At 46.4% G+C, this 71,441-nt stretch overlaps 1 protein-coding gene across 4 annotated transcripts; it reads left to right on the top strand.

The window, feature by feature from the left end:
• Positions 1 to 37,855: 37,855 nt before the first annotated feature.
• EDA2R (ectodysplasin A2 receptor) lies at positions 37,856 to 62,896 on the top strand. Of its 4 annotated transcripts, none has more exons than XM_090060569.1 (10): positions 37,856 to 37,960; positions 44,444 to 44,514; positions 45,999 to 46,109; positions 46,867 to 47,039; positions 48,446 to 48,531; positions 49,606 to 49,827; positions 51,156 to 51,302; positions 51,929 to 52,443; positions 53,309 to 53,357; positions 53,831 to 62,896. In XM_090060569.1, the coding sequence occupies exons 2-10, from the start codon at positions 44,467 to 44,469 to the stop codon at positions 54,103 to 54,105; spliced, it is 1,626 nt and encodes a 541-aa protein (XP_089916695.1). In that variant the 5' UTR covers positions 37,856 to 37,960; positions 44,444 to 44,466; the 3' UTR covers positions 54,106 to 62,896. The 4 variants fall into 4 exon arrangements, with proteins under 4 accessions (XP_089916695.1, XP_089916697.1, XP_089916694.1 ...); XM_090060571.1 differs by lacking the exon at positions 37,856 to 37,960 and adding an exon at positions 38,071 to 38,218 and having other exon boundaries at positions 51,929 to 52,017; XM_090060568.1 differs by lacking the exon at positions 37,856 to 37,960 and adding an exon at positions 38,072 to 38,218.
• The last annotated feature ends 8,545 nt before the right edge of the window (positions 62,897 to 71,441 follow it).

The following is a 71,441-nucleotide window of genomic DNA, read 5'->3' as shown; positions in this document are numbered from 1 at the left end:
TCTTGGAGTTATTATCAATTCCAAAATGAACATGGGCCGCCAATGTGAGGACGCGTTTGCTAAGGCAAACCGTACCTTGTCATGCATCCATAGATGCACCACAAGCAGGTCCAAGGAGGTGATCCTCCCTCTTTATGTGACACTGGTCAGGCCACAGTTGGAGTACTGCATCCAGTTCTGGGCGCCGCACTTCAAAAGGGATGTGGACAACAGGGAGAGGGTCCAGAGGAGGGCCACTCACATGATTTCATAGATTTTATAGATTTCATAGACATTAGGGCTGGAAGGGACCTTGGAAGATTATTGAGTCCAGCCCCCACCCAAAGGGCAGGAAGTCAGCTGGGGTCATAGGATCCCAGCAAGATAAGCATCCAATTTGCTCTTGAAGGTGTTCAATGTAGGTGCTTGAACCACCTCCGACAGCAGGCTGTTCCAGACATTGGAGACTCGGACAGTAAAGAAATTCTTCCTTATGCCCAGCCTGAAATGGTCTTGCAGTAGTTTATGACTGTTCGACCTCGTCATCCCTTGGGGTGCTCTGGTGAACAAAACATTCCCCCAGATACTGGTGGTCACCCCTGATAAACTTATAGGTCTGATCACCCCTGAGCCTGCACTGTTCCAGGCTAAAGAGCCCCATGGCTCTCAGCCTCTCATTGTAAGGTCTGTTTTCCTGACCTCTGATCATGCATGTGGCTCTTCTCTGGACTCTCTCAAGCTTCTCCACATCCTTTTTGAATTGTGGGGCCCAAAATTGGGCACAGTACTCCAGCTGTGGCCTCACCAAGGCCGAATACAAGAGGAGAATGACATCCCAGGATTTGCTTGAGAAGCATCTATGGATGCAAGCCAGTGTTTTGGTTGTTTTACTTGCCATAGCATTGCATTGCAGGCTCATGTTCAACTTGTGGTCAGTGATGACCCCCAAGTCTCTTTCTTCTGTAGTGCTAGCCAGTGTAGCACTGCTGAGCCTATAAGAATGCTGCAGGTTTTTCCTCCCAAGGTGGAGAACCTTGCATTTTTCAGTGTTAAACACCATCAGGTTCTCATGCGCCCATTTGCTGAGCCTGTCCAGGTCAGCCTGGATCACCTGCCTGTCTTCTGGTGTGGATGCTTAGCCCCAAAGTTTGGTGTCATCAGAGAACTTGGCCAGTCCGCTTCTGATTCCAATGTCCACATCATTAATGAAGATGTTGAACAATATGGGTCTGTAGCAGGACACTAAGGTGCCTGCTACTCTCAGAGCAGAGGCACAGGTGTGGGTTGCTAGGGTAACCGCTGGGGAGTCAGCTGACTGGAAGTGGCAGGGCCTGGCAAATATAAACCTCAGGGCTGAGGCCAGGAGGGCAGTTCTCCGCTAGCAGGCAAGGGATAAGGAGCTCTGCTGGAGCAAGCAGAGTGGAGAAGCCTGATGGCATGAGTAACTCCTGTTTGCTGTTACAGGGTGGAGAATTCCCTGGTAGGGATTGAATGATGTTTAGCCAGACAGCTTAGATTTTATGTTGTAGCCCAGGGGCTTGAGTTTTCTGTTTACTGTTTATGACCGGTGGTTTGGATGAGCCTATTAGGGGTTGGAGGAGGCCTCATAGGGGATCCCTGGTGGCATGGGGACTGTGGCGCAAGAGACAGCACAGCATTTTGGGGTGCACTGACCCCAGCCCCAAAGCGAGGGGTCAGCAAGAAGCCCCAGAGTGAGGAGGGCAGCAAGAAGCCCCAGAGCGAGGAGGGCAGCAAGAAGCCCCAGAGCGAGGAGGGCAGCAAGAAGCCCCAGAGTGAGGGGGAGCCAATGAGAAGCCCCAGAGAGAGGGGCCAGTGAGAATCCCCAGAGAGAGGGGGCAGCGGAGCACCAGGAAGGCACGGAATGAGACAGAGTGAGACAGGGTGGTGGAAAGCCCAGGGAAGACAAGGGGAGGGCCAAATTACAACAAGGTCCAGATCAAACCATGTCAGTATCATCTGCGAGGCTTGGGCTGCTGTGTAGGGGAGGAAAAGGAGCCACAGATAGCGCCCCCTGGCCCCAGGGTAAATAAATGTGCAGCTTCCTGCTAATTAACATCCATTAATTAATCAAGATCAAGGTGTGGCAGGTGAGAAGGCAGGTGGTTGGCCCATAACAGGAGGGCAGAGTCACCGATAGATGGACTACAGTAGAGGTACTCCTGTCACAGGGTCCAAGGACAGAGCCTTGGGGGACCCCATTGGTCAGAGGGCACCATGATGATTGTCTTCCATCAATTACTACCCTCTGGGTCTGACCACGGAGCCAATTTCCCAGCCAGCAGATCATGGTGGACCCAAGGCCACAATTGGCCAGTTTTGCCAAAAGGTGATCATGGGATACCAGATGGAAGGCTTTTTTGAAGTCAAGATATATGACATCAATCTCTTTTCCCTTGTCCAGGTGATAGGTCACCTGGTCATAGAAGGAAATGAGATTGGTCAAGCAAGACCTACCCGCAACAAACCCGTGCTGGCTATCCCTTAGGATGTTGGCGTCGGCCAGTCCATTAAGGATGGCCTTTTTAATAGACTTTTCTAAGATCTTCCCCGGAATAGAAGCCAGGCTGATGGGCCTATAGTTACTTGGATCCACTTTCCTCCCTTTCTTGAAGATAAGCACCACATTGGCCTTCTTCCAGTCTTTGGGCACTACACCAGAGTGCCAGGAGTTTTCAAAGATCTGTGCCAGAGGCTGGGCACAGATGCTCGCCAGCTCCTTGAGTACCCTAGGGTGTAGATTGTCAGGGCCGGCTGACTTGAAGTTATCCAGCTTCTCAAGGTGTTCCTTCACAAGGTCAGCATTTATGGAGGGCAGGGGATCCCCCTCACCTGGACTGCCCTGTCCAGTGGTGGGCATGGGCATCCCATGGGACTGATGAAAGACTGATGCAAAGTACCCATTTAATAGGTTGGCTTTTTCCTGGGTGTCAGTTGTCAGTTGCCCCATCTGGTTCATCAGAGGTCCAATGCTGCCCTTGCTTTTCCTCCAGCTCTCACATATCTGAAAAAGGACTTTTTATTGTCCTTGATGCTCGAAGCTAGTTGGAGTTCAGTTGTAGCCTTGGCTTTCCTGGTTTGCTCCCTGCAGGACCGGACCAGTGCAGAATAATCCTTCTTGGAGGTGAATCCCAACCTCCATCTTTTGTAGGCCTTTCTTTTTAGCCTCAGGTCATCTGCTAGATCTCTGGAGAGCCAGGGGGGCTGCTGTGCCCTCTTGCTGCCTTTACTCCGAGATGGAATAGAATTAGCTTGTGCATTGAGGATCGCTCCCTTGAGTAGCAATCACTCTTCTTGAACTCCCTTGTCCCTGGAGTCCTGGTTCCCTAGGGCCTCACTGACAAGCCTCCTGAGCTTGTCAAAGTTGGCTTTCCTGAAGTCAAGGACTTCCGTGTTGCTGACTGATTTGCCAGCTTTACGGTGGACGGTGAAGGTGGTCAGCTTGTGGTCGCTGTCACCCAGCTTCCCATCGATCACTCTGGGAACAGCAGGGAAGACCCTGTGAGGAGAGGCTACAGGATCTGAACCTGTTCAGCCTTCACCAGAGAAGGCTGAGAGGGGACCTGGTGGCCATCTATAAACTTACCGGGAAGACCAACGGGAATGGGAGAGACCCTGTTCACCGAGCACCTCCCGGAGTAACAAGTAATAACGGCCATAAGTTGCTTGAGAGTAGGTTCCAGCTGGACATTAGAAGACATTACTTCACAGTCAGGGCAGTTAGGATCTGGAACCAGCTTCCAAGGGAAGTGGTGCTGGCTCCTACCTTGGGGGTCTTTAAGAGAAAGCTTGACAATTACTTAGCTGGGGTCATATGAGCCCAGTCTTCTCTCCTGCCCAGGGCAGGGGGTCAGACTTGAAGATCTACTTAGGTCCCTTCCAACCCTACATCTATCAATCTATGAATATGTGGGAAAATAAATGATCAGAATGGCACTACCAGGAACAAGGGGAAGAGAAAGTCTGATGAAGAAATGGAGAGATATTATGGAGAGGGACATAAGAGAGAAAGAGCTGGAAGAAGAAGATACTTATGACTGAAGTTGGTGGAGAGCCAGGATCCTCAACAGTGACCCCATTTAGACAGGACGAGTGAGGGAAGAAGATATTCTCTAAGAGGAGTTATGAGAGGTCAGTACTCATTTTAAATGTCAGAGAACAGAGATATGAGCTAGACAAAATCAGACCTGTTCTAATGCTTTCACAGAACCACAACCAGAGAAAGAGCTCACTAGTCAGTCTCTATAGAAGTGACAAGTTTTCCAACAGCAGTTGAGACGTAACATGCTGGTGGGCTAAATGCCAGGCAGGTATCTTATATTATGGCTGCTGAATCTTCACTGCAAAATTCCCATGGAAATTAATGCATGTTACTATTGTCAGGGATTGTTTTGGTTTTCCTTTCAACTAGTTTTAGGCCCTTAAGTTATGAATGGCTTTCAAAAGTTTGAAATTTGTTTTCATTCCATGCTGGCATGAAACCAAAACCCATCCAATCTTTTCATGAAATGGAATGGTATTGAAATATTGGTTTTGAATCAAAAAAGGTCAAGGGTTTTTTGGTAATCCTCTCTCTTCTATCCCTCCCTCTCACTGGAGAGTCTACAGTGGCCTGCAAAAACATTATTTTTGGCAGTAACATAGTAGCCACTTTGCTGTCAGTGGACATGTTTATACAAGATGTTAACTATGGAGTAGATTAATTAGTTCTGTAGTAAATGCCTCACATCTACAAGTACAGGTCTATTAAGCCACAGGAAACTAACAAACTCCACAACAGGGTAGTATTTGTAAATACAAGCAGTACCCTACTGCAGAATTATTTACCACATGCCAATGCATGTGTAGATGCTGACCATGGTATAAATTGCACCTGGTCAGCCCAGCAAGCAGGGAGCTACATGCCTGCCTGCTGTCTAGTCACATGACTCAGCAGTTGCAGGAGTCTCATGGCTCAGCCAGCTTCTCTGTCACCCGAAGCAGACACCAATTGCCCAGGCCTGTGACCCTTGCCAGCCTGAATGTGGCACCCAGGCTGTTGCAGCCAGAGACTGGAGCTCTCCGTAGCTGCTGCAGTGGGGCAGAGCAGGACAGGAAGAGCTCTGGTGTAAACTGCTCCTCCCCAGCTCAATTTGCTGCTATCCCAGGTGCATGTGTAAATGTTATACCTGGGAGTAGTTTACTGCTGAGCAAACTGCTCTGCAAGTTATTCATGTGCATTAATTGCACATGTAGATGTACCTAGTCTCAGCACAGCGGCATTTTTCTTTTCATGAAAAAAATGTATGCAAAATATATGAAAAAAAACTGAATTAGCAGTTTCAGTGGTTGTCTATGCAACAGTTCGTTTATTTGATACCTTATGCAAGTGCCAGAACTTAAGCAGGTTTCCATACCTCCATTTCCCAACTAGTCATTGGAGCAAACACTTCTATACCTTTGTAAAGCATTTTGAGGTTATTCTCAGACTAGAGATTACATATTTGCCAATAAAGTTACAAAGGATAATATGATTAAAAATGTTTTATGGTGTAAAAAACAATGAAAAAAAATCAATTTTTCCAGGTTTATACAGGCAATTTTAAAGTACAAGGCTAGAACTGCAGTTTTAGTGAAAGAAGTTCACTAAATAATTCTTTCAGCCTTTAGGTTCCATGGGTCTTTCTTAGAGAGACAACTAAATCAGGGAATTGAAAGAAAAGTAGAAAAAAGTCAGTTCAAAGAGGAATGGAGAATCAATTGACATGAATGAAATTACTCAGATATTGCTCTGGTATAACTGAGAGCAAAATAAGGCCCAAAGATCCTGCTATGTTAAAAAAAAATGAATTTGCTTTAGGGGACGTTATGTCAAAACATTATGGATCTATTTACGATATATACTTATCAAGGGCTGTTATGCCACTTATTGGAGCAATAACAAACAGTAGGTGTATGAGTAACAGATTCTGCAGCACAACCACCTTAGGTGATTGATGGCATTTGGTTTCCATTGGGGCCTCTCAATGCACCTGAGGCAATAAGCTGTTTCTGCTGTTGCTGTGTTTTTCTTCTTAATTATGTCTAATCCACAGTACTGACTGGCCTGCAGTGGCATTTAACATATGCATAAGTTCTAGCCCAAATTCTCGGCAGGATTACTTGGCCAAAACTCTAACTGTGATATAGTCATTTACAACACCAGAATGCATTTGGCCACTTTCCTTGTCCTTACTTAATCCCAATTGCAAAAGTCTCAGGCTATTTTTCCTACAACAGGAAAACTGGGATGTGCCTGAAAAATAGCTTTACTGTTAGGGATGGTAAGCAGTAGCACTTGTCATGCAAACTAGGATATAAGAAGGGAAGTCTCAACTGAAAAGCACCTCAGCAAGTAAAGTTCTCTTCTTTGCCTACTTTTTTGACCATCTAGCAACACTTTTGTTTGAATATTCCCATTGATTTCCCATCCAGTATCAAATCACATTTAAACTTCTTGCTGCCACTTACAGAGAGAGTGCTTCATAACTTAATTCTTCCCTTCTTATTTGTACATACCTTCCCTATGTCATTATTCCCCCTCTACTCTGCCAATACTTCCAGCCTCAACAGACTTGGTCACATTTTCCCATAAACACCTCTATTCCCTATTCTCTGTATTTAGACCATGAGCTATTCAAGGCAAGGATTGTCCTGAAATGCTTGTAAACTAGTTAACGCATCTAGGATATTACTAAAAATAAACAATGATTCAAATAATGAATAGGGAGATGCTCAAGAAAGTTGTGGAACTAGTTTCATCACCTATTTGGGCATGCCTGTGTGTTCAATTAATGTGCTTTAGGTAATGCACATTATATCTGGTACTTCCATTGCAAAGTACTTGAAAAATGTGCATTAACCTATTTTAATGCACATTAGCTAAAGAGCACAGGGTTTTTGTGGCACTTTAATGCGCATTAAAATAGGCTAATGTGCATTAAAGCGCATGTGTAGACATGAACAATGTCTACAAAAGACAATACATCAGTGAAGATACGCACATTTATGAAGTGCCCTGCTGGCACACACTGTTTGAGACACCAAAATTGAACAAGAGAACCAGGCATGTAGAGAGGAAGTCAGGAGTTAACTTGGTTTAGATTCCTACTGCAGAGAACTCTTCTTTACCACAGACTGTAATAGAGATGGAGATGCCTGAAACTATCTCTGGATCTAATTCAATACCTGTAAGAGTTAGTGAGTGCCCTTCCATTGAATTCACTAGCCTGTCAATCAAATCCTGTGAGAGGATGGGTCATTAATGAAAGTGATCATATGAGTAGGACCTAATTGTTGAAATGTCTGAGCTGGAAATTAAAGTGGAGTCCATTTTAAGGAATGAAAATCTGTTGGAAAGAATAAAACATAGTGAAAAGAGAAAATCCTCTCACAGGCTAGCCCCATATCCTCTTCAGATGAAAGACATGAAGATAGCCAGGACACAACACACTCAGCAAAAAATATACATGTTATTCATGGGCTGAGGTCAGAAGACTGATGCGTCCACATCTTTCCTGTTGTCCAGAGAAATGAGACGAGGCAGTTTTTAGCTTTATGTAAATAACCTAAGCTACAAGGAGCCAAACCAATAACTCTTGTCAAAGAAATGAATGACAAGGAAGTCAGATGACAGACCACGTGTTATATACCACTGTGTGATGCTGGAGAAAGAGAGTATTTCAGTACGTATTGCTAGTCTGATAGATGCGCTAGGGGGTGGTGAGTGATATAAGTGAACCATGCTGTATTGGGACAACAGGGTCAATAAAAGTAAGAAAATATTTGATGATTGATACCCAATGTATGCTTTAAAGACTTTGAAGATATCCAGGCTATCTGCTATAATATCTGTGTTTAGTGGTGGAAAATTGTGGCAGTAAACAATGTGAATTGTTTAAAGGAAATGTACTCTATGATGCCATATGACCACATATATATATAAACTATATGTGTGCACCATTTATTTCAGAAACAAAGATTGTGAACTCAGAAAACTCTGGGAGGGTGTGGGGCTAATTTGTGGCATGTCAGCCAAAGAGAGAAGAAATGATCACATCTTCTAACTATAGTTTCTCTAGTACATTTATTTCAAGACCTGATGATCATAGTAGCATCCATGGACTGTAATGAGAAGTTAATCCTCCCTCTTATTGGTTACTGTACAAACAACTGCCTGTTTGGGTATTTACTATCTGACATGTCCAAACCCCAAAGGCTGATTTATGTACTGGTATGAAGGGGTTTACTATGTATAGAGTCATTATGAGAATATCCCAGTATCATTTTAGTTCTTCTTTTTAACATTTATAATTTTATTTATCTATGTTTTGATTATTATTATTGGAGAAGAGGATACACAGCAAGCAGGGGGAAATAGTGATAGCTCCACAGGCTCATCTGCTAGAAATGTATGAAATGACTGAAGGTTAGCTTGGTGTAGCTAGATCAGCATTCAGATGTATTTAAATACCTTGTATGTCACCACCTGCACGGGTCATGGCTTACGGCAGCCAAACTATGGCACAAATGATCTGCATGTGGCAGACCAGGGAGGGGACAGGCAACACAGCAGAAGACAGTGCAGGGTGCAGAAAGCTGCGCAGGAGATCAGGCATGGGGCACTGAATAGGGAGCAGAAAGCAGAGCAGCAGATTAGACAGAGAAGAGGATCAGAGTGGCTCTCAGAGAGTGCATCTACACATGGAATTCATCCCAGTGTCACCGTCTACATTTGTGCTTAAGTGCAGTCATTTATGATGTTGTTGAATATCACTTGTATCTGATGGGACTATCCAGCAGCGCAGTAAATTAGTCTACTGAACCCTAATTGCCACGCATGTATAGACTATATGCTTTACTATGCAGCAAATTAGTTTGCTATGCAGTAAAGCATCTCATGTAGAAGCACCCAGAAAGGGTGCGTGACTAATCTGTGGCATGCATGCCAACAAGGTTAGCTCTCACTGTCCTAGGAAGAATGTTCTACACTATTCCTCCCTGTGAGGGGGCTGAGAAGGTGCTGGGCGAGAGCAACGCCGACGGCGGCGGAAACTGGCCCGACTTCTGGGTCCGGGCGGGAAGCCCGGCACTTAAGTTTCCCCCTTCCAGGAACCCGGACGCATCCGGGTCGAGGCCTACCCGGACGGATAAAAGGAGCCCGGTGGATCCAGAGGCAGAGGCGGCGGATCCGGAGGCAGAGGCGGCGGATCCGGAGGTGAGCAAGAAAAGAGCCGGCGGCGGGGAATCCACCCTGGAGCGGGTGCGAGCCACCTGGTGACGTGGCAAGAACTTCTGAGGTGGAGGTAAGCCCCTGCACAGCAGGAGGCCACGACCGACCAGCATCGGAGGGACGAGCGGCGTAGCACCGAGGGAGGCAGCATCACCCGGCAGGAGCCGGGTACCGTAAGTACTGCAAAAGAGGGGCAATCACAGGCGGGGAAAACCACTACGCCTGTGGTTCACGGGCAGGCTAAGGGACGGAAGGGAGCCCCGGGGCTGAAGGCAGAAGGTCCCAGCCCGACTCAGGAAGGGGTCAACACAGGGGTCAGAAAACCCCGGCCCCGGGCCTCTCTGGCCAAGAACTTTGTGTTGGACGTTGTATTTTTCTTTGTGTTTCTTCCACCTTTATGAACATTGGTGGGGCTAACGCCCTGTAGGGTGGTCCGTCCTGGGAGGCGGCCACTAACTGGAGGACCGGGCGAGGGTGTAGGGGAGGAAGGAGCCCTCAGGACCCCCCTGGACTTAGCGGAGATGGAGTGCCGCTTCCGGACTGCACGCGCCACAATATAGTGAACCCCAACTTTCCATCAAAGTCATGGCAGGCGAGACTGGCGGAGGTGCAGTGAGGACGGCTCATTCCTCTCTCACCGGGTGTCCCCTGTGAGGCGGGCAGCCAACGAAGAGCGGCCCCTTCACAACTGGTGCATTGGCCGGGAAGCTACATAATCTGGGCCGGCGACGCTAATTCCGCAAGGGCAACCTAGACTGGTGGTCCAGCCCAAATGGAGCTGCCGACGGGCATGGATACCGCGCAGCAGACCTTGCATCTGGTTGCCCAATTATTACAGCAGCACCAGCAGACTGCCATGAGGCAGATGAATGTGCAGGAGCACTTGCTCCAGCAGCAGACACGGGGAGGTTTATACCCCGGGGAGTTTAATGTGCCAAGGATGACCAAGGAGGACGATGTGGAGGCTTTCCTGGAGTCCTTCGAATGAGCAGCTCTGGCTGCAGGGATAGACTGGGCGAAGTGGGCCGGTCACGTGGGGGTCCTGTTGGTGGGCCCGGCTCAAGTGGCTTATCGAGCTTTGCCACGGATTGAAGCCGTGGATTATGACAAGGTGAAAGCTGAAATACTGCAGAGGTTAGAAATTACCCCGGAGAAACACTGACAAGCTTTTCGAGAAGCCAAGACAAAGAACGAGAGGAGCCCTAAGATGCTGTGGCAATTCCTCGCGGATGAGTTAGCCAAGTGGCTGAGGCCAGCCAAAGCTACGAAAGAGGAGATTTGTGACCAGGTGTTGCTGGAACAGTTCCTCACCGATCTGGGGGAGAACACGCAGCGTTGGGTCAGGTGTCATGGGCCCACAACATCCCGTCAGGCCCTCCCTATTGGCGGAGCAATACGAGGCAGCCCAAAAAGGAATACGCCTGGATAGAGGGACGTCAGGACGTGAAGGCCCTCTCAGAAAAGGGAGGGGAGGTAGGAATGAGAGGACACCAGAAAGAAGGGACTTTTTTGTTTCCGCTGTGGGGAAAGAGGACATATGGCAAGGGTTTGTCCTGTAAGCCTGGACTATCAACCCACCAAAGAAAGACAGTACCCCGGCAGGTCAGGGAGAGAGTGGGAGCCCACGAGAGAGGAACCCATGGAGTGTGGGATCTGCGCAGGGGTGGGGGCCTCACCCCAGCCTTTACCCCAGGTTAGGACTTGGGTGGGACGACGCCCCTTGACGGCCGTGGTAGATACCGGGTGTGCCCAGACCCTGGTCCGGCCGCCCATGATTGAGTGGAGACAAGCCCCCCGATGCATGGGAATTCACCTTGTTTGTCTTCATAAGCAAAGGTCATATTTTGAAAGAAGGGTCCTCGATGTAAGTGTGCAGGGCATCTCCCGGCGCTTGCTGGTCTGTTTGAGTGAGGAGATACTGTACCCCATGATTTTGGGGAGGGACTGGCCAGAAATCTTTGAGGTCCTGGCGACACTCCGGCCCCGGGATAAACCCCTGGTGGGTTTAGCCGGAGGGGAAGTGAAGAGAGAAAGTGAAGAAAGGCTGGAAGACCTAGCCAGTGGCAACCAGTTCAGGGAGGCCCAAGAGGAAGATGTAGAATTGCAACCCTTCAGAGAGGAGGCGGTCACCCGATCTCAGCTACAGGTAAGCCCCAGCGTGAGTCGGGCAAAGGGCCCCCAAGTCGAGATAAGGCGGGGTTTGCCGTATTGCATTAAGCCAGGTCAACGGGCAGGAGAGGAGGTAGAACAACTCCTGACTCCCCAGTCCTATAGAGCCCCGCTATTGCAGCTAGCACACGGGAATCCTATGGGGGGGCACCTGGGGAAGCACAAGACAGAAGCCCGATTGACGCGCTGGTGCTTTTGGCCTCATTTGTATGAAGATGTAGAGAACTTCTGTAAAGCATACAAAAATTGTCAAAAAGTGAGTACTAATAAGCCCCCCCGGGCCCCTCTCCAGTTGGTGCCGGTGGTGTGGGACCCATTTGCAAGGGTCGCCTTAGATGTGGTGGGCCCTTTACCACGCAGTGCAGCGGGGCACCAGTTTATTCTGGTACTCATTGATTATGCCACCCGCTTCCCAGAGGCCGTACCCCTGAGGGCGGTGATGGCGGTCAAGGTCGCGGAGGAACTTATGAAGTGGATAACTAAGTTTGGAATCCCTAGAGAAATAGTAACTGACCAGGGGTCGAACTTCATGTCAGCTGTGGTAGCAGCAATGTGTAAAGTGTTACGAATACATCACCTCAAAACAACGGTATACCACCCCCAGACCAACGGGTTGGTAGAGCGTTTCAACGCTACCCTAAAGGGGATGCTACGTCGGTGTACCCAGGAGGATCCCCGGAGATGGGACTCGTTAGTGCCGCCCCTGTTATTTGCAGTCCGAGATGCCCCGCAGGCCTCTACGGGCTACTCCCCATTCGAATTGGTCTTTGGGCATTGTCCCAGGAGCCTATTGGATATTGTGCAGGAAGGCTGGGAGGACGATGGCCAGGTAGGCCATACGGCGGCCGGGTACATACAGGATCTACAAGAGTGGCTTCGCCTGGCTCAGAAGATGGCTCATGATAACCTGGCCAAAGCCCAGAGGCAGCAAAAGGACCGGTATGACCGGGGGACGAAGGATCGGGAATTAAAACCCGGTCAGAAGGTACTGGTTATGTTGCCTAATGCCAATAGCAAGTTTGAGTCACGGTGGCAGAGACCAGTGACGGTAGTGAGGCGAGTGGGCCCAGTGGATTATGAAGTTCGGAGGGAGGGTCGACGTCAGAAAACCCAGATTTTCCATATTAACCTCCTAAAGGAGTGGCAGGAACCCCAGGGGCTCCTGCTCGAGATGGATTGGGAGGCCGAAGAACAAGAAACTCAAGGGCAGGACCCATCACCAGGCCCCTCGGGGGATGTTCCTGGCCCCAGGAAACGGCAACTGGGGAAGGAGCAGGAACGACAACTGAGAGAACTAATCCAGGAATTTAGAGATGTCTTCACAGAGAGCCCGGGGAAAGGCGAAGGGGGTGGAACATGCGATCTTGACAAAGAGGGGCCAAGTCGCCAGGGAGAGGTGGCGGAGGATTCCCTTTTTCCGGCGCCAACCTATTAAAGAGGAGCTAGACAATGCTGGTGCAGGGGATCATTACCCCCTCCCGTAGCCCCTGGCAGAGTCCGCTAGTGGCAGTAACCAAGCCGGCTGGCAGCTTGCAGCTGTGTGTGGATTTTAGGAAACTAAATGCAATAACCCAGTTCGATGCCTTCCCCATGCCCCAGGTGAATGAGCTGGTGGAGCGGATTGGACAAGCTAACTTTATCTCCACCTTAGATTTGTTGAAGGGGTACTGGCAGATCCCCTTACGGCCAGAAGATCAACCTAAGACAGCCTTCGGCATGCCGTGGGGTTTGTACAAATTTAAAAGGATGCCCTTCGGGCTGAATGGTGCGGCCGCCACATTTCAAAGACTGATAGACTGGATACTCGCACCCCATCAGGAATACCCGGCAGCTTACATAGATGACATCGTGGTGTACACCCAGATGTGGGAGCAACATGTAAAGGCCTTGAGGGCAATTCTGCAAGAGCTGAGATGAAAAGGTCTGACGGCCAACCCAAAGAAGTGTGCCCTGGGCAAAATAGAGACAAAGTACTTGGGTTTCTTGGTCGGCAATGGGCAGGTGAAGCCACTGAGAGACAAAGTGGAGGCCATCCGAAATTATGAGGCGCCGCTAACAAAGAGGCAGATGTGGGCGTTCCTTGGCTTGGCCAGTTATTATCGACGGTTTATTCCGCAGTTTGCCAAGGTGGCCTATTCCTTAGTGGAGGCAACCAGAGGGCGTGAGCCCCTCAAAGTCAAATGGACTCCAGAGAGGCATAAAGCCTTTGAAGAGCTCAAGAAAGCACTTTGTCAGGGAGCTGTTCTACACACGCCTAATTTCAATGTCCCATTTATTCTACAGACAGATGCTTCGGCCTATGCCCTGGGGGCAGTCCTCGCCCAGGAGGTAGATGGAGTGGAACGCCCCGTAGCGTTTGCGAGTCGTAAGTTAAACGATCACGAGCAAAGGTATTCTACCATTGAAAGGGAGTGTTTAGCTATAAAATGGGGTATTGACTACTTTAAGTATTACCTGTTAGGCCGGGAGTTCTGGCTAGTAACGGATCACGCTCCCCTACGTTGGCTTAACTCCACCAAGACCGAAAATGCCCAGATCATGAGGTAGGCCCTGGCACTTCAGCTGTTCCAATTTCAAATTGGATACAAACCAGGGTGCACTAACACCGGGGCAGACTTCTTGTCAAGACACGGGGGAGCGGGACTGCAGCCTGAACCACAGAAGGAAGCCCCCCCATTGCAGGAAGGGCAGGAGGGGGAAGGCAACGGTCAGGGCAAAGAAGCGCCTAGCGGCGTCTTAAGGGGTGGGGTATGTGAGGGGGCTAAGAAGGTGCTGGGCAAGAGCAACACCGACGGCGGCAGAAACTGGCCCGACTTCCGGGTCCGGGAGGGAAGCCCGGCACTTAAGTTTCCCCCTTCCAGGAACCCGGACGCATCTGGGTCGAGGCCTACCTGGATGGATAAAAGGAGCCCAGCAGATCCGGAGGCAGAGGCGGCGGATCCGGAGGTGAGCAGGAAAAGAGCCGGCGGCGGGGAATCCACCCTGGAGCGGGTGCGAGCCGCCTGGCGATGTGGCAAGAACTTCTGAGGTGGAGGTAAGCCCCTGCACAGCAGGAGGCCACGACCGACCAGCATCGGAGGGACGAGCGGCGTAGCACCGAGGAAGGCAGCATCACCCGGCAGGAGCCGGGTACCGTAAGTACTGCAAAAGAGGGGCAATCACAGGCGGGGAAAACCACCACGCCTGTGGTTCACGGGCAGGCTAAGGGACAGAAGGGAGCCCCGGGGCTGAAGGCAGAAGGTCCCAGCCCGACTCAGGAAGGGGTCAACACAGGGGTCAGAAAACCCCGGCCCCGGGCCTCTCCGGCCAAGAACTTTGTGTTGGACGTTGTATTTTTCTTTGTGTTTCTTCCACCTTTATGAACATTGGTGGGGCTAACGCCCTGTAGGGTGGTCCGTCCTGGGAGGCGGCCACTAACTGGAGGACCAGGCGAGGGTGTAGGGGAGGAAGGAGCCCTCAGGACCCCCCTGGACTTAGCGGAGATGGAGTGCCGCTTCCGGACTGCACGCGCCACAATATGGTGAACCCCAACTTTCCATCAAAGTCATGGCAGGCAAGACTGGCGGAGGTGCAGTGAGGAGGGCTCATTCCTCTCCCACCAGGGGTCCCCTGTGAGGCGGGCAGCCAATGAAGAGCGGCCCCTTCACACTCCCACAGACTTCCTACGCCATATCCTAAACTAGTCCCCTCCCATGGATTCTTCAACTTTCCTGTCCCTTTTCACTACTCCAAATTACAGTATACAGCACCAGGATCTGTGCTTCCCACTGCTCTCTGTGCAAGTAAAAGTAACTTGTCCCTTGGGAAGATGGTGCACCGCCCCCCCATGTGAATACTGAGGGAACATGTTCTTCTCTTAGAGCTTGACTTCATTACCCTAAGGTGCAAAACAAACAGCAAGGCTGGGTGGCACCTTGGAAACTAACTGGTTTGTCATTTTGAAAAAGGCCATGTTTGCTAAGGACAGCATAGAGATTCACTCTTTTTGAAAAGAGCAGGAAATGGCAACCATTTTGTCAGAGGATATTTTTTTCATGAAATTATCCACAGAAGAACAATATATATCAACATCTGCTGAAGAAAAACCTTTATAGGAGGAAAAAAATGCAAGTCAATAAGTGAGAATTCAATTCCTTTTAACTCTATGGAACATCAGAATAGTCTGCATCACTCCCATTAAAATTATCTGGGTTTAAAATAAGCCATCCAACATAGGGGCCTAATTTTATTAAAAGAACCCATGTTTAGATTAATTTAAACTCATAACATTACCATCTGGACTGAGTCAGCAAGGAAATAAGAAACCAAACCCCACTTTTTCCTAACTGAGGAAAACAGTAGAATCCTTACTTTTCTAAGAGTCAGGTTAATAAAAGCATTCTGTACAAAGCACCCAATTCTTGGTTGTTCCCCAGCAGTGTTTCAGGACTACAAAAAGGTAATCATCAATATCCTATTCACACTGCTAAAGCAGGGCTCTAAAAGCACACACGCATTATCCTTTAAACTCTGCAGGAAGAAGATTAGTGCCAATATTTATATTTGTTCTCTTTGCAATTTAAAGATCATTTTACAGAACAAATGGCCAAAACCTGATGCCATAAAACGCATTAAAGCCCATGCAGAATTGTTTTTACTTAGCATATAAATGAAAACTTTCTTTCCTGTTGGATGCACGACTCTCTGAATCACATGAGACTTTGCCTTGAAAATTAGAGGGAAGTGTAACAGCACCAGTTACAAAGCAGCAGTGATGGGAGGCAGAATATATATTCTGCCATGTGGCCTGCTGGGGGTTAGCCAGTTTCTGACCTGGTAACAGAACCATCTTAGTTTTCCCTAGGCCTTCTAAAGAAGAACACTGTTGGAAAATAGTGATTGGCAAATACTGTGTCTTTCCAGAAACTTGCTTCTTACAAAAGATCCAAGGAAGCATCTAAGTCAGGGCTGGGCAAAATATGGCCTGTGGGCCGTATGTGGCCCACCAATTAATTTTATCTGTCCTGTGGGCAGGTGGCACAGGTGGCATCTCCAGCCCTGGCCTCTGTTCATTCTGTGGGAGACACTGGGTGGAAGCAACCCTGCCTGCTTGCTTGCCTAGCACCGCACAACAGGTCCTGGGCAAACCATGCTCAGGCCCTGGCATATCTGGCTGTAGCCCCTGCTGGTGTCATGGACACAATGGGCAGAAGCAGCCCTGCCTGCCTTCCCAATTCCACATGGCAGGCCCCGAGTGAGCTGCGCTTGGGCCATGCCACCCCCCGCTCAAGCTGGGACAGCAATGCCCCACCTGCCCACGGCCCCGAGGTGGCAGGAGTTACTCCCAGGCACAAGGACCATGCAGCGGGCACTCTGCACCTGTGCCCAGAGGCAATGGAGCTTCCCCAGTGCCTTCTGGCAGGTGAAACTCCAGCCCTGACTCTGGCCCCCATCTTGCCATGTACAGCGCTGTGCAGCAACCCAGCCGTTTGCCTCCTCTCAGCTGCAGCTAGCATGGCTCCTGTCCTGCCTGCCCAGGTGAGGCTTCCCCCAGCACCCTGGGCTATGGATGGGCACGGTCTGCATAGCCCTGGTGGATAGCTGGGGCAGGCTGGAGGAAGCTGCTGGGCTTCCCCAGGCTTTGTGGGAGCAAGTGTGGACAGGAAGGGGCAGAAACAAGCAGGTCTGGGATGCAGGTGGCTAATGAGGGGTGGGCTGGGGTGCAGGCAGAAGCAGGAACTCTCTTGTGATTTGGAGAGTGGCTGAACAGTGGCAGGGCTCTGCTGGGAGTGGGGACATCCTCCCTTGGCCAAGTGTCCTACTGCCTAGTTTTGGTTCCCTTGAGAGAGAGACTTTATTCTGAGCTGTTATGCAATTGCCTCTATATATAATGCTCAAAAAAACTGTAAAATCACAACAAAAATTGTTTTTTGAAATAAAATGAATATAATTTATAGTAGATGTTTTATTTTTAGCATATGATTTGTTTTTTATCTATAATTTGTTCAAATGATATCTTCACCCTTCATTTTGTGTGTGAAGCCCCCAACAGCTCACCAAAACTCCTGAAGTGTCCCTCTAGCTGAAATAATTGCCCACCCCAACCTAAGTAATCATTTCATGAAATAGTTTCTTCTGAAAATGTTTCTTTCCTTGTCAGAAAACCTTGCTACTGAATTTCTGACCAGAACCTGGGAGCAGTCATAGAAATCACTGCCCTACGAAAAAATCCAGGTTTAGACTAGACTTACTGCAAATTGAGAGAGTACGTAGGGAGTCTAGTCAGTGCTCTGAATTACCGCTGCTCTTGCAGTGCAACCGTTCAGTAAAGTAGTGGAGCTGTAAGGAGCTCCCAGTAATCTGGGATAGAACATCCTGCCCTGGTTTGAGGTATATTTAGAAGACACAATTTTGTAACAAACCCTCTTTTATAGTTGCTGCCCAAGTTTTCGGGAGAGTCCTAATTGTGACATGTCTTGCAGGATTATGAAAGCTCCAAACCTAGCAGGTGAGGCCAAAACTTAGCCATTTTGTACCTTTGAAAAGAACAGGCCTTGTTCAATGGACACTTTCAGTCTGAGCAAGCCTGGTATTTTTCATATCTCTGTACTGACAGGAATCTACCAAAAATCTAGGATCAGAAGTACAATAATTTGCTTTAATTTCCTGTGAGTCAGTCATTTGTGAAAAGAATAAACACAAAGTTCATTTGCTTTTTATCTTTTAACATGAAAGCAAAGAGAAATCTACATACAGATTAAAAATAATTTTATCCTAAAACCAGAACAAACATGAGTCTGTTTTCGAAAAGGTCATGAAAAACAGAAGCATTTCACACAGGAAAATAATTCACCACACTGAATCTAGTTCTTATTAAAGTTTCCAAAGAAGTTTCTTCCAACTAGGTCCCTTTTTGAAACAACCTGGGAGATGGGGTTGGTGCTGATGTTGGTCACCAGAATTCCAGATTTCTCTTCAGTCATCTGTTCTAATGTACAAACTAAGGTGGAAGATGCAAAGCAAGTCCTCCCACGGAGGTACTGTAGTGGGAAGAATGGATCCAATGGCTTCTGGGAAGATCCGAGCATCTGTGGAGGACTTTATTGCAAGTGGACTGCCTGAAGTCCTTCACTGGAGGACAGAAAATTAAGACTAGGATAACTGCTAGAGGCTTCTTTGGAGCCACAGGATGTGAAACAATGATCTAAAACCTCCTCTAAGCCACTGAGCAGAATCAACTAATTTCTTAGGCCTTGTCCACACTACAATGTTCTGCTGGCAGAACTGAAGTCTGTGCTAGTCCCTTCTGTCCAGAAATGACAGTTCCCAGGGCTCTGTTTCTTTCTGAGTATCCCCACAAGTGGCAGTCCTTGACTGTCAGCTCTTGAGCCTGTATTTTGATTACTGAATGCCATCCTAGATAGTATGCGTTTTCCTCGTCACTTGAAGACCTCTCCAGATATGACAGTCCATGACAAGGAAAGGCTGGGTCTCAGCGAAGAGCTGGTTGGAATCCATGCCTAGGATAAGAAAGGTGAATGTGGCTGAAGGCAAAAGTTTAGCAAATGGCAGGTGCAGACACAAAGGGCACGTCCAGATGAGTGCAGCATGTGGTGCTGCAAGCACATTTGCAGTACCACATACTGCATAGTCAGGTGTTCCCCGCGCTGCAAAGGCTCCCTGCCCATGTGTGCGCTGCTTTTTTTTTTTCTTTGGTGGGTTTTTTTGACCCCTGGATATCCTTTGGCTGTGTCCAGATGAATGCGGAGGTTTGGTTCCCGGGGGCAAGTAGTAGCGGTGCACCTTGCGCCTCAGCTACTTGTCCCAGGCAATATCTGTGTCGTGCATGCTTTAGTGCATGGCAAGTTACCCCAGGTGAGGTAGGGGAGGCTGGGGCCAGTACTGTGTTGGCCCCAGCAGCCTTACCTGGGGTCCTGGGAGCCTCCAGGGGCTGCAGCAGCAGAGATATCCTAGATATCCAGGGGTCTAAAAACCTGTGGGCAAAAACAAAATGGAGCAGTGCACCCATAGGCAGTGCATGCCACTGAAAAGCTGTGCTGGGCTGCCCAGAGCCACACTATGGCTGCCAGCCAGGCTTTACCCAGTGGGATTGCCAAAACTGCAGCCTCAGGAGGCCCCCAAGACCCCAGGTGAGGCTGCTGGGGCCAGCACAGTTCTGGCTCCAAGCCTCCTCTACCCCACCCGGGGTAACTTGTGTTCCAGCGCTCACCTGGCATGGACGTTCCCCAGGCTCAAGTAGCTGCAGCACAAGGTGCACTGCTGCTGCTTGTCCCTGGGGAACCAAATGCCCGTGCTAGTCTGGACATGGCCAAAGAGGCCAGAGTAGGCAGGTCAGGTGCCTCATACATGGGTATTACTTCTGCCTAAGTGCACTCAGACAGTCCCAATTCCCTGCCTTCCACAAAGCACCAACTTGGTAAGTGCTGCAAAAGTCACCAGGATGCTTTCCTAGGGTGTATGTTGCCGTCTGCTTTCTCAGGCACTGCAAGCAGGAACACACTAGTTTGCCAAAAGTGCAGAGATGTATACGTGCTCTAGGGCAGTGGTGCTCAAACTTTTGGCCTTGTCGGTCAGGTGAGTGGCGTGGGGCTGGTCTGTAAGCCAAATCCTTCAGGGCTTGGTGTGCAGGATTGGGTCTGCTCCACTCCAACTGGGTCCAGTGCCACCCTGGCCCAGCCTCATGCCACCCCAGTTCTACATGCCTGGATCAGACCCCAGGCCATCCCCTGCCCAATCTAGCATGAAGGACCATGCTATCCAGCCCACTGGGTGCCCTACATATGTAGAAATTTGGCAGCAGGGGAATGGCAAATAACACTGCCACTGCTCCCCCACTACCATATTTTAGGACCTGTGGGGAGCCCAGAAGGTGAGATTACATGGCTTTGCAAGATGGATGTGGCCCGTGAGATGGGGGCACAGTCCAGCAGAGAGGTGGAGGCAGGGCGTGTGCATGTGCATGTGCATGTGCGTGGGGCACTCCCCTGACTACAGCAGCCGGGGTTGTTGCCTATGTTGCCCATCTGTTGAGCACCCCTGCTCTAGAGACTTAGGTATGACAGGTAGTATACACCAGCCAACAGGGCCAGCCTTAGGGAAACCGGCGCCTTGCATGAACTTGTATTTTGGTGCCCTTTCTGAGTTGAAGTATATAGTAGCATTAGCAAAAGTTTCAGAAATAAAGTCCCAGGGGAGCTAGGATCAGGAAATTTGCTTCCCCACAGCATCCCCCAGTGGTAGCCAAGCAGGGCAAGGGGAGAAGGGGAGGGGAGGGGAGGAGGAATGGGCGGCTCCTCTCTTACCAGGCCTGAGGCGAAGACAATGAGCCGCGCCAGGGAGGCGCCCATGATGATGAGCAGCAGGAACATGAGGAGTGAGTGCTTCTGGCTCATGCAGAAGTCAGACTTGTAGAGCCAGTCGCGGGTGTGGGGCAGCAGGCGCTGCTCGCAGCCCGCCTGCTCTGCCCTGTCCAGCAGGTAGCAGTGCCTCCTCCTCACTGGCGAGCCTTACCGCCAGCCAACTTCCACCACCCCCTGACCCAAGTCAGCAGCACTCCTGCAGGCAGAGGCAGGTGGGCAGGGGCGCAGGGAAGGTGGAGTTCATGCGTGTGTGTGTGTGGGTGGGGGGGAGTGTGTGGGTGTGTGGCACTCCCCTGACCACAACAGCCTGGATTGTTGCCTATGCTGCTCACCTGTAAGGCCGACCCTGTCAGTCAAACTTGTGCCTTCAAACTTGTACTTTCAAGTGTTAAGAAGCCTTTGTGTTTCATGACAGGAAAGTATGGCATACAGGAGTGCTACTGTCCTGTGCTCCGTGGAGTTTGACTCACACCCCTCCTGTCATGCTGCAGCCAGGGCACATGACACCACATTTCCTAGCTCGCAATGGCCAAGTTGCAAGCACCCATAGAACCACATGTCACCCGTGCCATGGACATTTTCATGCTCCCATTGGATGCTGTGCACCCTGAGTACTCTAGTAAAGTGCTGGAATAGTGCATAGTGCTGTAGAAGGCACAAAGCGAGCACAGGGCCCACTCGAGGAGCTTGCAAATGGAGAAGAAAGAATTTGCTCGGAAACCCAGAGAAGCAGCTTGGAGTGATCTCAAAACATGGTCTTGTGTACATCTTGTGGGCAAAATGGAAGGGGGGTTTTCAGGAAGTGGGAAATGCCTCCTCTACATGTGGAATGGGGGGGGGTCTGCTGCTGAACTGGGGTGCTCAATGGCATGTGCATCAACAGTAGGCAACACTGCCCAAATTAACACATTGGCACAGTTTCTTTCCTTTTGTCATTTGCTTATATGTGACAGGGCTGTTGCTCCTTGGTAGGGCCTGATTTGAATGTTGCATGTACATGTTAAAGCTGAGATATTTAAGTTTCATGTGGGATTTTAATGCCCAATTTCTTGTTTAAATTAAGGGAATTTGAACATTTAAAATTCATCGAAACAGGAAATGAGAGCCTAAACTCTTTCAGCTTTACACAGTAACCCTAGCTCTGGATATTGCTTTATGTAGCATTTCTGTTTTAAAATTTATTTACTGAGTCTTCTTGTAGAAGCCAGGACTCTTTGTACTGTCAGCAATTTGCCTTCTGGCGAGGTGCTCGTGGGTTACATATGAAAAAAACAAACCCCAAATCCCTTCAAACTCACAGATGTTCAGAGAAAGGTATAGAGTTAGCATCCAATGGATGCTTATGGAGAATGATAGCTCTCTATGCAATCAATAAAAAGGAACTTAATTAAGTCATCAAGCCTCTGATTTGCTTTGTTATTTAATGGTAGGAGTGAAAGCAGCTGGGCTAGCAGGCTTGTAGTTTGAAGTCCCCCATCTTGCCTCAGGTATATATCATAGGTAGCAACACTGCACGTTGTCCCCAGATTGCTCTGCCTTGGCCTTTTTCCCAGTGTTGGTGCTCCCAATTCCTGTTGGAAAAAACTAATTCTGTATATAATAAAGGAGCTCCATCTCCTTAGCCTGGCTGCTTAGCCTCAATCAAATGTTTGTTCAGCCACATAGACAAACAGCACATCCACTCACTTTCCCATACAAAGAGAAATAAGTGAGAAAAGGGGAAGAAGAAAAAGTAACATTAAAATGCTAGTGGCCTTCACAGAGTCTCTAGCATTTTTCCCACTTCAGGATAAAAATGCTGCTTTAGGTATGACATATGTATTTTGGTAGATTGACTTGTTTGTTTGCTTGTTTCAGGATTTTTTCACTGCAGGAGTGGTAAGGAGGTGAGGTAGATCGGAGCGTTGTGGTTGTGACCCCTCCCCTTCTCAGCTACATGAAAGGGGCTACAACCGGGGAGGAAAGGGGGTTTGTGTGAACACCTGCCTACTAGATACTGGACTGAGTCCCACAACTCATTTTGCTTCAGCCAATAAACAAATATCAGAGAGTCAAATCTAAAATCCACACAGAATTGCAGCAGAGAGATGAAAGTATATCCCCCCCACTCACCCCTGTCTGCTCTACCAGTGTCTGTGCTCCAGCTAGACTGGAACTGCTGGCTTGTGGTTGATAGCTATTTCCGTCTGGGAACATGGAAAAGCTAAGACAGCCCTTGTCCTTTTTCTCTGAAATCTGGCTTCCTTTTCTTCTGTTCCCTGATGCTACAAATCTCTGACCATCCACAGCAGCCCTATCAGTACGCTGGTAGATAAGGCAAGGAAAGTGTGTGGGGGGAGTCTGATGTGTAGCTGAGGCACTGCAAGTGGAGGAGGAGAGTGAAAAACATGAAAAGGAGAGGCTGTAACCTTGCCCTTTCAACTTGGCTAGTACAAGTGAGCATGGAGTGCTTTGCAGCTTCTAAATTGCTGCACACAAATGGCCGATGTCTTGAAGAGCAACTTTGCTAGGAAACAATTGTGCTGTAACCGCAGACGCTTTCTGCATTATCCCTCGGGTTCTTTACATATTCTGAGATCCAGTTTTGCATATGCCATTTGACTCTGAGACAAGCCCTCCGCTGGAGTATTGCATCGTATCTGCTTCGCCCTTCTCCCCTTATAACAGATCTAGCTAAGACTGAAAAGGTCTAGAGAGGAACAAAAAAAAGGCTAACTTGAGAAGTCGTAGGACTCAAATATAATGATAGTGATTGCATATGGATAAAGTACCTTTCAAGTTACAGGTCTCCCCAAGCACCTAAAAATGTTTGTAATGTATATTTTATAGATCATACAGAAAAGGGTCACTTCACTCGCTGAATAAAGCAAGGCCCCGTGTGGCATACATAACAAAAAATATTTATTTATTTATGTCTTTTCTATCAATATTTATACATGTTATGGACAGAATAGCATTGTCAAGATGAAATCCTGGACTCCAATACCAATAAAGATGGGCATTGGAATGAAAATAGCCTCTTTTCTGAAATATGACTATATTGTTATAAAATACCTTCTTACTCAATGGAAAGGCTTCCTGTGTGCCCTAAAACATCTCAGGTCACTCTGGTCTCAAGAAGAAAGTTTTTACAGCTAACGATCTGACCCTGCTTCCATTCAAGTCAATGGGGACTAGACTAAATCCATTCTTCAACAGACAGATACAATTTATTATACCTATGCAACAGCACTTAGAGCAGTGGAGACTGCCAAAGCATCATGGAAGGCACAATTTTGTCTCCGTATCCTTTACAGTTGGTGGCAGCTTCTGTGAAGGAAGGATGTATATGAGGAGTTTGCAGGATTAACAGAAGAAAACCTCTATTTATTTCTAACCTAAACAGACCTGATGTGGAGCCAATGGCACAAGGGTCCATTTTTAAAGTATAGTCTCACTTTAAACATCCTGTGTGCAGATCCCAGCAGGGCAGGTGGTTATACAAGTTATTACGATGTGAAAAAATACAGTTAAGGAAGGAGTGGGAGAAAACGGCTCAGCAAATGAGATGTCGGAATGAGCCATAATGGTAAATGTGAATCATCCTATCAGGCAACTGGAACTGCTGTTTTATTTGATAGCATTATATTAGTACAAGGGATATAACAAACAGTATTTTATGTCTGATAATGCATTTAATTGAGTAGATCAAGACATTTTACCTGCACAATTCTATACTGGCACTAGGGCCTAGGTATAAAACCTTAGCTGGAATGTAATGTGTAGAGATGTTCAATAGGTTAAAAGCTAATCCTGTTTACAGTCTCATTAATGAGGTGGAAAATAAACAGCATGCTCAAGACATTTGTGACCAACGCTAAGGTGAGAGGCACTGTAAATGACTGGTAAAGACAGACAGGCAATACAGCCTAGAGGGTTCAGAAACATAGGCAAGAAAAGAGCAAAACGGCTCTGCTGAAAAGGAATCAAAAGTATATTTGGGGAGAAACATCAAGAGATGTTTGCAGAGGCATGACTGTTGAGGTTCAGTGTGGTGCAGTGCCCAGGGCACGGATCTGGACTCAGTTTAGACTGTAAACTGTTCAGGGTAAGGACTATAACTCATTTTGAGTCTCTGCACTGGGGACGAGGGCCCTAGTCTTTTAGGAATTCTGGTCATGACCATAATATGATGACAATATAAAAATGCAAGGGAAGGAAGAAACCTGGAGACAGTAAGGCTTAAATTGAAGGGTGAGCCCCATCAGGAAAGCCAAGACCTGGTGAGAGCATTCCTGGAATTCTTTATTCAGCTCCGTACATGTCGGTGCCAGAGAGACTGACAAACTGGATGCAATTCAAAGAAGAGCTGTACAAACAATTCAGAAGTTGGACTCTCTGATTTATGAAGACAGAAGGGATAAAAATCAGCCTACCTGCCATCCATTGGCATTAAGTGAGGGACATTCTTACCATGTACAAATATCTGAAGGTTGTAAAACAATGAGGCGCCTTCAGCAACCGTGTGAAAGTCTGGGATAATTAGAAAGAACAAAAGAAGTCAGAACATCCCAATAAATGGAACTGTTTCATCTCCATTGGCACTATTCTCCCTGGGGCCAATTCAGAACATCCCGTTTCCTTGGTGCAAACACTTATTTGAGTCCCACTTCCATGTTTATAATTAAAATAGCTTGTTGTCCATATCTTTATGAGAGAGAGAAAGAATGAAACTGTTCTGCTCTGTTGGATGCTTTGCAGAAAGAGAGTGTGTGGATAAGTGGTAGCACTGAAGGGGTTGAGGAGAAGGCTGTGGACTAGCCTGAAAAACCTTGTGTCTTGTGATTGAGATCCAGACTACTGGATAGCAGGTGGATGTGGTATGGGGCTGAGAAAAAAGGGATAAAAACCAGTAGATCAGTATAGTCATAGAGGTGAAAAAGGGAAAGAAAATGAATTTGGTGCCCAGGACTACTTGACCTTCATAAACTAAGCTCATAAAAGAGAACAAATTCACTCAAAAACTTTTCCCTGCACACCCCAAGCAGGCAAACAAACTGCCTGCTTGTTCATTTCAAAGAAAAGTATTCAGTGCCCTCTGCTGGGAAAAAAGATCAGCTAGCATCTTGTATGCAAATTGTTAAATCATGGGCATTTTAAAAAAGCAGAGAATTCTCTGATCTCCTGATTCCCTTGATAAACAGGGAGGAAAAAAGGAGATAAGCCTAAGGTAAAAAGTCAGACTCCAAATCAAATTGGATTTAAACGGAACTTCCCAAAAGTCCTGAGGGCTCATGACTTAAATCTTATTTATGCCCCTTTGCCTGCAAATGGATCTTCACTAATCTGCAACATGTGATTTAATTCAATGAGAAGCTATAGCAAAACAATGTTATTCTAATGCTATTTCTCTTTTCTCCCAGGTGTAAAGATCTCCGGAGGTAGGAGATTCTGGGTTTGTCTACCCGTGCAATTAATGCACATGAATTTACTGTACAGTAAATTCACATGCAGTAAACTACTCCTAGATGCACATTTACATGTGCACCTGTGTTGGGAGCAATTTTCACCTGACAGGTAGTCCAGGGATGGTCCTGCCATGCTCTGCCCCCCTGCAGCAGTTAGAGGTAGCTCTAGGCTTCAGTTGCAGCTGCCAGGGTGCTGGCAGGGGCATTGGGAGCAGTCCTGGGCTGGCAGGAGGGTCTGGAGACAGCTCCAGGCTGGCAGGGGGCATGGTGGCTTAGTCCTGATCTCTGAGGGATAGGAGAAGAGCTGTCCCTGGCTCTGGGGGGCAGCTCTGGGGGGTACAGAGCTCAGGGCTAAGCCAAGCAGAAATTGTGGCTCCCTGCTACCTGGGCTGACCAGGAGAAATTTGCTACCAGGTCAGCATCTACATGTGCATTAAGGTGCATTAATGTAAAGCTCTATTGGGTAGTACCTGTACCTATTGGTACTAACACATGGAGCTTTACATTAATCTACTGTGCACTAATAGCAGTACACGTGCACATATGTAGACAGTGATGCTTTACTGTGCATTAGATAGATCTAATGCACAGTAAAGCACATGTGTAGATCCACTCCCAGTGTTACTAAATAAGGTAACATTATATCTTAGAACTGCTTTCATATTGGGATGAATTTGATTTGGATGTAATGCCTTCAACTGTGGAGACCGACAGTTCATTTCCTATTAACAACACCCCCACCTCCTCTTTTCTCTGGACCAGTTAATCCTCAGTTCTTTTTTGAGTTACAGCATGGCTTCAACAGCAGTGAAGTGTCCTTTTGCAGCCTAGCTTATAAGCAGATAGGAAGAATAGATGATAAAATCAGTCCAGAACAGGTGAAGATACTCTTAGATCAGTTGGACACTTACAGATCGGCTGGTCCAAATGACCTTCATCCGCGAGTGCTGACAGAGCTGGCCGAGCGCATAGTGATGCCTCTGGCAAGGCTGTTTGAGGAATCGTGGAATTCAGGAGTTGTTCCTAGTGACTGGAAGGTGAAGGTGGTATCAATCTTTAAGAAGGGAAAGAGAGCTGACCCTGCCAACTATAGATTGGTCAGTCTGACTTAGGTTCTGGGGAAGATCTTTGAAAAAATTGTCAAGGAAGACATCACCCACAAGCTCACATCTGGTGGGGTACTGAGAAGCAACCAACATGACTTTGTAGACAGAAAGGTCATGCCTAACAAACCTGGTGTAACTAACCATCTAGACATGGGACAGGAGGTGGATGTAATCTACCTAGATTTCAGCAAGGCCCTTTGATACGGTTTCTAATGAAATCCTCTCAGTTAAGTTGGAGAGTTCTGGCCTAGACCAGGCTGTAGTGAGGTGGGTTGGGAACTGGCTCAGAGGTCGATCCCAATGAGCCTTGATTGATGGGGTGGCCTCATCCTGGAAGGCCGTCTCCAGTGATGTACCCCAGGCATCTGTGCTTGGGCCCATGCTTTTTAACGTCTTCATTAGTGACTTGAATGAGGGGGTGAAAAGTAATGATTAAGTTTGCAGATGATACCAAACTGTGGGGACAAGCAGGCACATCAGAGGACAGGGTCAAGGATTCAGGATGACCTTGACAGGCTGGCCCTATGGACTGAATAAAACCAGATGAGTTTCAACAGGGACAGATGCTGGGTCTTTCATCTGGGTAGGAAGAACCCTCATCATATCTATACGAAGGGTGGTGGTCCACTGGCTGGAACTACATTTGAAAGGGACCAAGCGGTGACAATTGACCAGAAGATGAATATGAGCCACCGGTGAGGAAGTCACCAAATGAGCAAACAGAACTCTGGCATGTGTCAGCAGCTGTGTCGCCAACAGGGGTGTGCGAAGTGGGCCCTATTCAATTCGGACCAAATCAGGGACTGCGATTCGATTCATTGATTCGGATCACTGTCCCTGATTTGATTCAGCTGAATCCGAATCTGAAGATTCGATGCTGATTCGGAGAATCAGCAATTTGGACAGACACAGCTTTAAATGTTTTTTCTATACACCTCGAGGTACCAGCATGGCTCATGAATGCTGCGATGCTGGGGCACATGGAGCATTCCACAGGAGCGTGGGAGGCCCCTCCATGTGCTTGGCGGTGAATCTGGAAGCGGATCGGAAGTACTTCCGGTCCACTTCCGGGTCTGCTGGGAGTGCACTGGGGGCCCTCCTGAAGGGGAGCACCTGGGGTTCCCCCCGCTTGGTGATTGGCTGTGGGGGGACCCCAGGTGCCTCCCCAGACCAGGACCAGGAGGCACCAGTCGTTGAGCTGGAGGGGTGTGGGGGGGGGCCCAGTGCGCTCCCTGGTGGACCCTGAACTGGACTAGAAGTGTTTCTGGTCCACTTTTGGGTCTGCTGCAGAGTGCACTGAGGAGCCCCCCGTGCTCCTGTGGGACACGCCATGTGCCCCACCATTGCAGCATTCATGCCTGCTACCTAGAGGTACATAGAAAAACCTTTTAAAGCTGTATCTATGTCTGAATCTCTGAATCTTTTTTAATTGATTCAGAGTGTTCTGATTTGATTTGGAGAGATTAAAGGGTCTCCTGATTCATTCAGATTTGGGGATTTGGCAACCAAATCAGGCTGAATCTCTGCCAGATTGAATCAGGGACTGAAGCTTTGCATAGCCATAGTTGCCAGCAGATCCAGAGAGGTGCTCCTCCCCCTCTATTCAGTGTTGATGAGGCCACAGCTGGAGTACTGCATCCAGTCCTGAGCACTGCACGTCAAAAAGGATGTGGACAAGCTCAAAAGGGTGCAGAGAAGGATGACCCACCTGTTCAAGGGCCTGGGGGACAGGCCTTATGAGGAGAGGCTTTGTGATCTGGGACTGTTCAGCCTGAGCAAAAAAAGGCTGAGAGATGACTTGCTAGCTGCTTACAAATATTTCAAGGAAGAATACCAGGACCTAAGTGAAAAACTTTTCAGAAAAGGCTCTCCCTGCCCACACCCTGCCCCTGGGAAGACGTGGTCCAATGGTCATGAGCTAGTCAAGAAAAGGTTTTGGCTGGACACAAGGAAAAACTTTTTTCCTGTACGGGGAAACTAGAATCTGGAACACACTTCCAGCAGAAGTGGTGCAGTCGCCAGCTCTGGTTGTCTTTAAGAAGAGGCTGGCCAAATACCTCATTGAACTCGTTTGAGCCCAATTACCTCCTGCCCATGGCAGGGGACCAGACTTGATGATCTTATAGCTTCCTTTCAGTCCTTCTTTCTATGATTTTATGTGTGATTGAATTCCTTCGGGCTGAGTAGGGAATTGAACTCTAGTCTCCCTTTAATTGGCCAAGTGCTCTAATCACTAGATGGCAATATAAAAGTGGGCACTGCCCATCAGTTTTTCTTCCAATGGTGTTATAAAAAGAATAAGGCAGTCACCACTGCATTTTTGTGAAGGGCCTGTCCTATCTGCCAGTGTTAAATGTGTTCAGAGCTTAGTGGTCTGAACTTCTCAAGGGACTCTGATGGAGGAAGACAGTTCCTAGATCCTGACTGGGTTTATGTTTGAGCTGGGCACTTGGAGCTGAGCTCTGTCAAGATCAGGCCAGCTCTGGACAGGCCCAGGTATGGAACTAGGCAGGGAAATTAGTGACTCTAGGGTTAGGAAGCAACCGAGCCAGGGCTTTCAGGCTTGCAGTTTTGGACATAGGCACCTAAATTCTTCCTAAATCTCATATTAGAAGCTTGAGTCCTTTTATAGATCTGACTATATGTTTTAGAAGACAAGCTTCTCACTTGCAACCTAAAAGACCAGTTTTCAAGTCCCACAGAAGCACTGACACCCTTCCTAAATTCCAGCTGTGGTGTGTGCAATATCTTGGGAAATGCCGATCTAGAGACCCAACTAAGCCTTTGGAACAACACAAGAAGGGGGTTCCCTGAAAGGCTGTATGTGAGTCTGATGCTTTTGCAAAATGGCAACAATAATCTAACTTTACCACGCAGTGATGTTGGTTCCCTGTACGCAGAGTCACAGCCTACATGAACCCATCGTGTGAGAAACCCAACTTGCGTAATGACCCTGGGAAAGAAACTCCAGCCACTGAGACAAGACAGAGACACAGGGGTGACACTCTACCACAAATAAATAAGTTCTGCCAGACATGTGTCACTACTCTAAGGCATTAGAAACTGAGAGGACATGAAATCAATTTTCATGTAAGTGACAATTTACCAGGCAACTTTACCGTGCAGGTAAGGTTCATTCCTCAGCAGAATAGGAATTAAAAATGCCTGGGAGAACTCCAGGTTTTACACAGGAGAGGATATCCCATAGATATATTCTCTCATAGCAGGTACGAAACAAAGATAGATCTGAATCGATGTTAACATAGCCCTACCAAGCAGACAAATACATCTGCCACACTGTGCTGCTGTGAATGAAACTGTAGATGTGATAAATTTGAATGAATGACAGTGGGCAGGCTGGTAAAATTCACTGCAGTGTGCTGAAGGAACTGGCTGGAGAAATCTGGCAGTCCCTGACAACAATATAAAGTCATCTATGACAGGTGAGTCCTGGGGGACTGGCAATAGACTAACAGTCCTAATTTTTCAAAGGGAAAAAGGAGGACCCAGGAAATTATAGACTGGTCAACCAGACCGCAATATCTGGGAAGTTAGTAGAGCAAGTTATAGTACACAGTCAGCTTGTAGCCACTGTGAGAACAAAGGGGTAATCACTAGCTGTCCAGAGTTAAGAACAAATCACAGTAAACCAACTGGATTTTCCGTTTTGACAAGGTAAATACCAATAGCTTGGTAGATAAAAGGAATGAATTGGACATTATAATTGGTACATTTTGATACCGTTTCATATGACATTTAAATAAGTAAATTAGAAAACTGTGGGCTAGATAGAGCTGGTATTAAATAGGTACATAATTTGCAGATTAACTACAAGCAAAGAGCAATTATAAATGGATCAAATCTCAGAATGCCATGAGGTTTCAAATGGAGTTTCACACGATCTCTTGTGGATCCAGTGTTGTTTACATTTTTCTTAATGATTTGGATGTAGAAATAGAGGGCTTTCCAATCAAGTTTGCGTATGACAAAACCATAAGGAGTTAACAAACATTTTCAAAGATAGCATTTGAATTGAAACAGATCTTGGTAAATTGGAAAACCAGACACTAGACATCAGAGTGAAATTCAACAAGGATAAATAAAGGGCGCTACTTTTAAGAAAGAAAAATCAAGTGTGCAAATGTAGGATAGCAGATAATTGAGTAGGCAGCAACAGTGTTACTGAGAAGGATCTGGAGGTTTTCATATATTCATAGATTTTCAGGTCAGAAGGGACCTCAGCAGATCATTGAGTCTGACCCCCTGCCCTGGGCAGGAAAGAGCACTGAGGTCAGACAATCTCAGCCTGGTGTTTGTCCAGTCTCTTCTTAAAGACCCCCAATGGAGCACCACCTCCCTTGGAAGCCCATTCCAGATTCTGGTAACCCTTACTGTAAAGAAGTTCTTACTAATGTCTAATCTAAATCTGCTCTCTGTCAGTCTGTGGCCATTGTTTTTAGTTACTCCAAGAGGTGCCCTGGTAAACAGAGTATAAACCCTTCCTGCCCCCGACCCCCAACAAATTTGCAGAGGGCCACCAAATCCCTTCTCAGCCTTCTCTTACAGAGGCTGAAGAGATCCAGGTCCCTCAATCTCTCCTCATAGGGCCTTACCTCCAGGCCCCTAACCATCCAAGTAGCCTCCTCTGGACCCTCTCAAGGTTATCCACACCCCTGTAGAAGTGCAGCACCCAAAACTGATTGCAGTACTCCAGCTGCAACCTTACCAGTACCTCATAGAGGGGACATATCAGCTTCCTAGAGGTTTTGGTGGATTACAGACTGGATTACATCAGCCAACGAGGTGGTGTAGTTGCAAAGGCAAATCCATTCTGGGCTGCCTTTCTAGAAATACTGTATGGAAGACAGGGGAGATGATAGAACTACTCTACTTGATGCTATTTAGGCCGTAGCTGGCACACTGTGTGCAGTTCTGGGCTCCATGAGTTTAAGAGGGAGATAGGAAAACTGGAGAGGAAACAGAGATAAGCAGCAAAATGATAAAGAGGTTGGAGCACAAACTGTACAAGGAAAGGGTGAGAGAGCTAGGTATGCAGCTGAATTTTAATAACGCTGATCAAACTTCTGACTGGCCAACACACATGTAATGGCATTGTCATATGTTGCCATAGGTGTTCACACTGTTCCTAAGGAATGAACATGTAGTGATGCATCAGGTAAGCAGCAATAAGCAGCAATATTTTGCAAAAAAGGGGTGTGAGGCCAAAAGAGTTTGAAAACCATTAGACCAGGAATCCATGAGGTCCCTTCCAGCCCTCTGATTCTGTAAATCTTGTTACATTTACTGACACAGCTGTACCTAACAACACAGCTATCATGTGTATGCCTGTATTTCTGTGAATGATATTAATATCTCCAGCTTTTCAAAACATGTCCTTGGAAGCCTTAGGGCAATCTAATCTTTAATACCTACAGTAATATGCAGGGAAAAATCTAAAAAACATGATTTCCACCTCATAACTGTATTAGGATGTTTTATTATAACACTTTGCACACATGGTTACACTAAGTGCATGGTATAGACAATGACAATTGTATTTTCAGGCATGGTTTTGTGAGAGTCAACCTGAAGGAGAGCTCAGCCACACAAAATGTATCCAGTATAGTTGGAAATATGGAGCTTGCTAGACTTAACATGTTTCTGCAGCTGTTGTATGGGATATTTGGCAAGCATCCCCTGCCTTGCCAAACAACCCTTCGTAGCACCTGATGAAATAAGCTTATAAATGATTATGCAGCCCTGATTTAGATGGTTTTTCAGAGGCAAATCTACCCTGTACTTTTGCCTGATTTCAGACTAATATGGATACCTACCTCTTTCTGACAATCCAGCAGTCAGGAAAGCCCCTGGCCACAGACTGGCTCAAAAGAAGTCAAATGCACTACACTCAAGGAATCTCAGACTGACTGTGGTTTACAATCAGTGAATAGCCTATGCCATTTGTTGGATGCTCAATCTACAAAGCTCCAGCTATGACTTAGATAACTATCCAGGGAAGAACTGTTCTCCACACTGCTCTTTCTTATGTACTTTTCTCAAAACACACCTCACAAACACTGCAGATACTTCAGTAAATTCTCTTGACTTTCCTGCTGTCCCTAAAATAATGACCCAACATAGCCATTCTGTCAGATAGTTAGCTAGGTGCATGCATGCTGTCACTCAAATGATGCAAGATGAGCATCAGCTCCACAGTACAGCCCAATTACATCAGCCACGGGAAGCACAAGAGACAAGAAGCTCCATATGGAAGATAATGCCATGCTTCCTCCTGATTAGCAAAAGACTTGTGTTGCTGTGCTCCCTAGCGCAGTTACATCATGCACCTTCTGGAGAAATATTTTGTAAAAATTAGACAGATTCCATAAGAAAACAAAAGGGCCCTGTAGATTTACCATTTAATGGAAAATCTTGTCAGTTCTGCCAGTCATCTATTGCTAACAACCTTCCTTCACGTAGGCTAGATATTAGTATGGACTTTTATAATTTTCTTAGTAGAAGATACCTATTGGTCATCCATCCGTCTGGCTAATCTTCTTGCCAAGCAAGATATACATGGAAAAACACAGCTGATTCCCCCAAAGTTTAAAAACATGTGCAAAACCATTTGAAATGCATGTCGTGTCTAGGGACCTACTGAACTTGTGATTTTCTGAATTTCACAGAAACTGTGAAATCAGGCATTGTCTGCAAAATCTGTGAAAAAACAAACCAAAAAACCCCCTTACTAAAAATAAAATGCCGGCTCCCCAGTCAGAGCCAGTCATCCTCATGGCCACTGTGGCCTGGACTCACAGCCCGTTGTAGGGGAGCAAGGAGGAAAAGGGAGTTGCGTACACGAAGCGTGCAACCGAGATGGTGGCCTCCCCTCCCACCCTTTTGCTGTTGATTGGCCGAGAGGGCTGCCCATTCCACTGTCCCACCCCCCTCCGCCAATCAGTGGTGAGAGGTGGGGCTGCATGTTGGGAGTTGTCCTGCTTCTAACCAGGGACCCATGGGGACCCTTGGCCAGTCAGCAGTGAGGGGTAGGCTTGCTGTGAAAAGGCTGTTAAGTGGGCTGTGTGCCGCAAGTGGCCCATAAAAATCCCTTTTTCTTGCCATGACTTAGGTTGATCCCTAGTCATGTCAAATGATACCAAGGGCTGTTTCTGAAGACACTTGAAAAAAAACAACCCAGCACGCCCAAATTTACTCCACCTCATCAGAAAAAGCTGTTGGAAACAGAATAGCTTTGCAGCATGCTGCAAAACTGCAAAGAAACTCAAAATAATTGATCAGTACAATGAAGTAAATAAGCGTGACCAGCATATAAAAAGATCAGTACTGTTGTGAACCTGAGATCCCCTGTGTAAGTGGAAGATACTCTGGTAGCACATACTGACAGTTTAGTTGAGTGAATTATTAAACACAAAAATTATTTTCTTCACTCCAGTGTCTCTCCACTATTTCTTTCTTTCACCCACCATGCTATGATACCATAAAAAAACCCAGGGGAGGCCAGTGTCTTGCTGAGTGGTTTAATCATGTTAACTTTGTATCTGTTTCCTCAGGGGGCTCCTCTTTCCCTATAACCCAACCAGCACACACCCATTTAAGTTTTAGTCATCAGCAAGAGACCCAGACAGACTTGCCTGGCACATCTTTCATGAATTTCCTTTTCCAAAACACTGGTGATTCACAGTCCTGCCATCTCCTTTTGTCTTACACTAATGAATTTCCATTTATTCAGCCAGCTTTCACTTAACTGTGTAACAATTCTGAATTTACAATACCGCTCCCAAGAATGCTTAAATCACTCCCGCAATCCTGGCTCAGCACATCAATTTTACTACTTTCCCAATTGTCAGTTAAATCCCATTTACAGCAGACTTACTTCCCTATGGCCACTGAATTTGCTGGATTTTGCACTTTATCAGGAATTTTGAACAAGTCTATCAATTCAGTTCTATCCCTTTAAATCCCCTGATTCATGCTTTGCTTAATATTGGTGTGTTCCCTTTTACCTTGCCCTCCTGGGCATGATTCCTTTCTGGTGAGAAGACGGACCCCCTTTCCACTTACCCTAATGTGCATGGGCAACAGCTCGGCACTAGTCTCCCACTCCCTTCTTTTTTCGGGTGTCATCTGGCTCCATCCCCAAGCTCATCCCATGCCTCTGCATGCATGTGAGGTATCTCCTCACATCCCTTTCTGGGGGTAGAGTTGGCTGGCTGCTCCCCTTTTAAAGGGAGCTGAAACCAACAGCATCCTTGAGGCCAGCTTCCGTAGCGCTTGTCTGAGGCACATGGGACTTAACTCTTTTGGTGCCAGCCTGAGTTTTTCCAGTGTTCCAGAGTGTGATGGCATCCTACGTGACTCCCCTCAAGGAGTGCAACGTAACAGGGCCCAGGAGCACCCTGTTATACCTTCTAATTATGAGGCCTTTCCCACTAGACATCAAAGATTCCATAATACCTTTGAAAAATAGTGAGGACTGAGACAAAACATCTAAGACCTCTCCACTGTAGCTGGAGAATAAGGCCCTATGAATTAGAGATGAGAAAGACCTGTTTATTCATATGGGCTGCAGGATAGAATTGGTCTCTAGAGCACGTGGTGCAACACTTGGTCTATTATAATCCTTGACTCCTTGCCCTGCTAAGGTGCACCCTGGAAACAGATTTTTGCAGAGAGAATCATCCTGCCCAGTCCCTCTTTCTGTCTGTCTGTATGTTTTTTCTTTCTTTTTTGAGATCCCTCTTCAAATTCCTGATCAGAAGTTTGAAGCAACCAAAGAAATGTATGGAGAAATGTAAAGCACCCCATCTGGGGACAAATAATCCACAACACTTCCAGGCTCAGCAGTGCTATGTTTCCTAGCACCACAACTGAATGATGGTGCCGTGATAGACAACAAAATGAACATGAGCCACCAATGCGATGCTGTAGCTGGCAGAGCTAATCGAACACTGGCACGCATCTACCGAGGCATCTCCAGCAGAGCTAAGGTTGTCATCCTCTGGCTCTGCCTGGCCTTGGTGAGACCGCAGCTGGAGTACTGCATCCAGTTCTGGGTGCTGCACTTCAGGAAGAATGTGGAGAAGCTCGAGAGAGTCCGAAGGAGGCCCACACGCATGGTTAGAGGCCTAGATACCAGGTCATAGGAGGAGAGACTGAAAGACTTGGGACTGTTCAGCCTGGAGAAGAGAAGACTCAGAGGGGACTTGGTGGCAGCCTATAAGTATATCAGGGGAGTACTTCAGGGTCTGGGGGAACAACTATTCACCAAGGCCCCCCAGGGGAGGACAAGAAATAATGGGCACAAAGTAACTGAAGATTGCTTCAGGCTAGACATAAGGAAAAACTTCTTTACAAGTCGAGTGCTGAGGTTTTGGAACAGGCTCCCCCCAGAGGCGGTACAGTCACCCGCCCTGGCAATCTTCAGAAAGCATCTTGATGCCCATCTTGCTGGGGTCACCTGACCCTAGCGGTCTTTGCTGCCCAAGTGCAGGAGGGCTGGACCCGATGATCTGTAAGGTCCTTTCCAGCCCCTAACATCTATGAATCTATGACTCTGTAAGAAGCCCAGTGTCTTCTCAGACAGGACTCTGGGAATTTCCCAAAGCGTGGTGTAAATACAGTTGCGATGCAAATGTGATCTATAACTGGCATTGTTTATATACTCACTGTTCAACCTCACCACTTTGGTATAGGTGGCCTCTTCTAATCTGGGATGTAAAATGGAGATTACAGAAGTAATTAGATCATTCATATTTAGACCCTAAAGGATTGAAGAAGTCAAAGGATGCTGTGCTCCGAGAATTAGAAATTTCTAATGTTGCATTTAGTAATGTTTAAATTCACGATGCAGTGAAACTGTTCATGTTTTCCATGTTATATGACAGACCCTTAAATTTTGGGTTCCGGTTTGTTTGTTTTTCCCCTTCCCCTAATTAGCTTGTAGGTGATGACCAGTTTGATGTTGTCCCCCTTTAGTTATACTTAAATTCCCCTTTCCCCTGTAGTCCCAATCCCTTGGTCACGTCCTATCATCACCTCCTTTCATGGTCTCTTTTCCTAGCTCTGCTGCTGGAATTACCCTGTTCTCTTTCCTTTGGTGCGACCTGCTGTGCTGTGTCCAAGCCCACCGGGCCCCTGTGCTGTGCTCCCCCAACATCCCCCCACATGCCTGGGATGCTGTGTACCCTTGTCCAGGACACAAAGAAATCGTGCCAGTGCCGTATGCACCGGGCTACTGACCACACAAGATCACAGGCCCATACAGAGACCCCTTTGCATCCTCTGCATGGATGAAAGCCGGGCTCGCTGTGCGGCTGAGCCCGTCTCAGCAGCCTCACCCTGCTCCGGGTGCCGGCCCGTGCTGCACTTCGCCCCCAGCCCCAGATCGGTTCATTTACCAGCAGCTCCCTTCTGCCTTTCCCTCGCCCCTCGCCAATTTGGGGCGGCTGATCTGCATAGCCCCGCCCAGGAGGGCAGGTCCTGGCCAATGGGGAGCCGGCCCTGCCTGGAGGCGGGGTGCCTCGCCCTCCGTGTGGGTCCCGCGATTGCAGCTCGGTGACATCAAGCCAGGGGACCGTCGCCCGCCAGCCCCCGGCCCGCGGCCGCCCGCAGGTAAATGGGGGCCCGGGCTGCGCGGCTCCGCCGGGGCGAGTGCGCGCCCGCCCGCTGCGGGGGGCCCGTGCGCGCATCGCTGCTCCTCTCCGCCCCGAGCGGTTCTCTTCCAACCATCTCTTTCTATCACAACTATGTCTTTGGATTAAATGCTCTTTATTGAAACAGGCGAGTGGCCCGGGAGCGCCGTGCCCGGAGCTGAGCACCGGGGTCGCCGGCGCCGTAACGGAGTCCTGTCCCGCCCGGGACAGGCGGCAGGTCTGTCTCGGTACATGCCCGGGCACATTCCGGCGGGCATCCCTGCGCTCCCTTTGTGCTGCAGGGGCAGGCTGCGCGCGGGGCGAGCGGCTCCGCCTGGGGGCACGGGGGTTGGGGGGGGGCGGCATTAGCAGAGTCCCATCCGGGAGGGGCCGGGCAGCGCTGTGCGGGGCCACTCAAGCCGGTTTCTTCCCCGGGCTTGGCGAGGGCAGGGCCGGAAAGATGCGCCGGGTCACGCGCGGGGCCGGGCGGCCGAGTCCGCGGGCGCGCAGCCTCCCAGGCATGATGACGTCGCGCGGGCGCCAAGCCCGAGGCATCCCGTGGGTGCCGCGGGCAAGCCGGGACTTGCAGGTACCGGACGCCGCCCCCGCAGGGGCCCAGCGGATCCCTTTCTCCGGGAAGCACGCCGCGACGATACTTTATCCCGGCCATCGGAGTACTTGCGGCGGCTGCCAAGGAGCGGGGGCGACCCCGCCTCGCCCCCGAGCCCGCCAGGGCATTTTGCAAAGCAGTAGCTTTTTTTTGGCGGGGGGAGCAGGTGCCCCATAGCAGGCTGTGTGCACTGCCCCGACCGCGACCTCCAGACACCAGGCGTTTTTAGCAATGACACAAGCTGGTTATTAGCCATCCCTGGCTCTGCCTCTCACTAGTAGTCTCAGCAAATAGCGATGAGTAAAGGCAGCATGTCAGCCCTGCTAGTATCCAGCAGTGATCCAGCAACGGGGTGGAGCCAGGGGGGTGCAGGTGCCCTGATGCAGTTACCCCTCTTCCCCCCACACCTTTGCTTCCTATTCCACCCAAAATGTAGCGCAACTCACTGGCGTGGCAGCAGCATTTCTGGCGAGGCCGTGCTGAGGGACCCCCTTCTCTTCATGGCTTTTCAGGATCTACCCAGTTCCTTCCAAACAATCCCTTCCACAGGTGTTAAGGGCTCTCTCCTTTTTTGTGGTTATGATGCTCCACTGATCCAGCTGGCCTTTGCTGCCCAGGGACAGCACCAGCCTCTTCCCAGTGTGGGGGCCGAAGTGGGCCAGGCAGAAAACTGGGCGGCCTGCACTGCATGCAGGAGCTGGCTGGGACAGGTGGTGGTGGCCCAGGGGAAAGGGATGACTGGGGGGGGGCTATGGTGAATTTCAGAGTGGCTATAGCCCCCCTCAACACCCCCCCCAACCTCTTCTGCTGCTGTCTGTTTGCTGCTCCTGGCAATGTAGCTCCTATTTCGCAGTCTTACAGACTGTTTTAAACTCATCATGATGAAGTTACATTTGTTTTTGCATCAGTCTTAAAACTGAATAACACAGTCTTTGATTCCAAGCATGTTGGTAAAGCTTCTAGTTTCTTTTACCTGCATAAAATGTGTAGTGTTATATGGGATGGTGCGCCTCGCCACATGCACCCCCCTTTTCAAAATCTTAGATTTGGGGTATAGGCATAGGTAATAGCTTTTGTAGTTTTTAATCATGTATTTACCGAGAAGCATGGCTATATTATTCATGGCATACAGAAGTGTTCTTTCTATGCGGCAATATTTTTAATACTTTTATAGAGCTATACGGCATTTTATATGGCATTTTTATTTGTGCATTTGAAGCCATTCTGATGAAGGGCTTATTTTATTTATGACATCCATGGCAAGCTACACAAAATTTGCTCTCATGAGTTTAATTTGAAGGAGGATGTCTGGTTTTTTTTGGTACCATTGAAGAGGAGAAAAAGAAAAAGTAGGAACTTTGGGTACATTACTTTGTTACAATAATCAAGAAGTTGGTCCATTAATAATGGATAATCCAGGGCAAAACAAAGGTGAATGAATTAGGGATTTTGGGTGGCCAGTTTGAGACCTCTTAAAACAGTCTGATTTTCAAAGTGTAGTCATTTAATATGTGTGAACAAAGCGTAAAGCATCAACAGTGTCTAATCAGGAGGGGAAAATGTTGGTTGTACTGTAGATAAGCACATAATGTGCACTGTACAGTGTGTATCGATCATGAGCTTGTGCACGCTTATGGACAGAGCTAACTGTGTTCTCAGGTAGTCTTTTGGATTTCAGTGCCTTTGTTTCCTTCTCTTATAATTGCTTGCCTTCTTAAAGCTCAGTCATCCATTATGTTTTGCTAACGTGGCTTCGGGCAACCTGAAGAAGTCTCACTGAAGTAGACTGGAGTACACGTGGGTGCAGGGCTCTGGTTTAGGAGGCAGTACATGACTGGGGTGTCAGACTAAATTCCTTTTAGGACAGAAACTATCTTCACATGTGTGGGAATGGCTTCTAGATACTCAGTACCCAGTTGGTATACAAAATAACAGCAACTGCTCTAAGTCTTATATCATGTTTTGTTGTACTAAATACCGGTATTTGCTGCTAAAACAACTTGAAAGATACAAATACAAGTAGCAAATGAGTATTATAAGAGTAGGAACTGTAAGACAGGTTCAGACTGTGGTACAGAGCATTCCCCTTGTGAAAGCAGGGAGTTTTCCACTAAAAAAAAAAAAAAGAGAGAGAAAGAAAAAGGAAAATAAACAAGCATTTTTTCTACTGAAAACAATGATTTTCAGACCAGATTAAGAGAACCAAATTAATTTAACACTTTTACTTATACTGAATATTAATTTGCTGTGCCAGTAACTATTAAAATCAATGGAATTGTTTTGATGGAAAGTGCTGCTGAACATGAGTTCAAAATCAGCAAAATCAGGCTTCATGATTTCAGGTGGACACCTGAAACAAAATGTTTCATTATGTTTCAGGGCACATGAATGTTTCGGTTGACCTGAAATGCAGCATTTCATTTAGTTTTTCATTTATTTGAACTCCAAAAATAGGTGAAGTTTAAAACAAGCCGTAACATTTCAGTTAGAAGGGACAGATTTTTCCAAATTCCTTCCACCCCCCAGCTTTTTTATTTCAGCTGAAGTTATTTGCTAAAGGTGCCCAGATTTGAAAATAATCTTGATCTCCTGAAACTGCACATTTTTAGTGAATTTACTCTTCAGCCAAAAAAAGTGCCCTGTTCTCATGCTAATGCTCAGGTGACGGAACATTAGCTCTGCTAAAATGCTAGTTTATCAATTTGTATGGCAAACCTCATTCAGCAAGTTACCTTTGCACTGTCTGAGCCAGTAATATAGGAGGGAATAGACTGCTCACTGATTTGGGCAGCTTGTCTCACTGAAGACGTCAAGGCAGAGCAAAATGGCACCGATAGTTTACAGGCTACTTCGTGAACCAGATGTGAACCAGGTAGTCTCTAAGGGTGTTTATACATGTGCTTGGCAGCAGGGAGGGGAGGGGGGTTAATTAGAGTGGCTCTGAGAACTGCTGTAACTAAAGCTTCTGGAGCGTCACATGTATCAGTGTCCCTGCACTGAAAAATGGCAGCAGGGGCGCTTTAACTAAAGCTTGTCAAATGAGCCTTAAAGTTCCCTGCCACCATTTTTCAGCATGGGGATGCCAGTACGTGTGGTGCCGGAGTCTGTTGGAGCATGGCAATTGCCACACTCCAGCAGATTCGATTAATCAAGTCTGCTTCAGTGCACTGTAATTGTGTGTTGGAGCAGCCTCACTGCACACATACAGACGCCTCATGGTGCCACCCTGTCCTGCCTTCTGCTTGACTTCAGACTAAAACAGTTTCCTACTTCTTTGAAGACATTAAGGGACTATCTCTGTGGCAATGGAAGGACATCAGTTGCCAAAAAAATACTGACGCTGTATGTCTGGGCATTAACTTCAAGTTCCTGTGCCTTGTTACTGATGCTGCACAGGATCAGCCCCAACAGTCCCGATGTAGAATCACTAGGTTTATTTCATCAGGGAGTTCTAGAAAGTGGTAGCGTAATTGGAAATTTGTAATCAATTAGTGGCAAAATATCAATCAAGTAATAAGTGAAAAGTGAAGTGTGACAAATCAAGATAAACAAAACAAACAAAAACCTTGTCTTTATGAATAGTGATTGTACATTTTTTTCCTGGGTGCCAATTTGTAGAGAAAAAGTAAACTTTGAAACAGGGAGAAAAGGAAAAAAAAAAGACTCCCTCAATCACAGTCTGAAACTTTAATATTCTGTAAAATTGTTTATTGCCTTCCTTATGCTCTGGAAAGAAAAAAATACTTTCCGTAACTTTTGGAACATAATTTAATTACATAATTTTATTTTTAAGAATATACTTCACAGCCCAGTACAGGTTAACTTAGCTTTTTAAGTATTATGAATCTTGGGGGAGTAAATCAAAAAAGGAAGCAATAAATAAAAATGGAACAAACATGTAGGTTAAAGGATCAGGCTAGCCTAGGAAAGATGTTCAAAACACTGGTGTTTTGAATGGACTAGAAACAAGGAAGGTGTTAAGAAGGTAGAAATGAAGTCCTGTAGTCAATAACTGCTGTTATGTTTGTTCTTATGAAAATAAAGGATGATGGTACTCTATTATCAGCGGTCCGAAACATTGCAGGTTACAGTCATTCTAATGGCAGAAATAAGGGCCATGGTGGGGGGAAGCTGATTTCATTGACATTTTAATAAATCAGGAAGTCATCTCTATTCAGTTATCAGGTGTTATACACCAGTGTAATACATTCCCCTTAACATGAAACAGTGCCTGTGGATTATGAGTAGATTGAACTGCTGGTTAATGTTCCTTTTTGGCAAATGAAGTGTTATTCTGGCAGTCACCTTGAAATCCTGCAGTTTTAAACAGAGGTGGGAGAATTCCTTGCTTGCAGTTAATTGGGCCAGATGTTGTACTCTCCTACTGGAATCAAGCGGTTGCTTTCTAATGAGGCCACAGTGTGTGATTTTACTTGTGTGTTCACTTGCACATTTAACTCCAAAAATAAATTAAGGGGGTTTGGTTCTGGTATTGTTAAAGATTAATTAAAAAAAAAACAACACAACATGGCTTTGATCCAGGGCCAGGTATTCAATACAGCTTTCAACACAGTTACACTGGTACATATTTCCTTTTACCATGATAGTTTATTTTGTTTGGGGGACTGATAAAATCTCACTTAACTTGTTCTTTTATTATTATCATTTGGATAAGGAAGTACGTCAGGCTCTTTACAGAGATCAGGGTCCCATTAGCCTGAAGTGGTGGTGCTTTTTCCAGCTCACTTGGGGGTGTTTCCTACTATATACATTTGCTTTCATTCTTAGATAAGGCCCCAAATCAAAATTGCTATTTTAATTCCATGTCTGGATCCATTTCTGAATTTTCTGTCTCTACAGTGAGCCAAAGCAGAACCATGGATCTAAGCCATACTATGCCAGGGCCTTCAAATATAAAACTTATCAAAGCTCAGGAAGTTTGGATTCAGTCCATTTCAGAGACAAGTTTCAGATGAAAACTTGGTTCCAAGTCTGTGGTGCAGATCTGGGGTGTTGGGTCAGCCCTGTCCATTTATTTTCTACTGTAAATGGCCCCCTAATTAGATACTCACACTGAGCCTAAGTGTTTCCTCCCTTAGCTTTAGCTCATACCTGCCTGTCTGCCATCTTCTGAGGCTGACAACATCCTTTATTTATTCTAAAGCATCAGTAACATTGAAACTATTTATAGGCGCTGATCATGTACCTCCTGAGATTTTCACTTGATAATTTTAGCCATGCTAGTTTCTCATCGTCATAGGTCTTAGTGTCCAATCCTCATAGCCCTTTTCCTGCTTTTCCTTGTAGTGTTTCATGCTTAGGACAAGTGCATTTGTAACAATAGCTACTGACTCACTTTCTATGCTTGTCCAATAGCGACTAGTCATCAGATGAATCCCAGTGCCTTAGATAGTGGGAAAGCCCAGCCACCAGTCCACTTCCAAAGTGCAGCCTGATTTGCATGTGGCTCATGAAGGTGGTGGGGGGGGGTCAGTCACGAGAGTGCAGACTAGGCACATCAGGAAACATCTGATGATGTGAGCAGTGCAGGTACAGTTTCTAGTGGTGCTGTAGATAGAAACAGGGGGAGGAAGGGGTTTGGTGGGGAGGAGAATGGGGAGTGCTTAGATCTCAGCTGCTGTAAGATTTTGCTTCCTGGTATGTTAATAAGGAGCATTTGCCAAACAATCCTTTGATTGACTCTTAACAAGGCTGGTGATTGTGTCAACAAAAACTCCTGTCTTGAGTCGGAAAGTCCGCTGTCAACACTTTATCCTCTTGTTGAACATTTAACTTTCAATGAAGTGGTCTCTTGAGACATGTACAGCTCCATTCATTCTGTTTTTCTTTCAGTGCATAAAGCTGACAGAAGCAAGATGAGGAGAGGCCCAGCACTCGTTTTTATGCTGTTTCTTGTCACCAAGGTAGGAATCCACTTTAACCCAACAAATAAACAAATCAACTAAAAACCTCCCCAAACTAAACTATACTGAGCTTTGAAGCTGCAGTCTGATCCCTTCTGGATGCTTTCTCACCAGAAAGCACTTGATAACTCTGCTTGGCATTCCTAAAGTCCAAATGAGGCCAAGGAGGGCTGAAATCCTGGCACCACTGAAGTCACTGGGAATTTTGCCATGGATATCAGCTGGGCCAGGATTTCTCTGAAGGAATTCATGGGCTGTCCTTCAGGTCTGTATGCCTTGCCTCATGAAGTGTGTTTTACTTGCTCTGTTTAGTCTGCAGGAGAAGATTCAAAACAGTTGTTTATCTGGTGCTAAATTCAGGCACAGATCCTTTTCGTAATGTGAAAACCTTGGTGTCATGGGAGGGAGGCAGCACGGTGGCCAGGAGGGTGTATTGTGGCCTTAGTTATGTAGAGGATGTGAGAATTATTCCTTTCTGTTATTGTTTTGTGCCACTTGTGCTCGCGGCTCGGTGTTACATGTCCATGACTTCCTCCTTCTTCACTGACCAACACTGTCCTCTTTTGCATTACTTCAAACCCCTAATCACATGAGCATGGGTTCCCCTGTGGAGAGGAACTTGCCTTTCTTCACCACTGTCACAAACTTTGCTGTCGGGGTATTCCCAAAACCCCAAGTTCCTCCCTGCTGTTTTGCTGCTCATCTCAAGGAACAGACTAAGATTTGCTTCTGGGACAGCTGCTTGCCCTCACAAGTTGTAGTTTCACTTGTCTTCACACTAGACTTTGCAGCTGACTACCCTTGGATTGTATAAAATTATATGTTCACCCCCTTCCTCCCCACTCCCTGAAGATGAGGCAAGCCCCAAATTTTCAGTTGCTCTGAAATCATATTTTACCACAGGCAAATCGGGAAAGTAACAAAGTAGCAGAAGGATTTAGTACATTAGACTACATGGCACAAGGAAGAGTAACCATAGACTTTGAAGGCAGGATACAGAGGTAAAACTGATACAATTCTCACCCTCTGTTCTGACTACAACACAACCCAGGATAACCAAAAATCTGGTCTGGATCAGACGGCTGTATTGAGCTCCCATATTGTCTGTGTATTTGACCAGGTTGTCTAATGGGAGGTTGGAAAATAAAGCTGACTTTCATGCGTTCTCCTGGAAATGTCACCAAACGACAGAAGGAATGTACAGTTCTGCAGCGTGACCTACTCCTCCTCCTTTCCCTGACTAGCCAAATGCACCTTACCCAGCCCTTTGAGATAAGCCCTTGTGGTTGTGTTCTTGCCAAAGTGATATTTTCCTTCTGGATAAACGTACTTACTGATGTCACTGGAAAGTTTTAAATGTGCAGGAAATTCAGGCTGTGCTTGCTTCTGAAGGAGCACCTTTTGCCCTGTAAAAACAGACAATGACTTTAGGAGCCTTCTGGGGCTTGTGGTAGCCTATGCTGTGTCTCTTGTTTCTCCCCCAGACCCCAGATGCCTCTCCAAACCCACTGGAATGCAAGGAGGGTCAATACTTTGATGAGCACAGGAAGTGTGTCCCCTGTAAGGAGTGTGGCCCTGGCTGGGAGCTCTCCAAGGTAAGTGGGCCACTCTGGAGGGAACCTTGATGATAGGTCTGGTGGAGTTAGGTGATCTGAAGAATGATCTGAAATAGGAGTGTTTGTTCCTCTCAAAAGAGCACAGTAGACTCTTTCACTCGTTATGGTGCATGGTGGTGAGGTGGGAAAAGGAAGGAGAAAAGGAAATACCAATAAGGATCCATTATCCCTAGCTCCCAGTGGGAGTCAAAATTCCCACTGACCACAACTCCAGAGTCCTAGCTGGTGATACATATAATGTCCCTAAAAGCTAAAAGATGCCATTCCATTAGTCAAGGCAATAGTGATGCAGTTGCCTCTGTGTGTGATCCAGCCAGCACAAGTGTGTCATACTGGGGGGTGGTGAGTAACACTCTTCTGAGTGCATATCCAAGTCTCTTGGTGGTTTGGCCAGCTCTGGCAGTAGAAATTCATGCATTTAGAATCACAGACCCCAGGTTTGGTCCCTGCACCAACCTACCTATGGGTGCAGCATTTCACTAGCATTTCCCCCAAGTCCTAGTGCCTGAGGCAACACATATAGCTGTTACTGAGCACTGATGTGCTGCTCCAATTGCTTGCACTGCTGTTGTCTGCTTCACTGCAGCGCAGAGATTTAGAGTATGCAGGGGAACTGAGAAGTCTTTCCTTCTGAGAAGAATCCGTCTGCCTTTAGAAACTGAGACAGCTGTATGGTAATGTGGGATTTGAAGCAATTTCTTCATTCTAGTCATGGACCTGCCCTGATCTGTTGCAGGAATGTGGCTATGGTGAAGGCACATACTGCACTGTTTGTCCTCCCAGGAAGTTCAAGGAGAGCTGGGGGCATCATAGCTGCAAAACATGTCTCTCCTGCATCCTCATCAATCGTGTTCAGAAATCCAACTGCACTGCTACTTCCAATGCAGCCTGTGGAGAATGTCTGCCAGGGTGAGTACAGCTGGCTCTGTGTCAACCACAGCCCCAGCAGGGTGCAGGGAGATGTTGAATAAGAGAGGATTTACCATTGCCATGTGTAACACACTACCTGTGATGAGTTAACATTAATAGCCCCCCTGGCCAGAAAATATTGATCAAGATGGATACATAGACCTGACCTACCCTATAGCTCTAAACAAAGAAAGCTCAATAGTCTCTTTTACTAAGCACTGGGAAAAATTCATTGCCAGTATGAAATACCATTCTGGACACCAGCATGGCTGCTAGTCTGGCCTCAGATAAACAAGAGTGCCTATGTCACAAAAATGATCATCATACTCAACTTACTCTGCTTTCCGATGGCTGGGTTCTTCCATTTCAGCATGAAAGGAGCTTGGACCATCAGTGGGCACAGGGAGCTGTGATGACTGGGACTGTACATTTGTATTCATATATTTTAAAGAGTTCCTGAAATTAATGCTGCTAAATATAGTCAGTGAGCATGTCTACATGATGCTTTTCTCAAGATTAGATCTAATTACTATGCAGTAAGTGTCACCATCTACACATGCTGACACTTACTGTGCAGTAATTTGCTGTAATCCTGAGTAAATTTGCTGTCTGTAAATACAAGTAGCAGATTTACTTGGGAGTAATTACTGTATAGTACAGCAAATGTAGATGACAAACTAGGAGCAAGTGTGCTCCTGGGCAGCGGGGGACAGGAGATTGCTCTCTGCCCCGGGAGCTGCTTGCTGCTGGGGCAGACTCTGTCACTGGAGCTTGGATGGGCATTTAGTCTAGAGTGGTGGGCTGTTTACTCTAGAGTAAACCCACCCCAGATCATTTTCAGGTTTAAATGCACCTAGAGTCTATGAGATTGCACAGTGCCGTAGAGTCCTTTCCTGTAGACAATCCCTGAGTGACAGTGACGTAATGTGTGGGGGAAAGAGTAACTAAAGCTCAGTGTCAGGGAATCAGAGCCACTTTCCAGCATGGCTTCCCAACTAGAAGAAAATATGCTTTGTTTCACTGAAGAAGATGCTATTTAAATAGTGACTGCCAGAGCTCCTTTCTTAGCCTCGCTCTGACAGGTGTTGCTCTCCAAGGCAAGGACATGTACAATATTGCTTCCTGGCAAGATGGCTGCTGCTACAAGAGAACGCCTCTGAATGCTGCTTTAATCTAAGTTGTGCAAAGTGCTGCATACTTTATGACTTCTCTGAGTGCCAAGTTACTATGGGAAATGAGGTCAACTTTCTTTAGACTCTGTAGAAGCTAGGGAGTTTTTATAGCAGTCTTGCATTGGGCAGTAAACAAGCCAGCTTGACTAAGTAGTAGAGTCTGGGTGTTATTTGCCTATAGATGCCTCAGCCCCTTTTGCCCTATTAAAGCTTTCACGGCTTTTTCTTTGGCAGGTTCTACAGTAAAGGCCGGATTGGTGGGCTGCAAGATCTGGAGTGCATCCCCTGCACAAAGCAGACCCCCTCCTCTGAGCCTCAATGTATGTACCCCGCAGGGCTCTGACCTGCTGCCTGTTGTTTTGTTGTTTGACACATCATGCCACAGGGCATGTAGTGAGTCCTTCAGGAATGGTGGGAGGTGGGAGGAGAGATGTATTGGAGTAGGCCAATGGTACATGTGATTTGGTATTCTCTCTCTGGCAGTGGTCACTGTTGCATGCTTCATAAGAGGCATAAAACCTTGGAGTATACCTATGTGAGTGAAGGAAAAAAATACTGTCTCCAGCTGATGATCATCTTTTGCTCTGAAGCATGAAGGCTGAGAATTCTTATTCCTGCCATGAGTGTACTTGCAGAGGCTGCTCTTATTCATTTAAATCTCTAATCCCTGTTTTGAACCATATTGAGCCCCAAGCAAGGAAGCACAGACAGTATATATAGGTGGAGGGGGCAGAGGTGCCATGGTGACAGGACTATTCAAATGTTAGCATCCTTGAGACTAGAAATAGCAGTTTGGACATTTTGTAAACCATAATCTTTTGTTGTTGATGGTGTTCAAAGAAACACCCCCCAGCCCCTACACTTGGCGGTATTGTCACCACTGGGAAAGGATGTTAGATTCTGTTTCTCAGGTCTCCTGGGTCCTGGTAATGATTTTGCCACTTCATTGCAATGACCTTGGACAAATTCATCAGAATCCCTGTGTCTTAGTTACTCTATATGTAAAATCACTGCTGAAATACTGACTCCAAACACTGCATTAATGTTTGAGAGATCCTTTGAGATCCTAAGAAAGGGAGTGCTGTTGGATGTTGGTTATTATTGCCAAACATTTTTAAAAGGGTTTGTGTATCGTGGGATTTCAAAGCCATCCATTTTCTGCGATTTTCAGTGGGAATCAGTTCTCAGAGCCAGTTAAGTGTTTTTGAGAATTTTACTCATCTGTAATTTTAGCTGTCAGATTGAGGCCTCTTGTCCTAAGGGCTGTCTCTATGTACGTGTTTACAAACTTGTATTTGCCTACATACTACTTGCTTCAGGCTGGATCCATGCTGCTTTGTCTACTGCACTGTGTGGGGTTGAAACTCTGATCTCTTTGGCTGGTACATTTGCAGGCAGCTCCAGAACAAACCTGAAGGCAGCAGCATCTGAAGTGCATCCCCTGCACAAAGCAGATTCCCTCCTCCAAGCCTCAACTCCAGACAAATCTACAGCATCTCCTCAGGACACAGCCCTCCTGGCACTAACTAGCAGTGCCCTGGTCATCATTGCGTTGGTGCTACTGGCACTCTCCATCATCTACTGCAGACGTTTCTGGAAGTGCCAGAGCCAGCGAGGTGAGTTACAGCAACTCAGCACTCCTCAGTTTCTCCTTCCTTGACGCCTTTTTGAGCCCCTCTCTATCATGTAGGATAATGCCTCTAATTTTCTCTACATCATGAAGTGACACAAATAGTCCTCTGCTTACAGGGAGCGCTCTGTAATGCTCTCCATCTGTAGGGTGTCTCTTTTGAAACCTTCTTTCAAAGACATTAAAGAGCCTCTTTTTTCCCTAGTACAATAATACCAGGAAGGGGTAGGAAGATGTTTGGGTTCAAATTCAACCATGACACCAAGGCTAAGTACAGACAGTCAAAATACCTGAGGCTGAATTGATTCAGTCTTTGCAGGTTAGTCTAAGATGCAGGGATTAAACTGAGAAACAACTGGACACACATTTATTTTTGCTTCAGGAAGTGCAGCCACACGCCAACAGTGGCTCAGGCCAGAAGCCAGGGGGTGCTAGACCCAGGGTTGCTTCCTCTTCCTGTTGCTCCCAAGGTCTCTGGGATTTGAAGTCCAGACTCACAGCAGCAGGACTCTCCAGGGTTGCTCATCAGTTCCTCTTCCTGCTTCCAGGGGCCTGTGGGATTTGTAGTCCACAGTCACAGCCAGCAGTAAGTTTCAGTAAGTTTAGCAGCAGGGCAGCTCTGTACTTGGGGGAAGGTGAGTTTAACCCCTGGCCCCAGAGCCTAGCAAGGCTTTGTGTGAGTGCATGTTGGGGGTGGGAGTGGTGGGAGGGCAGGGGAGGGAGTTCCTGCCTTCCCCGCAACTCTTCTCTGCTGGAGCAGACAGCTCAGCCCAGCCCAGGGCTGGAAAACAAGCTGGGAGACTGTTTTAACTAGAACTAGGAAGGGGGTTGGGACAGAAGTTTCATAAACCGGTTTGACCAAATCAGTTAAGTCTGATATACTACATTCAGTCAGGTTTATCTTAAACCAGTTTTCAGCTATTTTGAAACTGGTGTATGTACACTGAGCTTCTGTTCTGTCCTGTTTACAGGTTTAAACCAGTTTCTGATCACTTAAACCAGTTTATGTGTAACTTCTGCCCCTAGCCCATGTGATGCTAACTTTGACACACTCACCTTGAGTTTTTTTCAGGGCATGTAGCAGGGCTTGCAGGGTTCTAGATCAAAAGAATCATGGAGGTGCTTGTAGAAAGGATTGTAGGAAGTAGGTTGGGTAGCACGGAAGTACACTGGCACAAGTGCATGAGAAATGCTTCATCCTCCATGCCAGGCTTTTATCATTCACTGAATAAATTGCCAAGACAAATGGCATAGTGCATTGTGGGAAATTAAGCCAGATCTTCACTTGTATTGGTTTCTTTTCATACTCTAAAGTTTTTCTGAGGACTCAGAGTTTCTCCGGACAGAGAGCGATGTTCCAGGCCTCAGCCACTCCAGGCAGGTTTCCATGTGAGGAACAGATGACTAGTCCATGCTGCTTGGGTATGAAGAAACTGAGCCCTTGCTACAGGCAAGCAGAAGGTAACTGTTGTTATTGCTGTTCTGCTTTTTCTTGGGTTTCGGAGGGGGGTCAATTTCTCAGCCAGAAAGGAGCATCCAGTGCTAAGGATCATCAGTATCTTTGTCATATTCTCCCATTCATCTCTTACTCCTGGGTTCAGTGTCCTTGGGGTCAGTTACTGGGACGGTCAACATGGACAGAGCTTGGTTATGCTAAGAATTTTCTTTGGGCTGTGGATGGCAGAAGTCCTGGTGAGTTCAGAAACATCCCCAGGCTTTGAGGGCTGTGCTGACCTCTCACTGCAGTCTCCTTCTCAGCAGACACTGCACTAGCACTAGTCTCACCTCCTCTAGGTTCAGTGTCTTTCTCTCCTGTTAGGGAGAAGGGAGCCCCTGGTCCCTACAGTAGTAGTGACTTGGTCCTGTCAGCAGTGCTGACTGCTACCCTGTGGACATAAGGCACTATTAGGATTCGAAGGGAGTTCTGCCTACACCTCTGAGCCGAGAGACAGGCAGTTGCAGTGTGAGGCTACATGGAAGATGGGGTTTAATGGAGTGGCTGACTGGCAGCTGCCTAAAGCAATGTAGATAGGAAGTTTTGCAAGAGGAACCCAGATACTTTTAATTCATGATTCTTTTGGTTTCAGGTCCAGCTGAAGTGATTCAGTTCATTTCTGATGGAGAAACTGTTGGCCTTCAGTTCCCTGCTGCCCACCATGATTTGGAGTTGTCCCAGGTGATTGTCGGCAGCCCCAGTCCCAAATCCCAGCTGGCGAGGAGTGTCTTGGAGACCCAACCCCTGATAAGGAACTCAGGGTGCAGCGACGGCTCTGCAGGGGGCTTGTCTTCCTCAGATGTCAGGCAGGGCCCAGTTGAGTTCACAGAAGCCCTGGCCCCTCTCTCATCATGTGCCTCAGAGATGCAGCACAAATGGCCCCATGCCCCAGTGGAGTGCACCGAGCTAGACCTGCAGAAATTCTCCACGCAGGCTGAGTGCATGGGCACTGGAAGGCAGGAGGATGCAGCAAATGAGGTGGCTCAAAGAGTCCTAAGAGCTAAATCTGAGTTAACCTTTGAAGCAGAGAGTGGATTCGTTATGGAGCCTGCCAGGGGCTTGTCCCCAGCCTGCCGAAACCCCACAGCTGAAAGTGGGGAGCAGCCAGTAAGTTCACCCCATCTCACCCCTCTGTATGAAAAACAATAGCATTATGGGCCTGACACAGGGAGGGAAGGGACAACAGAGCTGGGAGCACAGAACCTTTCCCCTGAAGGTGGTTCAGCTTCAGCACTGGCCAGTCACCATGTGATGACTTGTCAGTGATATGTAATCTGAGTTTGGGAAAGAGCTCAGCCCAGCTCCCGCTGGTCAGGTGAGCAGCTCAAACATCCAGTGATCTACCAGAAAACATTGCATCCTCATTAGTTAATTGTGGGGTTTTAACTGAAATGGACATGCCCCTTTGCAAAGAACTGATGTAGGTCCTACCAACTTGTTTCACAGGACAATCAAAAAACAATGGGACATGGAGCCACTGCTCACCTCAGCAGGGTTCAAGATACCAGCCTGGCACAAGGACAGAGTCCCTTCATAGAAAATACAAGCGTGTCTTTCGTTAGGCATGAGTCTTGCACTCCACCTGACTCTAGCATCACTTGTAAATGAATCAAGCTTTCAGTTTTGCCCATGTAGAACGTTGACCTGGAGGTGAAAAATTCCTGAGTCTCAGGCCCTTGAGCCATCCAGTTCTCATTACCAGTTAGTAATGAATAGGTGGGCTTATTGAGTTGCAAAAAAGTCCCACTCAGCAAATGATGTAGTAGTTTAGATTCAAGCAATGCTTGAAAATGTGGTTTGCTGGAAGGACATAGTGCTCTTACTGGGGTTGTAGAGGATTAATACCATACAGAACAACAGTTATGCCCCTGCTAGGTGCACCACGGCTCCTAGGGGCATCAACAAGACCCACCTGTGGTTGTTGCTCATTCTCTGATGAATCTCCCCAACCTTGGGGGCTGTGTCTTATCAGGTGGATGACACCCGGAGTCTTGTGACTGAGATTACCAGCACTACACAAGGTGAGAAAATGTCTGGGCTGTATTTTCTGGTCGTGTCACCAGGGGTCAGAGTGGGGGGAGCTAGGCCCAAGGAAAAGGAGAGCCTGCAGCAGCCCACGCAGGCCAGTGTGGCATTGCCAGTTTCTGTAGGAATGTGCATCTCTTTCATTGTCCTGTGGTTATGGTTTCAGGGAACAGATTTTAATGCAGGCCTTTCTGTGACACTCGTTAAACTGTTCCCTTCTTCTAAAAGTGAGGGTTAAGCCCCCTCCCTCTCCAGGGATGAGAGCTTGGCTCCATGATGCTAAGTACTAAAATCAAATGCTCTGGGTGGCAGAGGTGTCTGCAAGGTGGGGCAAGGCTAAATATGTTACAGTGTCTTATCAGAAGCATGGACATTAGGAAGTGATATGATCCTGGCCACCCTATTTGCTGGGTGCCTTTGCCCTAGCTGATAAGAAACTCACCGCACTTTCTTGTACTACTATCCCCAGGTCTTCCGGTAGCACAGCTCCCTCACTCCTTGGTGCTGTCGCTTGGCTTCCAGTTGGACCCTTCTTTACCTGGTGTAAAGAATTTCAGCCATGTGGGGATGGAGCTAGGGGTCCCAGCCCACCTGGTGAGCAAGATGTCTGGATTTGAGCAGCTGGTCACTCACCTGACCTCCTCAGGGGACACAGTCACCGTTCCTGTCCTGGCCCGGGCCCTACAGCAACTCCACCGTTTTGATGCCTTGCTCTTGCTGTCTGATCACTTTGCTGTGAGCTAGACCCTGAGCTTCCAGTGCTAGGTAGCACGATGGGAGCAGAGGAGCTGTAGGTATTTTATCAGCCAGAGGAACCTGGCAGCAATGTGCCCATCTGGTCTCCAGTGCCATCTGGTCTCCATCTGTGTGAAGAAGGCCTTTGCATCTTGAGGTAAAATCGCAGGGTAAGCAGGAACACTTTGCTTTTGAGGAAAGCAAGGGGAACCAATAAGAATATCAGCCCCATGCACTTTGGACACCCACAATGAGCTTTTCATATACCCTGGACCACTGCTGGAGCTCTGCCTCATGCTGGCCACCATTGGATTCATCAGTAATGATGCACAAACTTCTTCCACAGTCTGCCTTCAGACTTGTGTATATCTGTGTCCAGAGACAAACTGGCCTTCCTGGCTACTGTGAATGGCTTTAGGGCCTTCTGCCTCCATAGCCTGGTGCTGGTGTGTGATAAGACTGATCCTTGGGAAGGCTCAGTGTTAGCTGGATTGGCCTTTTAAAATATTTTCTGAGCCACTCAGCAGCCATGACCCTTCCAGGTGGTTCAGTCTTTATGGGTCTTCTTTGTAAACCAGTAATTTGGAGTTGTTTCCTGCCTCTGTCATTCTCCGTGGGGTTGTTTCCTGCCTTCAGGCTAAGTTCTCTCTCTCTCTCTCTCTCTGTCTTTGGGGATCCTCTTGGTTGTTGTGATTGAATAGTTTATTCAAAGGGATACATGGAAGTGTATTAAAATAGCCTTCTCTTCTTAAGGGGAGTTTTGGTCCACTCTGCTGTGTGGAGCTGTCTCTCACAGGCCCAGCAGTCATTTCATGAATCTATAACTTTTCAGATATGGGCCTTCCCCATGTAGCAAACACTGGATTTCTTGGGTTTCTGCTCAGCACCCAGAAGCTGAGGCTGTTTTTTTGGTGTCTTCTTCCTCTGTGCACAGGGCACAGTTCTTGTAAATTGGATGCTTATCTTGCTTGGGATCCTATGAACCCAGCTGACTTCCTGCCCTTTGGGCAGGGGGCTGGACTCGATGATCTCCCGAGGTCCCTTCCAGCCCTGATGTCTGTGAAATCTATGAAGGGTTGTTTAGCTGTAAGTTCTCCAGGGAGGCTCATGTGCCATGCCAAAATGGTGCTACATTTAAATTTCCCTTCCTGTTTATGGACATGGTACCATTTTCTTCAGAAGGATTTTTCAGATCAAGAGTTGGGGTGTTTAAGTTTTGTGGAATTTTGCTCCTAAGTAAGACAGCAAGGTAGTCATTGTTTTCCCTCATCTCCTACCCAGCATCTCTGCCTGCTTGCCACACAAATACCTTGCTAATGGGCTCTTCCGTGCCAACATTTGCGGCATCTCACAGCAAGGGTTTTGTCACATTCAAGTCTTCTATGCGTCTTAAGTAGCTGAGGTTTTAAGGATACATGATCAAAATGGGACCTGGTGTAGCACAAGGTGTAGGTTTCTTCTTCATTTCCTGGCTGTAAGTGCCCAGATTATATCTTGAAACATGGGGAGCCTTAGCTTTTATTTTGGTAGATCATGAAATGATTCAGCGACTTTTAGCCGGTCAAGGTAATAGGCAGCTAAATACTATTGACAAGGAGAAGGAATCTGCAAGGGCCTCTATATGGAGAGCAGGGGCAGGGCGTTCTCATTTCAGTACATGTGTGTTTGATTTAGCTGATGATCTTTGTGGCCGGAAGCCCAATGGTTGTGGGCTCATTACAATGAGTATTAAAACAATTGTGCCATTAGTAATAAAAACAGGGCTGTTTAAAATCATTTTGTTGTTCAGGCTGGAAACAGCCTCGCTCTCTGATTTCTGAGGATGGCTGTAACAAGGGTGGCTTGTCTTTATTTCCCTCTGTGAAGATGTGTCAGAACTTGCAACAGTTCAACGCTGTTAGTCTTTCTGATGTTCCTGGAGCTGGTGCCTGTAGGCAGATTCCTTAGCTGGTGGCTACAGGTTTCCAGGCCGTTTTCACAATTTTGGCCGTTTTTTGGATTTACTCTGTGTGAAACGATTAACGTGATTTGACAAATTGGATCAGGGGAGATGTGCGAGGTATGAAATGATCTAAAGTGCTCATAAGCCTGGAAAAATCCTTCCACTTGAGAGCTGTTCTGACTGACAGAGGCAACATTAACACAAGCCTCTAAATACGGTATTTTCATCAGGGGCAAATACTTCAGGAGAAAATGAGACACGCCTCTCACCTCCTAGGGAGAGGCCAGGGTGGATACAGGATAGGAATCCAGTGCTGGTGATCATCTGCAGTAGTTTGACTTGTGGCTGCAGCGTACACCCCCGTCTCTTCCTGCGATGATCACTGGCGTGTGACAAACCCTATTATATTGTCAGTGTGTTTTCCTGCCCTGGCTCTCAGCTGTGCCATGCTGGATTCCTTTCATAGCAAAGTCTTTTTCACTGAACAACTGTGCTCTATGGAGAGGAATTGCTGGGAGCAAAATTGCACTAAGGGGTGTGCAGTGCATTCAGTCAGGGGCTTTTATTGTAAGCCCAACCAGGGTTTCTCTACAATTTGCTGTAGGTAGGATCTAGTGAGCGTCTACCAGGTAAAATTGGATCCAGGCTGACTTAAGGAGGCCACGGCTTTCCTTCATTTCTGGCTTAAGACTGGCACCTAGTGGAAGAGAAAGGAAGCTCCTCTAATTATCTCTCTCCGGGGCTTTAGGATGGGTTCTGTGTTGGGAGGGGGTAGGGGTTGTTTAAAACCTGTAACCGAGAAGAACGTGGCTAGCTCCACTCTGACCAAGGTGTTGGCCTTTTCCTATGTGTGGCTCAATATGCCGTGTCATTCTGTACTTTGTTGTGCAGGGATTATTATTTTTAACAGGGTCTTTAAACTGATGTCTGGGGCCAAGGTTCAGATTGTGCCACTTAGCTGCATATCTCCACCTTGCTGTATACTCCAAATGGTGAGAGTCTAATGGAGCATCATTAATCCCAGGAGGTCTGGGACACTGCACATTCTGAGCAGATTCAGTGGTGCTGAGCGGTATTAGGAGGTGAGGAGGAAGTTTTGCTGGGTTCACAGCTTTGCTGAAGTGCTCCAGTTAGTATTGTGTGCACTGGGCAGTTCTTGTCTTCCCATGAGCCCTTGAGACCGTGAGTTGGACTGTACCTGGTGAAACCTTCCCTTCCCAGAGCTAAGAAATTAAGCTGTTCATACTTGGCACCTTTCTTGGCAGCTTCTGCCCTGTATGTTGCATGGCATACAGGCCAGTTTCTTCACGTTGCCTGAGGATCAGTGGAGTGGCAGGGCTGTAGCATGATTTTGGCTGGATGTACTGGGAATGGTCAGTAGCAGGTGGGGAGGGATAGAGAGAAGAGGGCAGGATGGTTTTCAGTGTTCCTAGCAAATGGCTGCGCTGTGGTTCATGAAACTTAACAGGAGTGGCTAAAAGCCAACAAGGTCCAAGATACAGAGCAGAAAGGTCTTGTGAATGGCACATAGCACTGGAAGTCAGGAGATCTGGGATATGCATACAGCTGTGCCACTGCCATGCTGATGGACCCTGGGGAAGTCCATCATCTCTCTGTGCCTCAGTTTCCCCAGCTCTAAAGTGCAGCCAATACTCCTTGCCTACCTCATAGAGCTACTGTGAGGCTTAATGTTTACAATTTCTTTGAAATCCTTCAGATGGGAGATGAAACAGAAAACAGTATTATCCCACTGGTATGAAACTTGATCCCATTAAAGTCCCATTAAACTGCCATTAACTTCAATGGAATCAGGATTTGGTATGTAATGTTCATAGCACCCTTCTTTTCTTTTTTTTTCCTCTCCGTTTTCCTCCCTCCTGAAACACCCTCTATGTTTCCTGCCCTCTTTTGTTTCATCTCTTTTCTTCATCTTAAATTTTCAAACCATTTGTCTTACATTCCAAGAAGTACACAGTAATATTCTTAACATGTAGTTTCCTGATGTCACTTTCTTATTACAGCAGTAAGGACCCACCAGCATGAATAAAAACATCAGTTCTTGCTGTTACCCCAGCAGAGACCTTCATGTATAATACACCCATTGTATACTCAGTTATACCTGTTGCTCAGATCTGTTGTTAAGCTTAGAACTTGAAACTGCAAGATGTTTTTAAAACCCTGATGGTTCCTAGAGCCCCTGGTATGGACCATTTCAGGGTTAGACTAGCTACAATCATTTGAATACTAATTAACTTGCATGCAAGGACTGTTATAATGGAATGATATGTATTGTTATTTCATTCTTAAAATGTTAGAGTTCAGAGTTTGATCAAAAGAGTTTCGTTTTTGTGAGATGGCCAGTAACATTAATTTGAGCATATATTTCTCTTGGCTACTTTCATGCCTGAAGCTGGCTGAGATCACAGGCCTAATGTAAATAGATGAATTGTTTTCTAGTAAATAAAGGCATGATGTCTCCCTGCAGCTAACAGGGGTTGACTGTGTTGCCTACTCTAAACCCACATGCACATTGACCATGGATTATTTGTTTATTGATGGACACTTTTACTGTTGTAAACCTTTCAAATTTGAATATTTTCTGGACAGAGTCTGTTCACATGTAAGACAGAGGCAGCTCCAGCTGGATGCAGTGCTTTCCCTGCCTTCCATTTGTGTTTGGCTAAGTCAACTCATTGCTGTTTTTGAGACTGTCTTGTAAGAGCCAAAATATTAGACATTTTGTCTGTTACGAGATGCAATGTCAGCAAATTAACCCATGTTATGCCGTGCTTTAGTTATGCAGGATTAATTCAAAAAAAGAAAAAAACCTCAACTGTAAAACACCTTAGACAAAAGTCAAATCTAGGGCGAAGATCCTGATTTCAGGGCCTGTCTACATGGGGACAAATCAGAAAAGTTAATCTGAATTCACTAGTAAAAGTGGATTAAATAAACTGGCCCAAATCCATACTTGGTTGGTTTTATTCAGAATTAAAGGGGTCTTCATTCAGTTTAGCTTACTTTACTTCCAAAGTGAATTAAGCCAATTCAGATTAAGGACTTTTTTGGTTCTGAATAAATACTGACACAGGGTTTTCAGTTGTGAGAATTATACCTCTGTTATCAGCTTTGAGTCATTAGGATCAATGAGTATTTGCAAACTTCTGAGTATGTCCTCCCAGGGCGTTTGTACACATGATGGGGTTTAATCATCATTAAATTAAATAGGTTTATTAAGATTAACATCATTTAAAAATTGATGCGTTAATATTTAGAGGTGACAGCCTTTAAATCAAATTAAGCTCAGTGCACAATTCATAGTAAATTATAGCAGAGGGGAACCACAAAACAATCCACCCCACTGATCTCTTTGGTACTCAATTACAGCAGGGGCTCAGGCAAGCCAGTAATCCCCTCATTTCCTCCAGCCATAGCTGCCTGCAGGGAGCTCCATGCCAAGCTGCAGTCACCTACATGGTCATCTGCCCCCCTGCCCAGCATGGTCCTGGCATGGGTGCCCCCCTGTGCCTTGCTGCCCGTGGCTCCCCAAAGGGTGAGCTTACTGACAGCAGTGCCCTTACCCCATAATTCGGCCCTGGTTCCATCAAAGAATTAAGAACTGCTTGGGTGCTTCTGGGCTTCTTTCATTTGTCCTGCTGCGCACAGGACTCCCCAGGTCCAAACAGGTTAGGTCCAAAAGACCCCCCAGGTCCAGAGTGAGAAGCATCATATTAAATTAATTAATTTTTCAGTGTGCAGGCATTCCCCCCATGCATTTTTTTTAAATCAGAATTACTGATTCTACCAGTTTTTCCCACCCCTCTGCTGGTCCTTCTGCCAGCTACTGTGAACTTGCTGCTAAATTGCCCATATTATGCCTTCAACAGGCTCCTTTGGCCAGCTTCTTTGCCCCCTGGGCAGCACGGGGGAGGGGGCAAAGCCAGGTTTTGATCAAGGCAAAATTACAGGTTGGGGATGGGACTTGGTTTTTCCCCTGTACGTGTTTTATTTAACCCGTCATGTTGAAACTTTATACGTCCTTCCCTTTGTCTCCGCTGCCAATGGCAAGAGAGAGGAGGTCTATCTGTGATATTTCCTCCTATCCCCCCAAAGAACAATTTGTATCATTTGCTTGTGAAACTTAAAGGCTGTGTGGGCATTCTTATTTTGGCTATAACTAGAAATGCAGGCTGCTATCATAAGCGTAAAATTATAGTGGGTTAGCATAAGGGTATATTCCCTAAGAGAGCATTTTCTTTCACAGTTGTTATCCAGCTGGAGCCCTTTAGTTTACCCAGCTGGAGACCTTTAGTTCTGATTTAATAAAAAACTTAAGGAGGTTCATCAAAGAAAAGCTTCAGTATCTATCCAGGAAATACCCAGTCTAGCTAGGTGCTGCAGTGAAACATAGGTCTTATTATTTTCAAGCAGAATTTATTTTTCTTGTTTTCTGAAGCAGTTGTGTATATACAGAATTCATTCATTTAACTACAGCTGCTCCATTTCTCCCACTTCCTGGGCTAGCCAGCAGGAACTAAACCAGTAGATAAGTCTTGAATTTGCAGTTGCATTAATATGCAAGAACCCTGCTGCATTGATAGAGCAACATTAACAGAGTTCATGCAAGGAAAAGGCTCTGTCTATATATATATGATTGTAGGTTTGGGGGCGGGGAGAGGCATAGGTATCTGTGCAGGTAGGTGAGCAGAAGATTTATTCATGTCAGGCTGAGCTGCTACACCTGGTGTCTGAAAATAAATATTACACAGAAATTCCAGCAAATTGAAGCTATCTTTTTTCTCTCCTATCTGCAAATTGAAGCAACCTCTGGTGGCCAAAGGGGCTCATTTCATGTCATTGAGTGAATTTCTGTTTTCACGTGACAGATCCAAGGATGCATCAGTTTCATTTGTGGCGATTCAATGTAAAATACATAGGGATGTGTTTTACTTTGAATCATAAAAAAGACATTTAAATTGCCAGAAAAACCTGTACGTGAAAAGCGTAACACAGTTAATTCATAAAAAAGGGCAATTTTCATCATGTGTACAAGTGCCTGAGGTACCAAGGACTCTCAACAGCCATGAACTACCATTGGGAGCAGTGCAACATACTTGCTACATACATACATACAGCAGCACCTCACCTGGAATTGCGCCCAATGCAGGTGGAGGATTTCCCCATTTCCTTCATTCATTCAAGGTCTACTTGACAGCCTAAATATGTAATGATTACTATGCAATCAGCTGGTGTGACTGTTAAAAATGATAAAACTGGGTTCAAAATGACTTTCTTTATTGGTGTGTTGCAGATTCTTGCTTTTTGCTAATGGGTTATTTGTTCTTGCTGATCTCACTGGCAACCTTGACAGTGGGGGGCGGGGGCGGGGAACACAATGCGTCAACAAACATGTATTGAAGAAAGAAGAGTCTTCTTCCATTTAAGATTTCTCTTAGAAAACCACATCCCTCTCTTCCTGCAGAGATTTATCCTTTCCCTCTCCCCAGCAGTGAGCTAGAGCTACGATTTTTAAGATGCTTATTATATTGTTAATATGAGGTTTGCACAACTCTGCCTGCCATTGTTAAGAAAAATGTAACTTGATTCAAGGGCCTGTTCTTGTTTCCATGGAAGTCAATGGCTCCGTTAATCTCTATAGAAGTAGCACTGGGCCCAAAGTTATTAACAAAGGCCAAATGTTTTGAAATTGGCAGCTTCTTTCCTGGGTGTCCAATCTGAGATACCTTTAACCTGTTTGGAGTTTTTTGAGGTTTTTTTTAATAACGCCTGCTGATATTTATAGAGTTGTGGGTACTAAAATCTGGTTCTTGTCGTCACAGTTTAGGCAAACAAAAGTTGTGGCATCCCTAATCAAAAAAGTTACTTTTAACAACTTGGCTGAGAACCAGTGATTGACTTCTATTTATATTGTTTCATTTTTTTTTTAAAGGACGAAAATTGTTTTTAAGAAAGAAAATTCTCAGTACAGTCAGTATAATGGTGGGGGGGAATCCCCATAGAAACTCTGCTTTTCAGATTTGGACACTGATACACTGAGGGAGGCTAGTTTATAAAGAGCTAAAGGAAAAAATTATTCATTTTTCAGCATCAGTAGAAGTTCATCTGGGAACAGCTGACAAAGAATCATGGAAGTATTTCATGACTCAGCTTTCTTTAACAAGTGGGGCTCTTTTTCCCACTTCCTTTCTTTTTTAACTCCAGTTATATCTGAATTCCTAATTTGAGAAAATATGTAGCACATGCTGGAATCCATGCATCTTTAGGATGGCTCTTAAGTACACACAACTTTAAGCATACGCTAAAGTCCAATTGACTTTAATGGGATTTAAGCATGTACTTAAGTGCAGTCTTGTGCAGAGATGCCTAACCGAACTGGAACTTCAATGTGCTCTTACATGGGCAGAGAGATGCTGGCGGAAAGGTAGATTTTAATGGTAAAAGGCAATTTTGATGCATCTAAGGAGGATCTGAGGATGGTAGGAGGTAATATTTGGGGTGTCTTTAGATAGCACCAACTTGGATTCTACTCACTTTTAAAAAAATGATTTCTGTGGTCAGGGATTTCCCATAAAAATACACAGGTTTGTATTTTTTATGGTTAATGTTATTTTTTCTAAAAGTTGTAAATAAGTTTTTTATATTTTTTTATAACCCCTGTGTCAATGGCATTGTTATTTAGTGCTTTAATTCTATTTTTTTGAGTGGGACCTGTTTAAAAACCTCTGATGTTTTAATTTACTGAGAAATGTTTTGGAGTTCCCTACATTTCACCCTGGATCCAGAGTTCTTGAATGGTTTTGTATTCATGCTTAAATAAATTTAAAATGATTGATGGTTTTCAGTGAGCCTTTTTTCCCCCATATTTATGCATCCCAGTCTATTTGACTAGCATAATCAGAAGAGTACATAGTGATGCAAGGTTTTCCATATATATATTTAAGGATTCTGGTGTGATCTAGTATTTAAAGAAATGGCACATGGGTACACACACGGCAGACAGAAGGCGGGGTGGAGATACGCCTTACAGACTAACTAAATCATAGATGTGTAAGCTTTCATGAACCTGAGCTGCTCCCTCAGAAGCTGCAACACAGCATCTGATAAAGTGCACTTGGATGTCTGATTTAGTTAGTCTATAAGGTTCATCTCTACCCTGCCTTCTGCCTGACTTCAGACCAACACAGCTAACTGCCTCTGTGCACACAGAGCAGAGTCACTGTTCCATTTAGTTTTTATTTGATTTATATGCTTCCCTCCCCCAAAAGGCTCAGAGCATCTTATGATGAAATCAAGACAAATAGGAATTATGGAAACTGGTCAGTTATTAAAATAAAACTGGAAATAATGGTCTTCTACCACTTCTGAAGATTGGGCGCTGGGTGAGCTTCCAGGGGGAGGAAGTTCCAAAGCGGAGGAAACTACTAAGGATGACCTCCTTGTATTTTTGCCAAGCAAGCTTGGTGCACAGATGGAATTTGCAGGAGGTTGCTCGTGACTGATCTGAGGCCTGAGGGATTGGCATGGAATAGAAGGGAGAAGGCATGTAGGGCCCAAGCCACTTAGGTCTTTATCGGTCAAAGATAGCACCTTGAATTATGCCTGGAAAACTACTGGAAGGCAGTGCAGACTTGAGAGCACTGGAGTAATGTGCTCCTGGTGACCCACAACTCTCAAGGTGGCCCATCATGTTCTGCATTAGCTGCAGTTTCCAGACAGTCCTAAAGGGCAGCCCCCACAGAGTGCATAGCAGCAGTCTAGTCTCAAGGCTATGAAAACATGGAAGATGGTGGCTAGATCCAAACCTTAAAGTAAAGGTTGCAGTCTTCTTACCTGGTGGAATTGGTGGAAGGTGCTTCTAGCCATCACTGCCACCTGAAAATCCTGACAGTTACAGTCTTAGGCTGGGTCTAACTTCACCTCTGAATGCTACCAAACACGTACTTTGGATTGGTAGGCAACAATAACTGAAAGCATTGGAAATATCATTTCTGAGTTCTACTGGTACAATTCTTAAGTTATACTAGTACAAGCTGTAGCATGGTGTAGATTTATACATGTATGCTGGTATAATGTATTTCTTTTCTTGTATAAAATACTGGCATAAAGAACCTGCCCAAGCTAGCAGTATTGTAATGCTCTAACTACACCCGGATAGAACAGTACAGTAGAGAAGAGAATCCCTTTAGTGGAAAGAGCCAGTAAAAAAAATTATTTAGGGGAAACATGTAGCTGACACACTTGAATTAAAGGACTTTGTCCTGGAGGGAGTGAGGCGCGGGGTGGGGGAGGGGGCGGGGGGGAGAGGTGTAATTCAGCTTGCATGGTTACTAAAAAGGCTGCTTTCCCATTGCTGAGTGGGCGATGTTGTGTCTCTGTTTACAGAGATGCTTGAAATAACACACTCCACATTGAAATGAACTAACAGCTGAACCAATGCTTCCAGCCTAGCCGATGGTCAGCAAAGAGTAAACAATCCCAATGCATCTCCATGTACAGAGCCCTGGGGAAAATCTGACACAGAGCCTTCAAGGGCAGCCTCTGTCTTGGTTATTTCAAAGTCCTGAACCAGAAACAAAGGGAATGTTCCCCCACAACTAGGCAGCTCCTGCTTGGATCCATATGGCCTGGCTTAGTTTTGGACAAGAAATCTCAAATTGTGTCACTGGGGGTGCATCTACACATGCAATTAATGTGAAGCAATACATTCTGGAGCAGTTTTAGCTGGAGTAAACTACTCCTGGGCTCAGCATTTGCACGTGTGTCTGGGACAGCAGCAGTTTGAGCCAGGGCAGAGCAGGGAGCCTGGGGGTCAGCTCTGGGTGGTTGCGTCAGGTGGTGGAGGAACTGGCTGAGGCACAAGGGTGCTGAAAGTGCAAAGCCATGTAGGTTGGTGGCAGGCAAGTCTTGCCCCCAGCTGGCTGGGCACAATATATGCCTGCAGGCAGCATCCACGCATGCTTTTAATTGCAGTAAATTACCCTGGCTTAAAATAGTACTGTCAGGGGCTATACTATCTTACTGCAGTGTTAATTAGTTTACTGAGGCCTAATACTGTCACACTTTTAAATGGTGATGCTTTACTCTGCAGCTAATTAGCCCATTCCACAGTTAAGCCCGCGTGTAGATGTGGTCTGGAAGAGCAAGATTTAGAGAGAGCCTTTGCTCCAGGCTGCTAACAGGATTCACAGGATGTCTGCTAAATTTTCATTCTTTGAGCTCTATTGGTATCACACAAGCACTTCATTAACAGGGTTGTTTGGGGGTCCAAGAATTGCATGCAAAGGTGCCAGAAAGAAGGAAGGTATATCAGCAGAGTTGTGTGATGAGTGAGGCCTGCTCTGGTTGCTTTATACCTAGATCAAGGCAGCACCATTTTCCTCTCTACTGTTAATATTGCTAATTGGCCTATAACATTTTGTTATGGCTCCTTATCTAGCGTGATATGGTTCCTTAGCTAAGCTCATTAGGTATAATCAGGATTTCAGAGAGGAGGCAACCCAGATGTCTGGAATACCTCCAAAGCAAGAGGGGTTGCTAAAAAACAAGGCAGTTGAGTCCTCCTGATGAAAGAGGCTTCTTATCTTCATTCCCTGCCTCTCTGTGGACTATATGGTTTTTTTGAGTCATCAGCTGAAGCCCTATAAAGGGTCAGGCACAAGGTTCCAGTTCAAGGTAGCTCTGGGTTTGTTATTTTCAGTATTGTGATAAAAGCTGTAATCGGTGAACAGCAGATGGAAGGAATACTCATCTTAGCAGGGCAGGGACCTGGAAACCAAATGCCAGAAGATCAGAACAAGGACGACTCCTATTCTCCCCTTCTTGCTGTGTTATCGGCCACAGCTTGCAGAGATATTGGCATTGCATCAAGATGCTAGGTTGCGTGCAGTATTTGCCTCAGCTGCCTTAAGAGAGAACATCTCTAGCTGGGAAGCCAAGGCACTGCAAAAGGTATTCATAACATATGGGCCAACTGCCTGGCAATCCTCCAGTTCCAGAGAGATGCCGGTGAATGCTACTTGGACCAGTATGCACATGCACGGGGTGTTCCTTCTGGGATTGCTTTCAGAGCTGGAATGCAAATACATGCCCCATACTTCATTGCTGTGACAGCTCAGAAATGCTTGCCACTGCCAAGTAAACCGTTAGTTTTGTTTTTTGGTTGGTTGGTTTTTGTTTTTTTTAGAGCTTTAGCTGCAGGAAGATCTTGAAATAAATCCCCTGTCATCCTCAAAACTGGGGCCAGGAAGTGGGTGGAAGAAATGGTTTTACATCTGCAGAACACATGAACTTCAGCCATCCCTGGCCTCCAGCTTCTGTCAGCCTCTTGGAGATCTCTTAGATGTGCAGTCCCCGTTTCACCTATCTGGCTGAGCTTCCTCTGGTGAGTACTCAGAAGAACAAAGTTGGGTCCCTTTCCAATGAACCTGCTGAGCTTCAAACTTCTGAAGTCTGAACAGAGTCCAGGGACTGCTCTACGCTTGGGGTCTCCTAGGATGGGGTGCAGATTTTCCAAAGACCTTTTTTTCCAGCTCACATATGGATAAACCCTGGCAGTAATAACAATTAAATAAGACAAAACAATTTGAAAATAGGGCTCTGAAACAACGCCCAAACTAGATGGTAGAGGCAGTCATAAACTGAACTCCTGCATTGATGGACTCCTGACATTTGGGTCTGAATTACAGATACCAACCTGCATCCATTTTTTTTTAGCTAGGGCTAATTTCATGCCATACACTTATCCTGTTGTTTTCATCAGATGTTCTGTAGATCATGGAACAATATGATACAAAGTTGTGTATCAAGATTTGGCTTCAGTGTCTCAAGATGTGAGCATGGTTGTCCATTTGCCCTTGAAGTGCAAGGTAGGCAGCAGTTAAGATGATATGCTCTACTGCCAAGAGTCTCACAGGACTTTATAAAATTTCCACTGAGCAGCACAAACCCCTTGTGAGGAAGGGGAGTAACAGTGCCTTTGTTTTAGAGAGCAAGATACTGGCAGAGAAGGGTCAAGTACATGGAGTCAGGAATAGACCTCAGGAGTTCCAGCTGTTCACCACAACTGCCCCTTCCACTTCTTCAAAACCTTTGCCATACAAAAGCACTGTTAAATTCACCTTCAGGCAAACCAGAATTCTTGTCTTGGATACGCTGCACTTGTAGGAAAGCTGTCTGAATAATCTTCTCTGTGTACTGTTAACATAAGTGACCCTTTCTGTCTAGTTCACCCTATGCATCACAGTCTGAGTATTATCATGTAGGCACTGAATACTGAGTCACAAAGGAGAGCCACATGCGAGGGTGGGAAGACCCTGAAGAGACGCCCAGAGGTTCGGCTAAGGTACCTGGGAACCCAATGCCTTTTATTACAAGGGACTGAGTCTCTTAACAACAGGGAATGCCCAACTTGTGAATAGCTACAGCACAGAGGTCTGTCATTTACCTTGTGTTGAGAGGATGGTTACACCTCGCACATGTTTTTGCGGTAAGGTCACTCACAATCACATTTACTACTTGTTTTTTTCCTTTTCACTATTTCCTTATTTTTGAGAAACTGGACTCTAGAGGGCATCATTTCCTCAAGACAGAAGTGCAGAGGTTCACACTTGATAAGTGAATGCCAAGCTGAAGTAAAGTGCTTGCTGTATAGTCAGCTGTATCTTTCAGGTATGCTTAAAGCAGGCCCCTAATTAGGATATCTTGCCAGGGGATGGAGAAAGAGACATCAAGTAGTATATACAGGAAGCTGGAGAACCATGGGATCTATTGTTTTGCCTGAAGCCTAAGTAAATCTTTTTAATAAGCAGAGAGAGGTAGTGAATGGTGTGAGTCTGGAGTTAAGCAGAAAGCAGGGCAGAGGTATACCTTATAAACTAAATGAATCATAATTGCACAGGCCTCCATAAAGCAACAGTTTACTTCATCCCTGCATCTGTACCCTTGTCTTCTTTATGCATGAAGCAAACCTACCCTCTGTTTCCATTCTTGCTGCTGCTGAGTCCTAATCCGTACAATGCATAGTGTTGCTCTTTGGGTGCATTGGCTCTGCTACAAGGGTAAGATATTTAAAACAGTGCTTTGCATAACAGCCTATGTTCAAAGTTCTCTGAAGGAAAAATGTGAGCTCTCTCCCTTTCTCCGTCTAATGGACGATGATGTATTCATTCCTTTCCTAGCGCCCTGCCCTAAATTTTTCACTCTTGCAATGATTAAAGGGAAAAGATTAACACCCAGGGATGGACCAAAGGAACGGAGATGCAGCATGACACCTGCAGTGAGTGGATGTCCATGGGTTATCTATAGTGCACAGGGTAACACAGGGTCAGACTTGAAGTTATACAGCTCCGCAGGTGAATTTTGACCCCAATTACTCCCATCTCCCTGTACAGAAGCTGCTGGGTAGAGGTGGGTGTGTGATCCTGGGTCCCATGAATATTGAAGGGGGGGTGGGACACAAAGGGCTGGCCACAAGCTGAAGGGAACACGGTGCATGGGAGAGCCCCTTGTGGGTCCTGTGTGGGCAGAGGCTCAAAGCAGCCTGAAAGGGAAGGAGAACAGGGAAGGCGGGAGGCCAAGCAGTTCTGCACCCCATGGGTCAGGGTCCCTCTCCCTGTGTAGAGCTGGTTTAAGGTGTGGAAGTGGCCAGACTGCTGGGGCCAGCACCCGCATCAGGGTGCAGGAGAGACTTGAAGCAGAAGGATGTGCTCGTGTGGGTGAGGTGGCCGGCAAAGCCTTGCTACGCTGTGCCTGCAGAGGCCCATGTGGGAGGCAGATTGCCCTGACTCCAGCACTTCTGCTTGTGTGCAGTGTCTATGTGGCTTTTTGGTCCCTGAGCAGGTGGGGTGACCCTGCCTTGCATGGAATAAGCCTTCATTAAGAATTACATTGAAGGATGGAGGGAGAAAAAAGATAGAAGGCAAGCAAGCAGGAAGGCCAGAGGGATGTATGGAAGGAAAGATGGACAGAAGGATGGATGGGCAGGAGGACAGAAGGAAGGACAGATGGAAGGCCATAAGGCTGGATGGACAGAAGCTGGCTAGAAGGACAGAGGGATGGACAGAGGGATGGATGGATAGAAAGGGAGATGGATAACTACAGAAAGTTACAGAGACAGTTATAGAAAGAGGTAGAGAGATAGATGCGTCTATTTATTAGGCCTTATTTTGTGTTAGCTACTACATGGTCACCACCACAGTGCAAAATCTTTGTGAAGATGAGTCAGCCTATAGTCTTCATGTGAGGTTACAGGAGAAATTAAGATCATGGGAAAACAATCATTCACCGTGGCTGGCAACTGGTATTATTTGTAATGCACCTCACTCCCATTCTCAGACAGCAAAACAAGCAATGTGCAAACTGATGATTTGAGGAGCGAGCACCCATGGTACAAGTATAAAGTCCCATCGCAGGGAGCACACAATGGAACGCGTGCAAACGCAGCTCCTCCTGTTTCCACCTATCTCTTGATTAAATGCAGCGTTGTGAATTTGTGACACAAACCGGTAGGAACCGGGTTAAAAAGATCCACCAGAGCACCACCCAACAAAACTCATGACAAAGCTAGGATTTCATCTCAGGACTATAGTGGTGGCTGGTGAAAGTGCTGGTAGAGGTCTGATCAAAGAGGAGCTCAAAACAATTCTATTCCTTATTTAAGATAAAATTAGAGGAAAGAAATCAGATATTCCTAATTCAGTCCCTGGGCTCCCTGCACCACCGCTTGCTCTTGAAGAGTGTCTTTTCTCCCCTGCTTATTTAGGTAATAAAAGGAGCAATGGGTTGTATCATTTAGAGTTAGTTGCTAAATTTTAATGATATTGTAGAAGTGGACAGAGGACAACTTTTGGGCATCTGGAGCCATTTTAAAACTTCCCAGGAGACAGAAAACATCAGCAATATGCTGTATGAATGAAGTAAAAGTTCTCAGCAAAGTCTCCATGGTACTCATTTCATTGAGGTTTATTGTGATGGCTGTTTCATCAGTGTGCAATAAGGGATAATTAGGTTCACTTATTATGTGACAGTTTTGATTACCTTTTGTAAATTCTCTAGACACACTTTTCAAAATTGTAGTTAATTTTACAATAATTGGTTCTGATTCTCCACCTGGTGTCATTTATAATTAACTGTTTATACTCTTGTTAGAAATATTTCTGAGTTGGTGGAGTCATCTATATTGATTCACATGAGCTGAGGTGGCCATATTGTAAATTTTAGTACCTGAATCTTGGGCCTCATAGTAGACTGATTCAGTTCCTAGTACAGAGGTAGGCAACCCCTGGTACACATGCCAGAGCATCGCATGTGAAGGCATTTTGCTTGGGGTGAATGGCAGAGAAGAGGCCCGGGCTGCACTGCCACAAAAAAAATTGGGCCACTTAGCTCCCCTACCACCTGCCCCTGGCACACCAACATCTTACAAGTTGAGGTTGCAGGTGTTTTTGACACTGCTCAAAAATGTTGCTGACCCCTGCCCTAGTGTATGTTCTGTCCAAAGACTGGTAAATGGCCCCTTAGGTTTGTTTTGGAAGATAGAAATAGCCAAAAACACCAAAGCATATTATCCATGCTTGCTTTTTCCTTGGTGTACCCTTGTATGCAAGAAAACTGGGCAATGATGTAGAGCTGCTGCTAGTCCTTGCACTTAAGGGGAACACACAGATAATTAAACCAATTTACCAGTTGCTCTGTGACTTTGGAGTTACACAGAGCAGTACTGGAAGCCAGATGTTTGAACATCATCAGGTTCTGATCTGCCCAACTTGCCAGCCTGTCTAGGTCCACCTGTAACTGTAGCCTACCTTCAAGCATGACCACGCCCCCCCATAACTTGGTGTCATCCATGAACTTGGCCAGTGAGCTCTTCACCCCCACATCCAAATCATTAACCAAGATGTTGAAAAGCACTGGACCAAGCACTGACCCCTGTGGGACACCACTGCCCACTTCTCATCAGGATGACACAGATCCATTCACTAAGACTCTTTCGGTCCTATCCTGCAGCCAGTTTCACACCCACCTGACTGTCTTGGAGTTAAGCTCACGATCCTCCAATTTTCTCCTGAGGATGTCATGGGATACTAGATTAAGGGCCCTTTGGAAGTCAAGGTATACAATGTCAACCTGCTCTCTCATGTCGGGGTCACAGAAGGAGATGAGGTTGGTAAGGCAAGAAACAAAGTGGCAAAGCCATGCTGGCTGTCATTCTGAATCTTACCTTCTGCAAGCTTTGAAATTTGAAACAGGAAAAATCTCCCTCCTCCCCAACCTTAGCTGGTACTCTGCTGCTATAGAAATGGCTCTAAAAACACCAAGGGGAAGAATATTTGCACAGGAAATACTATTGAAAAGGACATGAAGGTGATATTAATGAGACAGAAAA

Source organism: Crocodylus siamensis, chromosome 8, assembly GCF_052110815.1.
Source record: "Crocodylus siamensis isolate JL-2025a chromosome 8, ASM5211081v1, whole genome shotgun sequence".
Taxonomy (NCBI): domain Eukaryota; kingdom Metazoa; phylum Chordata; order Crocodylia; family Crocodylidae; genus Crocodylus; species Crocodylus siamensis.
Note: the sequence above shows the minus strand (reverse complement) of the source record. Positions and strands in the feature narration are given on the sequence as shown.

Excerpts from the sequence above, each read along its gene's own strand:
- EDA2R (XM_090060568.1), top strand. The coding sequence starts at position 38,110 with ATGCTCTTTATTGAAACAGGCGAGTGGCCCGGGAGCGCCGTGCCCGGA. Across the intron at positions 38,219-44,443 it reads CCGCCCGGGACAGGCGGCAG|TGCATAAAGCTGACAGAAGC; the intron begins GTCTGTCTCGGT and ends TTTTTCTTTCAG. Across the intron at positions 48,532-49,605 it reads CCCCTCCTCTGAGCCTCAAT|GCAGCTCCAGAACAAACCTG; the intron begins GTATGTACCCCG and ends GTACATTTGCAG.